We start from the raw sequence: 60,365 nt of genomic DNA, 5'->3' as shown, positions 1-60,365 counted from the left end.
TGCGGACGCCGTGCCGCTTCCGCCCGCCCTCGCTGCCGACTCCGGGGAGGCAGAGGACCCGGCAACCCCCGCGGAGCCGGACCTGCCTGCCGCGGTCTATCCGACCGAGTCGGCGGTTCGTGGACCGGGATACTTACCAGCGTTCCCCTGCTAGAGGGGCGCGCTGTGAACATTTACCGGCGCTCCCCTGCCTGAGGGGCGCGCTGTGAACACTTAACAATGCTCCCCTGCCTGAGGGGCGCGCTGTGAACATTTACCGGCGCTCCCCTGCCTGAGGGGCGCGCTGTGAACATTTACCGGCGCTCCCCTCCCTGAGGGGCGCGCTGTGAACACTTGCCGGCGCTCCCCTGCCTGAGGGGCGCGCTGTGGACCTTGCTGGCGCTCCCCTGCCTGAGGGGCGCGCTGTGAACACTTGCCGGCGCTCCCCTGCCTGAGGGGCGCGCTGTGGACCTTGCCGGCGCTCCCCTGCCTGAGGGGCGCGCTGTGAACACTTGCCGGCGCTCCCCTGCCTGAGGGGCACGCTGTGGACCTTGCCGGCGCTCCCCTGCCTGAGGGGCGCGCTGTGAACACTTGCCGGCGCTCCCCTGCCTGAGAGGCACGCTGTGGACTTTGCCGGCGCTCCCCTGCCTGAGGGGCGCGCTGTGGACCTTGCCGGCGCTCCCCTGCCTGAGGGGCGCGCTGTGGACCTTGCCGGCGCTCCCCTGCCTGAGGGGCGCGCTGTGACCACTTGCCGGCGCTCCCCTGCCTGAGGGGCGCGCTGTGAACCCTTGCCGACGCTCCCCTGCCTGAGGGGCGCACTGTGAACCCTTGCCGGCGCTCCCCTGCCTGAGGGGCACGCTGTGGACTTTGCCGGCGCTCCCCTGCCTGAGGGGCGCGCTGTGAACACTTGCCGGCGCTCCCCTGCCTGAGGGGCGCGCTGTGAACACTTGCCGGCGCTCTCCTGCCTGAGGGGCGCGCAGTGGACCTTTGCCCGTGTCCCCTATCTGAGGAGCGTGCCACGGCCCCCGCCGGTTTAACCGCACCCTGAAGGGGATGCTACGACGCTTCCCCCCCCGGGACCTCCGCCAGTGGGACCAACAACTTCCCCCTCTGTTACTAGCAATCCGCGAAGTCCCGCAGGCCTCCACGAAATTCTCGCCCTTCGAGCTCCTCTATGGGCGGCGACCCCGCGGCGTGTTGGACCTCCTGCGGGAAACGTGGGAACACACCCCATCCGCGACGCAGGGTTTCCTTTTTTATTGAAAAAAACCTTGTCTGGTGGTACAAAGTAAAAACTGGAATAGAGGAAAATAAAACTAGAAGACTGGGGGTATTATTTCAATTCTGTATAAACCAAAGCAACAAAAAGATGTAAAAAAAACCAAACAAAGACCATTAAAAAAGTTAATTCAGCCACCTATATCAGAAGAAAATTCAGGTCACTTACTTATTTCTAACTGTCGCTGTATCCGTCCTTTGCTGCGTTCTCGAAACTGAGTCTGGATCTTATTGTATTCTGTCATGACCTCCACAAGCTTCCAGGACAATACCAATGCCGGAGGAGGCGGGGCCAGGGCCGTCCCCAGCTATGGGCGGGGCAGAGCAGGGACTACAAAGGGCAGGGCCCTTTGCTCCGGGGGGGGCATCACGGACGGAGGCAGACACGGACGCCGAGCCGCTTCCGCCCGCCCTCGCTGCCGACTCCGGGGAGGCAGAGGACCCGGCAACCCCCGTGGAGCCGGACCTGCCTGCCGCGGTCTATCCGACCAAGTCGGCGGTTCATGGACCGGGATACTTACCGGCGCTCCCCTGCCTGAGGGGCGCGCTGTGAACATTTACCGGCGCTCCCCTGCCTGAGGGGCGCGCTGTGAACACTTGCCGATGCTCCCCTGCCTGAGGGGCGCGCTGTGAACATTTACCGGCGCTCCCCTGCCTGAGGGGCGCGCTGTGAACATTTACCGGCGCTCCCCTGCCTGAGGGGCGCGCTGTGAACATTTACCGGCGCTCCCCTGCCTGAGGGGTGCGCTGTGAACACTTGCCGGCGCTCCCCTGCCTGAGGGGCGCGCTGTGGACCTTGCCGGCGCTCCCCTGCCTGAGGGGTGCGCTGTGAACACTTACCGGCGCTCCCCTGCCTGAGGGGCGCGCTGTGGACCTTGCCGGCGCTCCCCTGCCTGAGGGGCGCGCTGTGACCACTTGCCGGCGCTCCCCTGCCTGAGGGGCGCGCTGTGAACACTTGCCGATGCTCCCCTGCCTGAGGGGCGCGCTGTGAACCCTTGCCGGCGCTCCCCTGCCTGAGGGGCGTGCTGTGAACACTTGCCGGCGCTCTCCTGCCTGAGGGGCGCGCAGTGGACCTTTGCCCGTGTCCCCTATCTGAGGGGCGTGCCACGGCCCCCGCCGGTTTAACCGCACCCTGAAGGGGATGCTACGACGCTTCCCCCCCCCGGGACCTCCGCCAGTGGGACCAACGACTTCCCCCTCTGTTACTAGCAATCCGCGAAGTCCCGCAGGCCTCCACGAAAATCTCGCCCTTCGAGCTCCTCTATGGGCGGCGACCCCGCGGCGTGTTGGACCTCCTGCGGGAAACGTGGGAACACACCCCATCCGCGACGCAGGGTTTCCTTTTTTATTGAAAAAAACCTTGTCTGGTGGTACAAAGTAAAAACTGGAATAGAGGAAAATAAAACTAGAAGACTGGGGGTATTATTTCAATTCTGTATAAACCAAAGCAACAAAAAGATGTAAAAAAAACCAAACAAAGACCATTAAAAAAGTTAATTCAGCCACCTATATCAGAAGAAAATTCAGGTCACTTACTTATTTCTAACTGTCGCTGTATCCGTCCTTTGCTGCGTTCTCGAAACTGAGTCTGGATCTTATTGTATTCTGTCATGACCTCCACAAGCTTCCAGGACAATACCAATGCCGGAGGAGGCGGGGCCAGGGCGCGTTCGCCCCATCCCCAGCTATGGGCGGGGCAGAGCAGGGACTACAAAGGGCAGGGCCCTTTGCTCCGGGGGGGGGGCATCACGGACGGAGGCAGACGCGGACGCTGAGCCGCTTCCGCCCGCCCTCGCTGCCGACTCCGGGGAGGCAGAGGACCCGGCAACCCCCGCGGAGCTGGACCTGCCTGCCGCGGTCTATCCGACCGAGTCGGCGGTTCGTGGACCGGGATACTTACCAGCGTTCCCCTGCTAGAGGGGCGCGCTGTGAACATTTACCGGCGCTCCCCTGCCTGAGGGGCGCGCTGTGAACATTTACCGGCGCTCCCCTGCCTGAGGGGCGCGCTGTGAACACTTGCCGATGCTCCCCTGCCTGAGGGGCGCGCTGTGAACATTTACCGGTGCTCCCCTGCCTGAGGGGCGCGCTGTGAACATTTACCGGCGCTCCCCTGCCTGAGGGGCGCGCTGTGAACACTTGCCGGCGCTCCCCTGCCTGAGGGGCGCGCTGTGGACCTTGCCGGCGCTCCCCTGCCTGAGGGGCGTGCTGTGAACACTTGCCGGCGCTCCCCTGCCTGAGGGGCGCGCTGTGGACCTTGCCGGCGCTCCCCTGCCTGAGGGGTGCGCTGTGACCACTTGCCGGCGCTCCCCTGCCTGAGGGGCGCGCTGTGAACACTTGCCGACGCTCCCCTGCCTGAGAATTGAATTGAAAAGGGGCAAATTCAAAGCAGATACAAGGAAATACTCCTCCACCCAGGGCGGCATTAGCCTCTGGAACTCACTGCTACCGCGGCCAGGGGGCTGTGAATGTGGCGAGGTTTAAAGAGGGACCGGCTGTTTCTGTGGGGAACGACAATGCCTGGAGCTGTGCTAGTTAATGGACAATAATTCTGGGTGGGAGGGGAAAGCTCCCACGTCAGGGCTTAAGCCAACCTCTGACTATTAGAGACCAGGAGGAGCCCTGCATGGGGGCAGATTATCCCTCATCTGCTGCGAGACTCTGACACCTTCCTCTGTATCACCCTTCGCAGACGGGATACCGGGGTAGATGGGCCTCGGGGCTGACCCAGGCTGGCAATGCCTGTGTGTTCCTCTGTGATTGGAACCTGAGGGGGATTTCTGCCAAGTCCCAGTGTTCCCACCCCTTGGGCAACTCAGCTTCAAACATGGACTCCTAAATCTCCCCATTGGGGCTTGGCCCATAGAGTCCACAGTGGCTGTTCTGGGGTCTGAAGGTCCCCTTCCCTCTGTTACGGTCACAGCACACGCACACAGTTAGAAACAAAGCGTCACATCCTCTCGCTGGCAGGCTGCAGCTCAACACAGGGTTATTCTCAGAATCCAGAACCCTAGCACACGAGAACTCCAAACAGAGAGAGACAAAGCAGGCTGCTCCTGAAGGCAGATGGGCAAAACTAACCCCACTTTGCTGTAGGCTGGCCCTTTGGCAGACACACTGCTGAAAACTCCAGATCCAATGTTTGTCACCTGAACTCCCCTAGCCTGCAAGAAGGCCAGGAAGCCCCTTGCAGATGTAAAGTGAGAGCTTGTGATGCTAACGCAGTTTTCAATACACCATATTCTCCAGTGGCCGTTCTGCTGCCAGAGCAGCCTAGTGTGGCCTGAGCGTAGCTGAGAATCAGGCCTGTGATTGTTAAGCTCCCAGGGGCCCGGTCGCTTGGGTCCCATCACCCAGCTCACTACAGGTGGGTGATACAGGAACGTCCCCTGGCAGGACTGTACAGAGCGTCCCCTCTTGTGTTGCAGATATTGACGAGTGTCAGGGCCCAAACCCGGCAGACTGCAGACCCTATACAAACTGCACCAGCTCTGGGAAAGCAAATTTCACACACGCGAGTGGGGACACCCACTCAATTGCCCCCCCCACACACACTTCCCACACACCCCTGGGCTCATTCCAGGCCTGGTGCTGCACCAGAGGCTGCTGCCATCTGTGGCAAAGGCGCCCGATTCACTCACCGGGGCTGTGATCAGCTGTGCCCCTCAACTGCTGCTCCAGCACTTGGGGGCCAGGATCTCCCCTGCCTCAGTGTTTGGATTGGGAATAAACCCCTATGTTTACAGGGAGGCAACGGGGAGACGGGTGGGGCCCTTACTGTCCGCAGCACACAGAATCCAGGCTGCTAGTGCCCCTGAGCCTGGGAAGGGGCCTTGTGTATGGTCCACGTACAGCACAGTGCGCTCTGCCCCCTATGGGCCTGGGGGGCAGGGAATAGCCCCAGCGCAGGGCACCCCGGCCACGCCCCCAATCTCCCCCTCCCTCAGGGCTGGGAGCAGAGCCTTGTCCAGCCCCACACTGACAGGGAGCCCCCTGGCTGGGAGGGTGTTTCCTAGGGGGGCCGTTATCCCCCCGTAGGCAGCCAGGGCGGCCTGACCGGAGAAGGGACCGGGGCGTTCCAGGCCCTTGTTTGCGACGTTCAGCCGGTAGTTAGAGCTTGTATCAAGTCCCAGCCGGCCGTTCCCATGGAAACCGCCCGTTACACCCCCGTTTGGGGGGCGCAGAGCACCGGGCCCGTAGCACTGGGAGAACTCAGGAGCCCATTGGTTCAAACGCTTCCCCTGGCAGAGACCTCGCCCAGCCGTTCCTGTGCCAGCCCCAGGCCGCGTGGGATCACCTCAGCCAGTGCCCTGGGGCGGGTCTAGGCACAAGAAGAAATCAGCGCCGCAGGGATCTCAGCCAGCGTCCCGGGGATTGTGCGGGGATAGCTGGTATCGGGAGCCGTGTGGAGAATCCCTAGGGCTTGCCCCGGGGGGAATTGATGGCGATCGCTGTTCTCTTTGGAAGCGCACTGATTATTCCAGACCAGAGTGTCCGGACGGGGAGCGATTCCACAGGAATTGTTACCCTCAATTTCCCCGTGTACTTAAGCCCCTAGAGAGACACAATCTCAGAGCTCCCTGCAACTCAGAGCGAGTTTGGAAGCCTTGGGACACCCATGTGCCTGAGGGAGGGGAGAGCTCTGGCCACACCACGAGAACCCAGCGCATGGCCCCACTTCTCCAGCAGACAGAGCGTCGGAGCTGGGGAAAGTGCTTTGGAGCAGCGGCTGTGCTGTGGCTGGATGTGTGTACAGCACCTGGCACCATGGGGCCCCAGCTGCGGTGCTACCCGCTATAAACATCCCAATGGCACCAGGACGGGATGGATAAGGACGCTGGAAGCTTCGTTCCCATCCCGCATGGACATAAGAACGGCCGTACCAGGTCAGACCAAAGGTCTATCTAGCCCAGTATCTGTCTACCGACAGTGGCCAATGTCAGGTGCCCCAAAGGGAGTGAACCTAACAGGCAATGATCAAGTGATCTCTCTCCTGCCATCCATCTCCATCCTCTGACGAACAGAGGCTAGGGACACCATTCCTTACCCATCCTGGCTAATAGCCATTTATGGACTTCACCACCATGAATTTATCCAGTTTTCTTTTAAACACTGTTATAGTCCTAGCCTTCACAACCTCCTCAGGTAAGGAGTGCCACAAGTTGACTGTGCGCTGCGTGAAGAAGAACTTCCTCTATCCCTTTCCTCCAAAGCAGCTCCCCATTTGTCCCCTCCAGGGGCGGGCGGCTCATTCAGGCATTGCCGTCTGCACTGATATTGCAGCACTGGGCATCGCCAGATCCGCTTGGGAGCTTTAGCAAGCAGCAGGCGCGTGTCCTGGCAGGGCTGCTTTTCCCTTCCCAGCTGGAGCGGCTCATTCCGGACAATAGCCACTTGCTCCCGTTCGCTGGCCCAGTCACTGAACTCCTGGCTCTAACCAGCGCCGTCTGCCCAGCGCACGGTGCATGTCGGACGCCTGGATTATCCCCCAGCAGCGTCCCCCAGTGCCCAAGGTCCAGCTCCTAGATCAGCCTGACCGAGCGCTTTCTGTCTCCTTGCAGACATTGACGAGTGCCAGCGAAACAGCACAATCTGTGAGCCCCACGGGAACTGCATCAACATGCCAGGGACTTACATGTGTAAATGCAGTTGGGGATTTGGGAAGAGTCAAAAGGATACGGCTAAGATCTGCACAGGTACAACCGGAGTTGGAAACAGTCGTGGCAAAGGCGTGATGCTTCTGGCTTGTCTGCAGTGTTGCTAACGCGTGGCGTTGCCTTAAAGCCCCACCTCCCGGAGTCACGTGATTCTGCTTTTGGCTAAAATCGAATGGATTTTTTAAAAAATCTGGCTCACGGTTTGGGGTTTTTATTGATTGCTTGGTATTGGCGATGCTGTTAATGCACCGTCACTGCGCTTACCCGGGATCTCTGACACTAACCAGCATTCATGGATGGGGAAACTAACCAGGTTGCTCTGAGGTCTCGCTCTTTCTCTGCGCCACACGTGGGCAAAGTGTCTGTTCTGACTCCCAGCCTGTCTTACGAATTGGAAACCGAGCCCAGGGACTGAAGGTCGCCATGTCTCTTGCTGTGCTGCTTAATTCCACTGAGGCATGAGCATAGGGCACTGGGGATGTCATTAGAACGGCAGCATCCCCCAAAATCTGCAGCTGCAGTCAGAGCCCAAGATGCTCTTTCATAGCAGAGCTTTGAGGTGGGGGAAGGTCAGGTCTTTGCAAAGCAAATTGGCTGAGGACTCTGTGTTGGACAATCTTTAATACAGCTTGGGCTCAAAATGCCCATTAGTTTCTGGAACCCCATTAACTGAACCCTCAGCAGCTGGTATCACAAAGGAACCAGCTTGGGTCATCAGGAGGAATCAAACCCAGGACTTGTCTGCTGAAGAGCTAAGGGAGTAACTCTGTTATCCAGTCATTATAGCAGGCTGTTATCTACTTATGGGAACCAGCCACTCGACCAGGACAAACTTGCTCTCTCCTTGTTCCGTGGCTCAGCGGCCTTCGCTAGAGCCTGGCACGTTCAAGGCCCTCACAGGCATGGCGTAGGCCTGTTGCCTTCCAAGAGGTTTAACAATGGAGCAAAAGTTGAGTTTCCTGCCAAAGGAACAAGGGATTTTTTTCCAGCCCTGATACACTCCCGGCCGTGAGCCAGGAGACACAAAGCTCCTCTCAGTGAGGGAAGCAGAGGGTAGAACCCGCATGGTAAGGCAGGGGAGACGCATTCTTGACCTTCTATGGCAGAAGCAAGCTGAAAAAGACAAGTCTAGTGGGTCAGGTGTGAGACTCTGAAGACTTGGGTTCTAGTCCCAGCTCTGTTCCTGCTACGTCTCCTTGGGCAATTCCCTACCTCAGTTTTCTCTCCCACCTCTTGTCTATTTAGACTAGAAGTTCTTTATGGCCGTGTGTGTGCAGCGCTCTGGGTGCTGCCTTTATGCAAATAACGACCGAGGGGAAGGGGCGTAGCGGGAAATAGCAAAACGCTGTCACGGGAAAGAGAGAGAAGGGGAATCTGAGAAAGAGCTGCTGGAACTCGGCCCAAGGGAAGGATCCGTGAGCGCTCTGGACTCTCCCTGCTGACTGACTTGTTTGCTGATGTCCAGACGAAGGGGATTTTAGCCACAAGGATTTCTGTGAGAAGCAGAAGCGTTATGGATAAATATCGGGGAGAGCTTAGCTTTCTTCTGTGGCTCTGCCCCTACTTCCTCAGGAAGGATCGCTACCCATCTGTCCCCAGGGATGGTGACTGATAGGCCACTGCTGATCTGAACACCACGGGGAGTCAGCAGAACAGCTCTGCATGCTGATCCAAGCCTGCAAACCGGCTGACCCTTCAATTGTTCGGGTGAATAAATGTCTGTGATTTTATTGGCAAACTGTTTGCTCTGAAAAGTTGTCACTGATGTTGTACAATTGGTTGCCTGAGTCCCATGGTCTTTCTCTGCTTCCTGATTGGACGGCTGAAATGTTGGGTTAATAAGCAGGCGAATGTCGAATTCCAGCACTTGTTCCTGGCTGGGATTTCCGGGAGAATCAGTCATGGCCATTTCTGCAGCAGCTCAACTGCTTCCCCCAACCCATGGGAATGATGGATGATGCACCTGTCGCCACCAACTCAGTGCTGCTGTATGTGAAATGGTCACAAAGTGGGGGCCAGAACCCCAGTGGTGTAAATTGGTGCAGCACCACTGACTTCAAGGGGTTTTCATCCCAGCTCTGCTCTTCCATCTCTCATTGCCCGAGACGGGACTGCAGGCTCCTCAGGGGCTGGCCAGAGTGAGTGCATCTCTGCACAAACAAGCCAGGTCCCTAGGTAGAAAACCCCACTCCCTGCACGGGGTGAGTGACCCCGCTGCACCATGGAGCCCCGACATCCCCCGTGTATCCCCCTCTGCCCAGCAGCTGGCGCTACCCGCGTTGGCAGCCTGGCGGGTGCATGTCCCTCCAGCGTTTGGCTAGATCACGGCAGGGCTCCCTGTGCCCGGGCAGGGTGGGGCCCGTCTGTCAGATCAGACTCACCACAGTGGTGAAAGGCCCAGGAGGCAGCGAGGGCAGTAAAGTCCCCTCCGTTTGGGGCTAGATTGGTGACTCGCTGGCTGGCGACTCCGGCTGGGGCTATGCTGGGGGTCAGGCTGAGCTGGTCTCTTCTGGCTTCGGCTTCCACAGGCCGGATCGGCAGCAAGTGTCGAGCTGGCATCATCTGTCCGAGGGCTCGGTGGATTCGCCCCATGGGGCCCTGGGCCAGGGGGTCACAGCAGGGTCCGGGAATGGATGTTGTTGGGCCGCTGCTTACTGAGCAGTGTTAGGAATAGGGGGATCCCCTGGGTCCAGCTGGCTTCCAAACAACCCATTTACCAGCCGTGCAGGGCCTGGCCGCATGTTGGGTTTCTGCCATAGACCCCCGCTGAGTGCCACCAGAGAGCAAAGAAACTAGTTTAAAGGGACATCACCCAATTCCCCTGCACTCCCCTGGGCAGAGCCCACCCACCCTTCTCCTAGTGCTCCAGGGGAGGGGCGGGGCTGGGTGTATCCCGAACGGGGAGGGGACCCATCGGGCTGGGGTCTGTAACGCTGAGCGTGGCGCCCCCTTCTGGTGACTAGCTCCAGTTCAGCGCCCCCTTTCTTCTCCTCCACCATTGCAGCTCCCAGAGTCGCGGCTGCCCCGTGTCTCGGCCGTCCGGCCAGGTCACGCTGTGATCCCCATTCTGGGGGAGCCTTTCAAAGTCAGACCCCTCTGTCCTGTGCCTGCTAGCGAAACCCTTCCTCCGGGGTCCTAGCCCCCACTAGGGGCTTCCTAGCCCGCCTTGCCTCAGGCCCCCACCACTGGGCCCAGCCCTCGGGCTGTAGCGAAGCCCCACCTGTCCCCTCCCAGGCGAGCTTCCTTCTAGCCAGCGCCCTGCACGCAGCCGGAGTCACTTCCCGTTTGCAGCTTAACTGGCTGATCGGCCCCCCCTTAACCCCGCTCTGTCAGGGCTGGTGCAGGGAGGGGATCGCAGGGTCCTGGTCTGGAAAAGGTTGGGCCACAGGGAGGGGGCCCTGCAATTAGCAGGGAAGAAAGAAGAATTGAATGGAGGGGGGAGAGTAGATGGAGCAGACAGACTGACCGACAGACCACGCCCCCTGCAATGGGTGGGGGGTGCCTCCATGGTCATTCGCCCCCCGTGAACCCCCAGCCATGCTGTGTGTGACACCCCCACACACACTTTCCCCTCTCAGACATCCACGAGTGCAACAAGACCCGAGATATCTGCGGCCCCAACGCCACATGTATCAACATCATCAGGAGCTACTGGTGTGAGTGCTGGGCCGGCTACGTCCCCTCCAGCAGGAACACGACCCTGTGCCAAGGTGGGTCCTGCTGCGGGGGGCATGGAGGGGACACCTGGGGGCCGGGGCAGGGCCTGGGGTTACACAGGCAGAGGGAACTGGTCTGGGATGTTGCGCCAGCCCCCTGCCCCCCATGGATGGGTTCCCTCTGGGTCTCAGCCCTGGCCGGGGAGGGCTCAGCCTCCAGGCTCTCCCCTCCCCCAGCCCAGCCTGTCCGTCCACTGGGGTGTTTCCAGTTGTCTCAGAGCCACAGGCACCAGCGAGCCCAGGTCTGGCTCTGGGAGCAGAGCAGGGGCCAGGCTGGGGAGGGGTGAGCAGGGCAGCCAGGGGCCGGGCATCTCCCCCCCAGCAGTGCCTGTATTCCTGCTGCACAGCTGGATTCTCTGCCCTGGGAAGAGGCAGCAGGGGGCGCAGTCTGTGCCTAGGGGCCACTAGAGGCCACTGTGGGGCCAGCCCGGGGCTCCCTGCTGGATTCTCCCCCGCCCCACCCCACTGTGGCTCAGTCCCCCTAGGACGGGGACGGGGGAGAGACAGGCTGGGCAGCATCAAATCCATCGGGGAGGGGGGATGGTTTCTTTCACAGAGATCGGCTTGTGGGCAGAGGATGGGGAGAAGGGACTGTGCACATGTGTGGGGCTGAATGCAGGGCCTCCCAGAGGCGGGGCAAGTGGGGCAATTTGCCTCGGGCCCCGCAGGGGCCCCCACGAGAGTTTTTTGGGGCCCTTTGAGCGGGGTCCTTTACTCGCTCCGGGGCCCCCGGAAAGCTGCCTAAGTGCCCCGAAGACCCACGGAGGGGGGTCCTTCGACCCCTGGACCCGCCGCTGAAGTTCCAGGTCTTCGACAGCAATTCCCCACCACCACCGAAGACCCCAGGCCCCCTGAATCCTCTGGGCGGCCCTGGCTGAATGTGTGTGTGTAGGGGGAGGAGGGTCACTGCTCCCCCTGCTGGAGGGAGTGAGTCCTGGTCTGTGTCCCTGCTGCCCCCTGCTGGAGGGAACGCGTCCTGCTCTCTGTGCCTGGCTCTGGTGCATGCACCTACCCAGCCAGACCCCGCATTCCCCCCACCCATCTCTCACTCCTCCTCCCTTTCCATCCCCAGAGCTCACCTGCCCCCCGCTGCTGGGTGATGACAACTCTGCCGGAGCCAAGGTGAGTGAGGCACAGACCCCGGGCGGTGGGGGATAGACCCCGATTCCCCTTTATGTGCCACGTTGCTTTTCACTGATGTCGCCCAACGAGGATTCTGGGGCCAAACTCGCCCCTGGGCAAAGAGCCAGTGGCCAGTCCCTGGAGCCCCTGCAGTCCAGCCACGGCCCAGGCCTTTGCCCCCGAGGTGATTCTCACCCTCCAGGATCAGCAGCATCAGGCTGTGGCAACAAGCTTCAGCTTGCAACCGCCGTCCCCCACCATCCCTTTCAAATGTCGTGCACCCGCTAGGGGCCAGACGGGGCATTGCCCGCACTTCCTCTGGTGTCTGGCTTCTGAGCTGAGGGATCCTCTAGGGCAGTGGTCCCCAACCTTTTTGTGGCCAGTAGCATAGTCATGTTTTCAGAAGAGTGTGGCAGGCGCCAACAATTTTTCAAAGCTTATTTTATATTTGTACATTAAATAATACAAAAAAATCATATTTAATATTACATAATATATGAATTCAGAGAGAAGCCGTGAGGACAGAGAACACCGGTGCCCGCAGCCCCGGAGTACTCTGTCCCCAGCAGGCGCGGGGCCATGGCTTCTCTCCCCTGCTGGGCACTAGCCGGGTCCTGCACCTGCCTGGGACCGAGAACACTGGCACCCGCAGCCTGCAGCCCGAGAGTTCTCTGTCCCCGGTGGGCACGGGGCCGTGGCTTCTCTCCCCTGCTGGGCACTAGGCGGGCACACATAAATGCCCTGGCAGGCGCCATGGCACCAGCGGGCACCGCGTTGGGGACCACTGGTCTAGGGATTGGGGGAGGTGGGCTGCGATTCTGTGATCTCTTTTCCTGAGCCAGGCCTGGGCCTTGTTTTTCAGAACCTCCTGGGCAGCTTCCCGGCACAGGTGGGACGTCTCTGCAAGGTGACGCTGGAAGAGCTGAAGCAGATGAAACCACAGAACGCTGAGCGGAAGCTGCAGGTGCCAAGCCAAAGTTCGGGGCCTTGCTGGGTTTGTTCTCATTAGGGGGAGGAATCGCTGCTCCTCCTCGGATCTAGTCTCAGGGCGATCTATAGGGATGCAGCGCCTGCCCAGAAATTCCCATGCCTGCCTCTCCAGTGGGCTCTGTACCCAAGAAGCTGGCTCTCCTAGGTTCCTAGGCTAGATGGGACCATTGTGATCATCTAGTCTGACCTCCCAGGCAGCGATGTCAATGGCAGGAGAACTTGTCTTTCCTTTCAGGGGGATTGTGGGAAGGCAGTGGAGGACTAGCAATCTGGGAATGGGGGACATGGCATGGGCTCAGACACTGTGACACCAACACCCCCCACATTTGCTTGGCCAGGGCTTCTTGGACATTCTGGAGAAGCAGATAAATCTGGTCGGGCAGCAGAGCGAGAGCGTGGAGTGGAGACACCGGATCGCGACGGAGCTAATGGCCGTAGTGGAGAAGCTGCTGAGAACGCTGGGCCTGACTGTGCGTGACAACATGATCAGCATCGCATCCCCCAACGGCACAGGTCAGCACCTGGCCACGTGGCCCCAGTTGGGCTTTCATCACCCGCAGACTACACTCCCGCCCCACTCCCCACAGCGCCCCCTGCTGGGAGACGGGAGCCCCCCCCCACAGCCAGTGCTCCCGCCTCACTCCCCACAGTGCCCCCTGCTGGGAGATGGGAGCCCACAGCCAGCACTCCCGCCCTGTTCCCCACAGCGCCCCCTGCTGGGAGAAGGGAGCTTCCCCACAGCCAGTCCTCCCGCCCTGCTCCCCACAGCACCCCTTGCTGGGAGAGGCTGGGACTGGAGTAGCTGGGAGCTCCCCCCACAGCCAGGAAAGCACCTTGCCTAGCTACAGGCTTCCTCTCCATGTTCTCTGGTGTGAGCCCTGGCTGGCATTGTGGTTGCAGAGCTGGGGCTGGTGGTCAGACAGGCTGGGAACCAGAGCCAGGAGACCGTGACGCTGCAGCAGAGCAAGACGCAAATGGAATTAAAGTGGGCCGGAGCCCCAGGGCAGAAAAACGAAGGTATGTGGTCATCCCCTGTGCTGGGGTGTGTATAGCGATGGGCACGGCCAGGGCATTGGGAGCAGCAGCACAGCATCCCTGGCACCAGTCTGCCCCAGGGTCCCTCCTGCCTCCCATTTCATCCGTCTCCTCTGTCTCTCGCAGGCTTCATGCTGGCCGGGCTGCTGACATACCAGGGGATGAAGCCCATCCTGGACGGTGCTGGGCGGGTGGAGGCACCCGAGTGGGACAAGATTGGCCGGACGGGGAAGTGGGCGCATGAGTTGGGGCGTCCCAGCTACCGTGTGCTGTCTCCGGTGGTGTCGGCCTTCATCAGTGACCCGAACCCCCAGGCACTCGGCCTCTCCGTCAGCATCCGCTTCAGCCACCCGGTGCCGGTGAGCCCCTGGGCTGGGCATGGGGGCAGGGCCGGCTTTAGCAAGTGCAGGGCCCGAGTCCTGGGGCTTGTACTCACTGGGCGGCACTCCCAGTCTTCGGTGGCATTTCAGATCGCCGGCCAGGGGAGGGGGGCCGTGGGGCTTGTCGCACTCCGGCCGGGGTTGTGGGGCTGGGGGCTCTGGCCGGGGTTGTGGGGTCGGCGCTCTGGCCAGGGGAGCTGGGCCGCCGAAGACCCTGGAGCGGACCGCCGACGGGCTGAGTAAAAAAAATTAAAAAGGCACCTAAGGCGCAGGGACTAATTACGGGGAATCAAGCGAATCGGCCTAAAGACGGCCCTGCATGGGGGGAGGCGAGCCTGGGGCACTCGGGGACAGAGCCTGGGCCCATCTCTAGTAACACCCCCCACCCCAGGCTGCAGGCGAATCCGCCTCCCACACAGGGACAAATTGATGCTCTGTGAGCCCAGCCCAGCCCCTCGTACCCCCCCGACCTGCTCTCTCGCAGTCTGGGGACACCGGCTCCAACCAGCCCCCCACCCCTCTCCTGCCCCCCATACACCAAGCGTCTCTCTGTGCCCAGGAGAACAAGACCGACCTGCGTCTCCTCTGCGCCTACTGGGAGCCTGGCAGCAGGCGCTGGGCCACTGACGGCTGCACCCTGCAGAAGTTGAACGCCACCATCACCAGCTGCCAGTGCAACCACCTGACCAGCTTCGCTGTGCTCATGGCCTTCTACGAGCTGGAGGTAGGCATGGCCCTCGCTGGGGCCTCGGGGCTGGGCTGGTTCTGCTCATCCCCTCAATCCTCCCCAGCGGAGCAGGAGTCACTCCAGATTCCCCCTGGAGTAAACCCATTCCCCACCGGCAGGCAGGGCCCTGGATCTGATCAGGAGCACAAGCAGCCCCCCCTCCCACAGGGGACAGGCAGACTCCCCAGGTAGCAGAGACCGACGTGCCTGGCTGGGAAGCTGTGGGGCAGCAGGGGCAGGGAGCTCACCCCATTGCATTGCAGGGCAGGGAGCATCCCCATCCCCATCGCTCAGAAGCAGGGAGGGGTTAAATGCCTCACTCAAGGAGACACAGTGAGGTGACATCAGAGCTGGGAACTGAACCCAGGAGTCCTGCCTCCAGCCCCCCTGCTCCTCTCCCAGAGCTGGTAGAACCCAGGAGTCCTGAGCTGCAGCACCGTAGCCACAAGCGCATCCGTCTGGCCCAAAAGCAGCTCCCTGCCGGGCAGGGGCTTCCTCCCGCCAGGCGGGGGCGCTCTGCTCTCTGCTACAGGGGAACGGCCCCGGCCCCTCGCACTTTCTGGTGCCCCCGTCCTGCAGGGATCGGTGCCAGGGACTCCCCCTTGGTGGGTGGTGACCCTAGAGCCTCCTCGGCTTCCCATGGCCCTGGGGCTGTGGGTCAGCCCCTCGGGGGAGGGGGCAGGCTGGGCAGCATCGAATCCATCTGGGCGGTTGGACCCAGCCAGACTCTGGTTCCCGCAGGCTGCTGGTGTCGCCACTAGGAGGCACTCCCAGCCGCAGCACAGAGCGAGGTCCACAGGCTAGTCCGGCTGTCCCCTAACGCCCAGCCTGGCTGCTGCCTTGGGGGGGGGGGCCCTCACTAACCCCCTCACCCCACCCACCCCTGGCACAGGACTGGACCCTGGACATCATCACCAAGGTGGGGCTGGTGATCTCGCTGCTGTGCCTGCTGCTGGCCATCGTCACCTTCCTCTTCTGCCGCGCCCTCAAGGGACCCCGCACCACCATCCACCTGCACCTCTGCCTGGCGCTCTTCATCGCCTACACCGTCTTCCTCACCGGCACCTCCAGCACCGGCAACGGGGTACCCAGCCCCGACCCCCCCAGCCTCGGGCCCAGCACCCCCTGCTGGGAGCTCCTCCTTCCCGCCAGCCTCGGGTCCCACTCCTCCCCACCAGCATCAGCCCCTGCCCATGCTCCCCAAAGCGCCCCCCCCCCGCCAGCCTCGGGACCCACTCCCCGCAGTGCCCCCTGCTGGCAGTTCCCCCCAGACAGCCTCAGGGCTGATGACCACAGCGCCCCCTCCTGGGAGCTCCCACTCCCAGCCAGCTGCAGGCCCTGCTCCCCACTGTGCCCCCTGCTGGCACAGGCTGGGGCTGGAGAAGCCAGGAGCTACCCCCACAGCCAGTGGTCCTGCCTTGCTCCTCACAGTGCCCCCCAGTATCTGGGCCTGAAATAGCCGCGAGCTCCCCCCACAGCCCGTGCTCCTGCCCCACTCCCCACTGCGCCCCCTGCTGCCAGGGGCTGGGGCTGGAGGAGCTTGGAGCCCGGCCCTGATGTCCCACGTCCCGTTGGCTGCAGGAGGTGTGCGGCATGGTGGCCGGGCTCCTGCACTATTTCTTCCTGGCCGCCTTCTGCTGGATGTGCCTGGAGGGCGCCGAGCTCTACCTGCTGGTGGTTCAGGTCTTCACCCCCCACGGCCTCAGGCGCCGCTACATGTTCCTGCTGGGCTACGGCGTGCCGGCCCTCATCGTGGGCGTCTCGGCCGCCACCTACAGCGAGGGCTACGGCACGGCGCGCCAGTGAGTCACCGGCCCGGGGGGGCAGGCCCAGTGCTCGCGGCCAGGGGCTCGAGGGGAACAGGGCCCCGTGCCCAGGCAGCACACGGGGGCAGGAGCGGCTCAGCCGGGCGGCCGCTGCCATCCGGGCCCACCAGGGGAGGGGAGGAGTGGGACTAAACTGGGAGGAGTGGTTGATACGCTGGAGGGTAGGGATAGGATACAGAGGGACCTAGACAAATTAGAGGATTGGGCCAAAAGAAATCTGATGAGGTTCAACAAGGACAAGTGCAGAGTCCTGCACTTAGGACGGAAGAATCCCATGCACTGCTACAGACTAGGGACTGACTAGCTGGGCAGCAGTTCTGCGGAAAAGGACCAAGGGGTTACGGGGAACGAAAAGCTGAATATGAGTCAACAGTGTGTCCTTGTTGCCAAGAAGGCTAATGGCATTTTGGGTTGTATAAGTAGGGGCATTTCCAGCAGATCAAGGGATGTGATCATTCCCCTCTATTCGGCATTGGTGAGGCCTCATTTGGAGTACTGTGTCCAGTTTTGGGCCCCACACTACAAGAAGGATGTGGATAAATTGGAGAGAGTCCAGCGGAGGGCAACAAAAATGATTAGGGGGCTGGAGCACATGACTTATGAGGAGAGGCTGAGGGAACTGGGATTGTTTAGCCTGCAGAAGAGAAGAATGAGGGGGGATTTGATAGCTCCTTTCAACTACCTGAAAGGGGGTTCCAAAGAGGATGGATCTAGACTGTTCTCAGTGGTAGAAGATGACAGAACAAGGAATAATGGTCTCAAGTTGCAGAGGGGGAGGTTTAGGTTGGATATTAGGAAAAACTTTTTCACTAGTAGGGTGGTGAAGAACTGGAATGGGTTACCTAGGGAGGTGGTGGAATCTCCTTCCTTAGAGGTTTTTAAGGTCAGGCTTGACAAAGCCCCGGCTGGGATGATTTAGTTGGGTTTGGTCCCGCTTTGAGCAGGGGGTTGGACTAGATACCTCCTGGGGTCCCTTCCAACCCTGAGATTCTATGATTCTATGACTTCATGGGGTGGGTGAGCCCAGCGTAAGGCGGGGGGCACCCTCCGGCTGCTTGGGCCAGGGCCCCCGCCCAGGACACTTGAACAACACAGGGAAGCTCCCGGGCACCATGGGGCGGGGGGAGGGGAGGCTGGCAAGTCTCCATCCCCCACTCTGCTAGTAGGGGGGGCAGACCCCACCGTGCAGCGCCCCCTGCTGGCAGGTGAGTGACTGACCTGTGTCTGTCTCTCCCCCCACAGCTGCTGGCTCTCGCTGAAGAAGCAATTTATTTGGAGCTTCCTGGCGCCCGTCTGCATCATCATCTTGGTAAATCCCCTCCCCCAGCCCAGCCCCCTGCCAGCGCCTGGCCCCCTGGCCGGCCCCTGAGGGCCTGGCTGGCAGCTGCCCTCACTGCTTTCCCCAGCCACCCAGCCCCCGCTCCGGGGCAGCTGGGCCCCTCGCTCCCCCCCCCCCAAGTCCCCAGGGGTAGAGCAGTGTCACTATGGGGAGTGGGGCACCCCTGGCCCAGGCAAGGGGCTGCCCCAGGGGCTGCACAGCTGGCAGATCCCATAGGCCCCACCCCCGGGACACAGCTGCCCCCCTCCCAACCCGCCTCTCCCCTGCCCCCGGCAGGTCAATGCCGTGATCTTCGTGGTCACCGTCTGGAAGCTGTCGCTGAAATTCGCTGACATCAACCCCAACATGAGCCAGCTGAAGAAGCTCAGGTAGCGGGCGCGGCTCCCGGGGCAGCAGAGACCCTGGCACTGCCCAGCTGCCCCCCGTCGGGGGAGGGGGAGCTGTGGGGGGGGGATTAGAGTAGCAAGAAGTCATCCCCCCATGTGTGGAGGGAGGGGGCAACCAGGGAGAGGGGGAGCTGGGGGGGGCATATGAGTAGCGAGATGTCATCTCCCCATGTGTGGGGGGAAGAAGCCACATATGAGTGACATTTTCCCCCACTGCCTACTGGCTGGGGGGCGGAGTCGGGGGAGGTGGGGCTGTGCGCAGGAGATGTCAGTCACATGGGGGGGGTTCAGACTCGAGGGGTGGGGCCCTAGGAGAGAAGGGGAGGTGGGGCAACCCCTCAAGGGTGGGGCCCTGAGGAGGGAGGGGAGATGGGCTGTGACTGAGGGGTGGGGTCCCAGGGGGACAGGAGCTGAGGCTGAGGGGCGGGGCCCCAAGGGGGGAGGGGAGGTGGACCCAGGTGGAGGGGCGGGGCCATGTGACTGGTTCCCCTCCCCCGCAGGGTGCTCACCATCACGGCCATCGCCCAGCTCTGCGTCCTGGGCACCACCTGGATCTTCGGCATGTTCCAGTTCAACCAGCGCAGCCTGGTCGCCTCCTACATCTTCACCATCCTCAACAGCCTGCAGGGGCTCTTCATCTTCCTGCTGCACTGTCTGCTCAAGAAACAGGCCAGTCCCCCCCCAGCCGGTGCTCAACCCTTGCCCCACAGACCCCCCCCTGGTGCCCCCACAGCCAGCGCTCAACCCCCCCCCCAGCCCATCCAGGCACCCCCACAGCCAGCGCTCAACTGCCCCCAGCATAGCCCCACAGCCAGTGCTCAGCCCCGCCCCCCCCAGCTGGTGCTCAACCCCCGCCCCACAGCACCCTTCTCCAGGCACCGCCCCCCAGCCAGTGCTTAACCACCCCCAGCACCTCCCACAGCCAGTGCTAACGCCCCCCGAGGCTCTTTCCACAGCCAGTGCTCAACCCCTGCCCCCCGGTACCCTCCCCAGGCACCCCCCCAGCCGGCGCTCACCCCTCACCCCACAGCACACCCCTGACACCCCCACAGCCAGCACTCAACCCCCGCCCCCCTGGGCACCCCCACAGCCAGCACTCATCTCCTGCCCCACAGCGCCCCACCCTCTGCCCCACCCCCAGGCTTCTTCCACAGCTGGTGCTCAACTCCTGCCCCACAGCCCCCCCCACTGGGAGCTCCCCCTGTCACAGAGTGTGGGGGAGTCAGAGCCCCGCACCCCCCACTTCCTGCGATTCACCATGACTCTCAGCCACCCAGTAAAACAGAAGGTTGATTAGCTGACAGGATCGCAGGCCAACACAGAGCTTGTAGGTACAGAGAACAGGACCCCTCAGTCAGGTCCATCTTGGGGGGCAGGGAGCTTAGACCCCAGCCTTGGGGCTCCCCCCGTTTCCCCAGCCAGCTCCAAAGTGAAACGCCCCAGCCCCTCCTCTGGCCTTTGTCTCTTTCTGGGCCAGGAGGTCACCTGATCTCTGTTCTCCAACACCTTCAGTTGGCACTTTGCAGGGGAGGGCCCAGGCCATCAGTTGCCAGGAGACAGGGTGTCGGCCATTCTCTGTGCAGACACCATCACACTGGCCCTCTCGGGATCTGCACCAATCACACCCCCATATCCCACCACCTAGAGACTTGAGAAATGCATAGGGGAAACTGAGGCACCCACACACTATTCAGAGAAAACATTAATCACATTCCCACTTTGTCACACCCCCCACCAGCCAGCGCTCCTGCCCCACAGCGGCCCCCACTGGGAGCTCCCCCCAGTGCCCTCTGCTGGGAGGGGCTGGGGCTGGTGTAGCTGAGAGCTCCCCCCTGCCCGGCCAGTTCTGGGCCCTTGTCTCCCTACAGCTGAGGCCCCACCCCCATGAGCTCCCCTGCGACGTGGGGTGACCAGCCCTCTCCTCTCTCCTGCCAGGTGAGGGACGAGTACCGCAGGTGGCTGAGCTGCGGCAGCTTCAAAGGACCGGCCAAGTACTCCAGGTTCTCCAGCTCGACCTCCACGCGGGTAAGGGGGGGCCGGGCCAGGCCAGGCTCCACAACAGCGCAGGAGCCTTCTGCCCTGCAGCCCTTCTACCCCCCACCCCTCTCCCCTCCTGCTCCAGCCCCCATGGCCAAACCCCACCCAGCAAGTGCTCACTGCCTCCTGCCTGTGTTGGGGAGGGGGGGTGTTAGAAGAGAAACGAGGACTTGTCTTCTCACAACACCCTGACCTGCTGTGATGCCTGACCTGCTGTGAATCTCCAGCCCAGGCTGCAGTGGACGGGGCCTGTGGCTAAATCCAAACCACACACCTGGGGTTTAAAAGGCCAGGGCTGGGCCAGGGAACCGTGAGGCTGAAGAGCAGCAGGTCTGGGGGGCTCTCCAGGTCCTCGGCCACCAGCATGTCAGAGGTGAGGGGGGTGAGCACGAACTGATCCACCTCGGCCACCAGCAGCGCCGCGAAGCCCAGGGAGGAGGCCACATTTTCCGCGCCACCCCACAGCTGCATCACCACCTGGAAGTACTCCCGCTCCACGCCGCCCAGAAGCTCCACCCGCATGGGGACAGAGTCGCAGCTAGGCCAGGGCTCGGCTGCCGTGTGCTGTTAGCGGATCCCACGTTTGGGGGGGAGCCCAGTGCTGGGATGGCAGGGGGTGTGGGTGGGTGAGCGGAAGAGAGAGCCCAGTGCTGGGGCTGCAGGTAGTGCGGGTGGGGGGGCACTGGTGAGCGGGGGGGAGCTCAGGGCTCTGGGGGGGGAGGGGGGGCAGCCAAAATTCTTTTGCTTGGGACGGCAAAAAACCTAGAGCCGGCCCTGTCTCTTGCTGCACGGGGTCAGATCCTTAGTTCAGCTGCGCTCGTATCTGGCCTGGCAGAAAGGAAAGGTGATCAGAGCCATGGCCCATCTAGCCTGCCAGCCCACCACGGTCGGTGACTGGGGGCTCTGCTAGGAGCACATCATTAGCTGGCCTGAAAGCAGCCTCTGAGCCACTTCCCCGAGGGGTCTTTCTACTAGCCAGTGGGTCCTGGCTCAGGGCACAGCCATCTTGTCCGAGCCCCACCACTAATCCCCGTCTCTTTCCCTCGCAGAGATCTTCAGCGTTGTCTTTCGCAGCGTGAAGAAGGAAGGAGAATGGAAGGTAAGCCGGCCGGGCCTGCTGCCCTGGTGTCCCCCTGGGGATATGCTGTATCCATATATTGTGCTCCTCCCCCTCCAGCCTCTTGGGATTCATTAGGAACCTGAGGTTTTCCAGGCTGGATCAGATCCCTGCTCTGTCTAGCCCATCATCCGTCCCCAGCTAGGCTTGGGTATGTCTGTCTTCCCACTGTGCTGGATCAGACCAGCTTGTCCAGCTAGCCCCATATCCGCCCCCCCCCCCACCGGATCAGACCACTGGGCCCAGTGAGCCAGCCTGGGAGGGAGGAGGAACAGGAGACGCCAAGCATGGGGGCAGTATGCACCATTGGGCAGGCAGGTTATTGAGCCCCCGGCATGGGCTGGGCTGGGGTGTGTGGAGCAGTGGGCTAGGCCGGTGCGGCAGAGGGAGCACAGGGGACTAGCTTTCCCAGTGGCTGGATCTGGTACAGAGGGATGCTGGGCTGCACAGAGCAATGAGTTCATTCGGCACGGAAGGAAGGTGGTGGAGATGTTGGGCCGATGGCCTACAGGGCTTTCCTAGGGGAACATGGAGACTCCTCTCATTCCATTTCTCCGTGCCCTGATCCTGGTTCTGTCCGAGGGCTGGGGACCGGGTATGTGGTGGATCAGAGCAGGGCACTGGGAGCTAGGACTCCTGGGTTCTGTCCCTGCCTCTTGCACTCACCCTGTCACCTGGGCGAAGAGGCTGATCTCCTCCAGTCTAGGAGGGTAGAGCCATTCCGAATGGCCGGGTGTCCCAGGTTTGTCTCCGTCTCCTACATCTCATACCAGCCACTCTGCTCGGAGCCGCTTTCCTTCTCGCTCCTCACACAGTCTTTAGCACGGTCAGCTCAGCCAAGTGCAGGCTTGGTAACGGCCCTGCTGCTCTGCTGTGGAAGGGCTGGGCCGGGAGCCATCGGCTCTGCCGTTAGCAGTCGCTCTGCTCCCTTGGCTGTGCCATGGATGATGATGGTGGCAGCTGGGCTCAGGGCAGTGACTAGCTCCCCTCTCGCTACCTCAGGTGCTAATCATGGACCACCCGAGCACGCGCATCCTCTCGTCATGCTGCAAGATGTCCGACATCGTGAACGAAGGCATCACACGTGAGTCGGCCCTCCCTCCCGTCTGATCCCCCCGCCAGGGCTCCCCTCCCCCTTGGACACACCTCACAGTTGGGGAGTTGACTTGTCTACATTCACGTTTGCATCTAGTTTCCTCCCTTTGCAGCCCCCTAGACGCCCTCCTTGCTATTGGTACCTTCCCAGCCAGCTCTAGTTCCCTTAGCCCGGCGCTTTCAGGCCCTGGAACCTCTTCAGCGCTTTTCTCAGCTCCCGTTAACTCCTCGCTGCTCCTCCCCCACGCTGGAGGCAGGGTCCTGGCTGGGGAGGGGGAATGCTGGCTCCCTGCTCCAGGGTGGAGGAGCCCTGGGGTTGAGGGGCACAGAGCTGAGCCAGGGCTCTAGCGGGGTGCCCCCAGCACAGTACACAGGGATGTTCCCTCCCTGCTCCGTACTGTGGCAGCATCGCAGCCCATGGCCCCACATCAAAGCAGCTGCTGCATTGTAGCCTGCAGAACCCCCCAGCCTGCTGCCAGCGAACATCCCTGTTCCCCTTGGCTTTCCCTCCCCCCATCCCGGTGGAGAGCAGCTGGGGTGGGTGGCTAGGACGTACTGACCCACACCCAGTGTCTGCTCTCCCCAAGCTGTGGAAGATATTGACAAGTGCCGGGAGCCAATCCCCAGCCTGGAGGCCATCTACCTGCTCAGCCCTGTGGAGAAGGTAGGAGCTCGGGCCTGGGGCAGGTGGATGGGGAGCAGGGGAGACCCCGGGGCAGCTCCTCGTGCTGCCTGGAGGTGGCGCTGTCCAGGGGGATGCGCAGCACGACCTCAGGATGGGAATGGGGCTAGTAGGGGCCCCCCAAGAGGCTGCTTCCCCAGAGCTGGGCTTCGTGTTCTTTGCCACGGGAAGCACAGATTGTCCCACGGACCTCTCCGCAGTGCAGTCCCATGGGGGTTGGATGGGATGATGCAGCAGGTGGAGAGAGGCAACCTCAGCTAAGCTGACCAGATAGCAGGTGTGAAAAATCGGGACAGGTGTTGGAGGGGTAATAGGATTCTATAAAAGAAAAATCCCAGATATTAGGACTGTCCCTATACAATCAGGACATCTGGTCAGTCTAACCTCAGCTGAGACTCAAAGCGAAGGAGAATCGCTGAGGCAGAGGCTCACGTAGCAGGGGCTGTGGGGGAGGAGGCTCCTGCGTCTGCTGCAGGGAGGCGAGTGGAGGGAGACCAGGGGCAGGGGGCACTGGCGGAGCATGGTGCAGCCCAGAACCCACAGGTGCTGCCCGCAGACGGAGCGCTGTAGTAGAGGCCTGCGAGCTGGGGCCTGGGGCTTGGGACTGGTGTAACGATGCTGGTTCTGGCGGGACCCAACTGAGAGTGCCAATTCAGGACAAATTGCTTAAAACAGGGCAGTTACAGCCCAAGGCTGGGGGTTTTCCACCTCTAAGGCAAACCAAACCAGCCAGCCAGAGGACTTTGGTCTTACCCCAGTAGCTAAGCACAAGTCACACAAGGAATTCCCTTAGACACTCCCGTCTCCCAGTATCACCACAAGTGCTACTCGTTATGGGGACAAATGGTTATGAAAACCAATGCCCTAATAAAAGAAAAAGGGTTCTCCTGATCCCTAAGGACCAAGCCGCAGACCCAGGTCAATATATAAATCAGATCTTATCCACATATCACGCTGTTGCCAGTCCTTTAGAATCTAAAATCTAAAGGTTTTTTCATAAAAGGAAAAAGATATAGATGAGAGCTAGAATTGGTCAAATGGAATCAGTTACATACAGTAACGGCAAAGGTCTTAGTTCAGGCTTGTAGCAGTGATAGAATAAACTGCAGGTTCAAATCAAGTCTCTGGAGTACTGTACATCCACAGCTGGGATGAGTCATTCGGTCCTTTGTGTAGAGCTTCCTTGTAACAAAGTCCCTCCAGAAGTATGAAGCAGGACTGAAGACAAGATGGAGATGAGGCATCAGCCTTTTATAGTCTTTTCCAGGTGTAAGAACACCTCTTTGTTCTTACTGTGGAAAATTACAGCAAAATGGAGTCTGGAGTCACATAGGCAAGTCCCTGCATACTTTGCTGAGTCTCAAAGCATATCTGCCTTCTCTCAATAGGTCAGTTGTTTAGCTGATGATCCTTAGTGAGCCATCAAGCAGGCTAGGCAGAGCTAACACCAACTTGTGTGAGGTGGCACCCAGAAGCACAGCAGAAGTTTGAAATACACACAGTCTAGAGCCAATATTTGTAACTTCAACTACAAAAATGATACACATATACAGCTAGCATAACCATAACCAGCAAACCACAACCTTGTCTTAGACCCCCTATTTGACCGCATTTATACAAGATTTTGTTCCTCTACAACCATGTTCTATATGGTCCCTGTTCACGTCAATAACGTGACAACCGGGCAGCCAGGTTCTCACCTGTCACAATTGCCGGTCACGGAGTCTGAACAGCTTCCGAACACCCTGCCTGGCTAGCTGGTGTGGCAAAGCTGCAGGTGCCCAGTGTGGCACCAGGGGAGGGAGCGGGCCCTGATGGCGGCTGCCTGGGATTGCTGCTTGGCCGGCTGTTCCCTGGGCACTGCTCAGAGCCCACTTAGTTCAGCAGCAAGGCCAATGCCAGGTCCCGTCTGTGGCCGAGCACGGACACTTGTGTGCCAGCGAGAGACGGGGCTGGGCCCTGAGGCTGTCCCGGGCACATGGGCACATGCCCTGCTCCAGGTGGGGAGGGAGCCCAGAGCCAGGGGGGTGAAAACCAGCCCACCTCCTGACAGCATCATGCTGGACCCTGAGTCCCCAGGGGCTGGACATGGGCTGGGCCCTTCGGGAAGCAGGGAGGGGCCTCGGCTGGTGCTGACAACCCCCCTTCCCCCTTTGCAGTCAGTGCAGGCTCTGATCAGTGACTTCCAGGGCACCCCCAACTTCAACTACAAGGCGGCTCACGTCTTCTTCATCAGCCGTGAGTATCAGGATACAGCGGATTCTCCAGCTGGGAGCCTGGCCAGCGGCACAGTGGGGGTGGGGGCGGGTCTCTCTCTGCCAGCAGGCCAGTGCCCCAGCAGACCAGACCGAACGACCCCACCTACCCCTTCCCCCCCTTCTCCCCCACGGGCCTGCCTCCAGCCAACACGGCTCACAGCGTGCGCCCAGAATGGTGGCCTCTGGCTACCATTCCCAGCATGCATTGCTCCATCAGTCCCAACTGGGGTGGGGGGATGGGACACCACCAGAATACTCAGTGTGTCAGGGTCACATCTGCTTCTCCCCATTACAGCGGCAGGGGGAGCCCAAGTCTCCGTTCCTCCTTGTGCATCATCCTGAGCTGAACACTCCAGTCACTTCCCCCTGTGGATGGGCTGAGGGAGGGTGTGAGACGGGGCTGCATAGGAGAGATTGTGGCCCCCCCTCGCTGCTGATGCTGCAGAAGGCGAGAACCCGGGGTGACTCTGGTGGGGCTGGATTCATCGTTGACTCCTGTGTGTCCACGCTGGCTTGCCCAGGTTCCCCACAGGTGTGCAGCACTACTGCCCCTGCTGTGCCCATCCTGGCCCTGTCTGGGGGGGCTGGCGCTGTGCTGGGGGTCCTGAGCCCTGTGCCTGTCACCCCCACCCACTGCCTTTGCCTTGCAGCCTGTCCTGAGCCTCTGGTCAAGGAGCTGAGGGAGTCACGGGTCACCAAGGCCATCAAAACCCTCAAGGACATCAACGTGGCCTTCCTGCCCTACGAGAGCCAGGTGAGGGGTGGCCGGGCTTTGGAGGAGCCGGGCTGCGGGGCAGACAGTGACGTACGACACCCCACCCTTAGTGTTCAACGTGGCTGGGGGGTGGGGGGGAACCTTTCCCTTCTAGGGCCCTGGGTTTATCGCCAGCACAGGGCAGCAGGGACTAGCCGGCTGCTCACACCCTGTGAGACGGGGAATCGCTGGCTTAGATGTCTGGGGGAGGAGGGCCCTGCCTCCCCGGCTTTACCAGCTCTTACTGATGGTTTATACCAGGCCTGCAAGACAGCCCGATACTCCACACGCCTGCCCTTTGCCCAACCGCCCCATCCCCTCCTTGTGTCGTCAGTGGATTTCCCCCCTCACGCCCCTGAGGGGAGGGCTGTGTTGTCAGCCCCATTGCATTGATGGGGAAACTGAGGCACAGAGCGACATGAGCCTGGTCTACACACACAAGCTTTGTTGGTCTGGGTTTGTCACGGAGACATGAGAGAAAAAATCCCCCCTGTAACTGATGCAGCTGTGGTGGCAGAGCCCCTGGGTAGATGCCGATATGCTGGCCAAGCAGTCCTTTCGCCACTGTAGCTTATTTCATCTGGGGTACCGGTGCCAGCTGTGCCAAGAGAAGCTCTGGCTGGTATAAGCTGAGTGTCCGTCAGGAGGCTTTGCTGGTTCACCCGTCCCGTTGCGCCTGCAAACCCTTCATGGCCGATACTGTTTTATTGGTGTCCAGGCATGTTTGCCCCAATGGCTCGTTCTGTTTGGCCAGTGAAATAAGCGACAGCGGCAGGCACGCATTGATGCCAGGTTTGCCCGTGGCTACACTGGGGCTTTCACCAGACTAGAAGCGTGGCCAACCCCCCTCCCCCAACATTGACTTCTCCAGGGCAGAGACACACCCCGAGGGCACCTGGGAGTCTGCAGCTCAATAAGGACCTGAAGCCAGGGAGTCTTCATCCCAGGCTGGTGCATGAATCTCTGGGCCGCTGTCCCTCTGCCACAACAGCAGTGGCTCTGGCAAAGGGATCTCCCTCACTAGGGGCTCGCTATGGCTCTGCCAGGCTGGTCTGGTCCAACAGCGCATCGTAGGGGCGTGGTGTGGGGCATAGCTGGCCTGGCTGCCAGCAGTTGGCACCAGGGTCTGATCTCTGCTCCCCTCGTCTCCTAGGTGTACTCCCTGGACAGGCCACAGACCTTCCACATCTGGTTCAGCCCCTACCGCGCCTGGGAAAAGAACAAGGAGCAGGAGATGCTGGCAGAGCAGATTGCCACGTTGTGCGAAACCCTGGAGGAGTATCCAGCCATCCGCTACCGGAAGTGAGTGTGCCGGGGGAAGGGGTGTGACGAAGTGGGAATGTTCTTAATGTTTTCTCTGAATACTGCGTGGGTGCCTGTGATGCAGCAGGGAGAGGGGAGTATTGACCTGGGCAGGTTGCAGGGGAGTTTTGCTGGGACTGTCTGCATTGGGGATGGGAAACTTTCCTTGAGGCCAGATACCTGAGCATGTAACCTGAGAACCAGGAGGGGGGTTGGAGCCAGGTGACACCTTTACCCAGGAAATGGACAAAGGCTGGAGGAGGAGTCGGGGGGAGGCTGGGTGAGACTGGCTGGAGGGAGTTTCAGTTTGGAGCTGGCTGGGAAAATGGAGGGGAGCCTAGCCGGATGGACCTGACTGAGGGGGTCCTGTTGTCTGTACCTGAAAGACCTGTCTTGGACTGTGTTGCTGTCAACTAAACAAACCTGTTTTACTGGCTGGCTGAGAGTCATGGTGAGTCGCAGGAAGCCGGGAGTGCAGGGCCTTGTCTCCCCCACACTGTGACAAGGGGTACCCAGCTATCTGCTTCAGGAAGTGAGTGTGCCCGGGGAAAGGGGTACCCAGCTATCCCCTATAGGAAGTGAGTGTGCCCGGGAGATACCCGGCCATCCACTACAGGAAGTGAGTGTGCCCAGCGGGAGAAGGGTACCTGGTCATCTCCTACAGGAAGTGTGTGTGCCCCTGCGGGAGGAGAGGTTTCTGACCCATAGGGTTTGTCTTTGTTGCAGGGACCATGAAGAGAACTTCCACCTGGCTCGCGCTGTGCTGGCCAAACTCAAGGTGTTCAAGGAATACAAGCCCAGCATGGGAGAGGTGAGTGAGCTGTGCCGGCCGTGCCCTCGCCCTGGGACAGAGCCGCGGGGGGAGCACATGAGAAGTAGAAGGAAGGAGGAGCGATTTCGAACCTGCCTGGAGATCCTGGCCGGGGGAGGGGTGGGGTCTAGACCTGCTTGGAGATCCTGAGGGGTTGGCAGAACAATAGCATTCCCTGTGTGGGGACTAATGGCCCCAGCCCTTCTCTAACACTGGCCGTGGGCAGATCTCAAAGTGCTCTACAAAGGCCAGTGTCCTTATCCCCTCTGTACAGATGGGGAAACCGAGGCACCGCCTGGGGAAGTGTGTGCCCAGCACAATCTCTCTGTTTATAAACAGGGCAGTTCGATCACAGAACTAAGCTTTGCACACGGAGCCTCTTCCACACCTGGACACTCCTGTCTGTGTGTGCGCCTACACCCATCCCCATGGTATCGGAACCTCACTAATGAATTCAGCCTCCCAGGGCAGGCAGGGTGGCCTGTGTTACAGATGAGAAACTGAGGCATGCAGGGAGTCTGCCAGAGCAGGATTAGAACCCAGCTCTCCTGAGCCTTAGCCACAAGTCAGCCCTGGCCTGTGGGCTCCCCCCAACTTCTGCCGTCCCCGTCCCACCCCCAGCAGAGGGGAGCTGCAAACCCACCCTGCCCTGGATTCTCGCACAAGAAACTCAGAGGTTCCTGTCCCCCTAGGAGAAGCAAAGTGATGTAAAATCCAAAGCCTGCCCAGATCTCTCCCTCCTGTTGCTTCTGCTCTTGCTTCCAGCCTTTGCCGAGCTGCTGGGAGACTGTGCACCTGTGGCCAACTGGGAATGTTTGTAATATCTTTTATGAAGCTGATGTGTGCCTCAGTTTCCCCTATATGTTGCATGGCTTCTCTGGCGGGACATGGGGGGGGAACAGGGCCGGCTCCAGAGCCCAGTGTGGCAAGCACCCGCGTGGGGCGGCCCTTTCCCGGGGGGGCGGCAGGCTGGGCCGGCGGACCTGCCGCAGTCATGCCTGCGGGAGGTCCACCGGAGCCCCGGGAGCAGCGGACCTGCCGCAGGCATGACTGCGGAGGGGACGCGCGGCCGGAGGCTCCAGTGGACATCCCGCAGGCATGACTGCGGACGGTTCGCTGGTCCCGCGGCGGCTCGGCTGGACCTCCCGCAGGCATGCCTGCGGCAGCTCCAGCGGAGCCGCCGGACCAGCGAACCGCCCGCAGCTGCGGGAGGTTCAGCCGAGCCGCGCGACCAGCGGACCCTCCGCAGTCATGCCCGCGGGAGGTCCGCTGCTCCCGCGGCTCGGGGGCGCCTCCCGGGCATGACTGCTTGGGGCGGCCAAATTTGTAGAGCCGCCCCTGGGGGGGAAGGACTCTCAGCCCTGGTCTACACACCCCCCCTAATTCGAACTAGGGTACGCGAATTCAGCTACGTGAATAACGTAGCTGAATTCGAACTACCCTAGTTCGAAAACTTACCCGTCCAGACGGCGGGGAAGCGAAGTCCGCGGCTCTCAGGTCGACTCCGGCAACTCCTCCTGACGCGGTGGAGTACCGGAGTTCGACCTAGCGCTTCCGGAGTTCGAACTATCGCGTCTAGATCAGACGTGATAGTTCGAACTCCGAGAAGTCGAACTCCCCGCGTCGGACTGAAAGGTAAGTATAGACCAGGGCTCAGGGAAGGTAAGAATCATGGTGTGTGAGGGGGTGTCACCTCCCTGTCTTGGTGAAATGAAGAGAATCCAACCCAGATCAGCTTAGGAGCCAGAAAGACCGTGCCAGCTCCAAGGGCTCCTGGCTGGACACTCCCAGCAGGGAATTGGAGCAGGGCCCCCAGCTCGAGAACACAGAGTTGGGAAGGTTTGAGCTGGGGGATAAGTGAGGGAAGCTGGGAGCTCTCGCCTGAGAACTGACCAAGGTCAGACTGAGGCCTGGTCTACACGAGGCAATTGGGTCAGTGTAACTGCGTCGCTCGGGGGCATGAGAAAGGCGGCGTCACTGAAGCGGCGCAGCTGCAGCGGTTTACATGTAGACACAGTGGTGAGCTGGAGCCGGTTCGCGGGAACCAGTTGTTAAATTTAGAAGCCCTTTTAGAACCGGTTGTCCTGTGCGGGAAAACCAGTTCTAAAAGGGCTTCTAAATTTAACCGGTAAGTTTAAGTGACCCAAGAGCGTAGCTTGGGGGGAGCAGCCGCTCCCCCTCAGCACATTACCTAAAAGTGGCACCTTAGGCGCCGACCCCGTGGGTGCTCCAGCTCCCCACCCCAGCCCCAGCTCACCTGTGCTCCGCCCCGCTTCTCCCCCACCCCCACCGCTTCCCGCAAATCAGCTGTTCACGTGGGAAGCCTGGGAGGGCTGAGAAGCAAGCAACGGCTTCGCGCACACCTGGCTGCCCAAACCGTCTACACAGGGAAGGGATTGACAGCATGCTTGTTAACCACCGGAGCTACTTGCTGCAGCAGAGCTGGCTCCAGCCTGCAGCCCCTGTCTGATCTGTGCTATTCTCAGGAGCTGGGAGGTGCTGGGGAGGTCAAAGTCCTGCTCCGTACACACCCTGCTGCTCTTACTCCTGTGAGTCCCCCCAGGGATATTCCTGAGGCTCTTGCCAAGCCTCCCTGTCACAGGTGTAAGCACTATCCCCATGTTACCCGGGGGAAACTGAGGCATGGAGCAGCGTGCCAGGAGTAGGTGGCAGAGGCAGGAATAGGAGCCAGGAGACCTGACTGCCCAGCCCCCTTCAATAGAATCCAGACAGCTCGCCCACCGCAGGGCCAGGAGTGCTGACTCAAACCCCTCTGCTCTAGGCAAGGTGGGGTGACCCAATGGTTAAGCCAGGCCCCATCTGCAGTCGGGTATCCCTCCAGCAGAGCCTAACTGGCAAAGGTGTGAGCAGAGTCCAGGGGTGGGGGGCATAGCAACCCACCCAGGCTGGGTAGGGCTGGAGAGCAATGATGGCTTCAGCTCTGGGGTCATGTCCCTGCTCTGCCCAGACTCCCTGTGTGACCTTGGGTGAGTCACCCAGCCTCTCTGGGCCTCCATCCCCCTCTGCAATGGGGTGACAGCGCTGCCCAGCCCCACGTGCATGGTTTGGGGGGAGGCAGGATGAAGCAATGATAGTGCTACAGTGGTGGGGGCCAGATACTCGTCCAAGAGAGGCGCTTCCCCGTCAGCCTCAACTAGGGTGACCAGAGAGCAAGTGTGAAAAATCAGGGCGGGGATGGGGGGTAATAGGAGCCTACATATGAAAAAGACCCCAAAATCAGGACTGTCCCTATAAAATCGGGACATCTGGTCACCCTAACCTCAACCCATTTACCCAGAGACTGTGGAGACCTGCCAGCGAGTGGGTGGTGACTGGTCCAAGGTTCTGCTTCTAAGTGTGGCTGAAAATCGGGCCATGTACTGAGGTGGGACAGTTGGGGAAGCGTCAGGGGCTGTACGTCTCGGCCCCCCCCAGACGGTCTGTGCTACCCAGCGAAGAGCAGATGCAGCCCCTTGCCGAGGTGCTCCTGGGTGGGCTTGGGTTCCACTGGGGCTGCTGGAGCTGGTTTCAGAGCCGCCTGCCATGGGAGCGCAGGGCTGGTCTCCTATCGCCACCTGCTGTGCCAAGAGGGCAGTGCATGCTGATCAGGCAGGGAGCAGGGGCTGGGCCAGCCCGCCCATGATGTGGGTCTGAGCTGCTGACCATTTGAGTGGTCTCTATCCAACTGGATGCTGGGGGCCACCCAGGCTGGGAGCGGGGAGCTAGAGGCTCACATGGGGTCCCAGCTCAGATGCAAGGTGGGGCATCGGGATAACGTCCCATTGTCCCCCTCTGGGACCTTGTATCAAAGAGTCTCTGGGCCTGGTGTTGGTTAACGATAGACCAGCCAGGGCCTTCTGGTGTAGTTCCCCCGGCCCCCACGCAGCATATGGGGCAGGGGGCAGTCGGGGGGCTGCCTTGCAAGGGGCATGGTCCCGTTGGTGGAGAAGCACAAGCTGAGAGCGTGTTTAGGGGAGGGGGGCATTGCTATTTGCACGAGGGGCAGGTGGTCTGTCCCTGCAGGGGGCGTTGCAGCACAGCTGAGTGGGGAGCTCTCCCTGCCGGTCAGGGCAGGACCCCAGGGCACGTCCCAGCTAGCTTGGGAGGTGTCTCTTGGCTTCCTGCTGGGGTTGGGGGCTGGGCCGCAGAGAGGGCAGGTGGTGAAGTTTCAGGCCACCAGGGCCCGTTGGATTGTGCCGTGTGAGCCAGGCCAGGACCCCTCCGCCGGAGCAGGGGGTGACGGGTCTCTCTCCTTTGCCCCAGGGCCCCGACAAAGCCCGCTCTCAGCTGCTGATTGTGGACCGGAGCTTCGACCTGGTGTCCCCACTGCTGCACGAGCTCACCTACCAGGCCATGGCCTACGACCTGCTCAGCATTGAGAACGACACCTTCAAGTAGGGCCTGGCTGCCAGCAGGGGGCACCCCGCACTCCTCCTCAGGTGGGCTGGGGGGGATGTGACCCAGGCACCTGCACTGCTCTGCAGCCCCCAGGCTTGGGGGAGGGGTGCCGCAGCCTGACCCCGTCTCCCCTCCCCCGCAGGTACGAGACGACGGGGACCAGCGTCTCGCGGGAGAAGGAGGCGCTGCTGGACGAAGATGACGAACTCTGGGTGCAGCTACGCCACATGCACATCGCTGACGTCTCCAAGTGAGCGCGCTCAGCCCTGCCCCTGACACCCCCCTCAGTGCCCCACCCATCCCTTGGACACTCCCCACCGTGCCCCACCCAGGGCCAGAACCCATCCCCTTCAGACACACCCCTCCCCACCCTGGGGCCCCCTCGGACACACCCCTCTCCTTCCCTTCCCACCCTGCTCCCCCTTGGATACACTCCTCTCCCACCCAGTGCAGGGACACCCCCCGCAACACACCCCTCTCCTGCTCACTGCCAGGACTCCCCTCCCCCTCCCACCCAGTGCTGGGGCTGGTCCCTCAGACATGCTCCTTGACCCAGCCCCTCTCCCCAAAGGACCCCTGAGCGCTCCCTTCCAGAGCCACTGTCTGCAGCTCCTCTCGGGGATCCCCTTGGACACTGTCTTCCCCCGATCCCAGGATCTCCCCATGCGCCTCACAGTTCCCTTGAGGGAGTCCCTCACCAACCTCCTGCTGGGCCTGCCGCTGCCCCCAGACCACCCAGCAAGGCGCCAGGAGCCCCCAGAGGTCCACTGAACTCTCTGCCTTGGGGTAACTTGGGAAGAGCCCCCCCCTAACTCCCCCGGCCCCATCTGAGGCTCTCGAGGCAAAAAACCCTGGTGCTGTGGGGCGGGGGGCTCTATCACCTGTAGTATAGGACAGGGCGCCCCCTACCTTCAAGGCAGTGCCTGGCTTCAGTCTGACCCCTCTCCCTGCTGCAGGAAGGTGACGGAGCTGCTGCACACCTTCTCTGAGAGCAAGAGGCTGACCACGGACAAGGTGCGGCGGGGGCTGTGGGCGGAGCGATTGGGAAGTCCAGGATGGGGGGACCCATCCCACTGCCATTGATGGGGAGGGGAGGCTGCTCTGCTGCCCCAGGAGGCCTTGGCGGAGGTGGGGCTGTCCCATTGCTCCCAGGGTTTGCCTGTAAAGGGCTAAGAAGTGTATGTGGAGCCCCCTGCCCCCAGCCAGAGCTCTGGAACTCCCCACGGTGTGGGAGGGCAGAGGCCCATGGGGCGGGGTCAGACAGCAGGATCGGGGCCGTGCAGGAAGAGCTGCAGAGAGCCAACGCTGGCATCTCCCCGGCCTGCTGCCGCTTTACACCTCAGGGGCGCTCAGGTTGCGGGGCTCCTGTCTTATTCCAGCTCCCCTGGGAAGAGCAGGTCTAACCCAAGCCGCAGCTACGTGTGGCCTGAGTGACCCGCCCTGGCCCTGGCACGCGTGGCTGGGCTGCTGTGGCTGACCCCAGGCGAGGCCTCTGCCCCGCAGGGGGCTCCGTGCACTGGGAGGGGCCGGGATCTCACCACTGCCTCCCTCCAGGCCACCATCAAAGACCTGTCCCAGATGGTGAAGAAGTTGCCTCAGTACCAGAAAGAGCTGAACAAGGTAACGGGGCTGGGGCTGTTAGTGGGCGGGGGGCAGGGCATTCAGCGGGGCTGTTGGGGGGCAGGGTGCTCTGTGGGGCTGGTGAGGCACAGTAGGGACTCTCTGGGGGGCAGGGCACTCTGGGGCACTCTGCTTTACTGCCTGATGAGAGCTGCTGACCTGTCACGTCGGGCAGAGCCATTTCCCCCCCAGGTGCTGTGTGGCACCATGGGCAGCAGCCTGCTCGTCAGTGCCCAGAGCTGCCCCGTTAGCCCCAGCAATGGCAGCCCTTGGGTAATGCCCACGCCTTGCTGCTGCAGCTCTCAGGAGACGGCCTTGGTGGGCTTCCAAACCAGCCCGTTGGAGCCACTCCTGGTGCCACTGGGCCATGTGCCAATGGAAAGCTCCTGGCCACTGGCACAGGTACCCCGACACCGGCTGGTCTCCAAGCCCCCAGCCTTGGGGTGGCTAACAGAGAAACCATGGGCTGCTTTGGAAGCTGCTTCCTCCTCCTGATCCTCCCCTCCAGCTGCCCCGCTCCACCCCAGAGGTGGCAGCACATCAGTGCTGGGCAAAACAATCCCTATATACTGGCCTTATACAGCCGGTTGGGGCTGCCCCTCTGGCCGAGGGGCCCTCCTTGGGGGTTGGGGGGTGCCGGTGCTCTGGACCAGCCGGTGATGCGGTAAACTCCCCCATGCCCTGGTCTCTCCCCGCAGTACGCCACACACCTGAACCTGGCTGAGCACTGCATGCAGCACTTCATAGGATCGGTGGAGAAGGTGTGCGGCGTGGAGCAGGTGGGTGTGTGGGCAGAGCCTGGCTGGGGGGCAGAGTCTGGCTCATGACTCAGCCCGGAGAGAGGGGTCTCAGACCCACAGGCTCGCTGGAGCCAGGGCCAGCCCCACCATGCAGCACCAGGGGTGCAGAAGGGGGACATGGTGCTCGGGTTACTCCCTGGGGGCCTGTTGCTCACCCCAGGGGGAGCTGACCCCAGGGAGGAGGGGGCCCTGGCACAGGGGGTAGGCGAGCTGTGGTCTGTGGGGCTGTCGCGTCTCCCATCCTGCTGCAAGGCGAGAGGAAGCGGAGCGGCCTGACCTGGGCCTTGTGTGTTCGCCCCCCAGGACCTGGCCATGGGGATGGACGTGGATGGGAAGAAGATCAAAGACCCCATGAAGATCATCGTGCCCGTCCTGCTGGACCCCAGCGTGCAGGCCTACGACAAGCTCCGCATCATCCTGCTCTACATCTTGAACAACGGTAACGCCACAGGCCTGCAGGGGGCAGCACTGGGGGGCCTGCTGCTGCAGGGGGCACCCCTGGAGGCAGTGCCCAGGTCGGTGGGGCTGGGGGGGAATAGCACTACTTAGACTGGCACCCCCCCAGCCATGCTGGGTGCCTCCTGGCCAGCTGCTTCCCGGGGCTTGTGTCCAGCCTGGCTCTACGGCCCTGTCTCCCCTCTGCCCACCTCTCGGTGCCTGCGAGCGGCCTTTGCTCCCTGCTGCTGCCTTCCCAGCAGTGTCCACCCTCCACACTCCCCCCAGCCCGTTCTCTGCAGGGAGGGGAAATGGAGACACACCCCCGGAGCGGCCCCCAGGCCCATTCTCTGCAGGGAGGGGAAATGGAGACACACACCCGGAGCGGCGCCCAGCCCGTTCTCTGCAGGGAGGGAGGGAGGGGACGCACGCCCTGAGCAGTCCCCGCCCGTTCTCTGCAGGGAGGGGGATGGAGACACACACCCAGGGCAGCCCCCCGGCCCGTTCTCTGCAGGGAGGGGGATGGAGACACACACCCGGAGCAGCCCCCCAGCCCGTTCTCTGCAGGGAGGGGAAATGGAGACACACACCCGGAGCAGCCCCCTGGCCCGTTCTCTGCAGGGAGGGGAAATGGAGACACACACCCGGAGCAGCCCCCCGGCCCGTTCTCTGCAGGGAGGGGGATAGAGAGACACACCCGGAGCGGCCCCCCGGCCCGTTCTCTGCAGGGAGGGGGATGGAGACACACACCCGGAGCAGCCCCCCGGCCCGTTCTCTGCAGGGAGGGGGATGGAGACACACACCCGGAGCAGCCCCCTGGCCCGTTCTCTGCAGGGAGGGGGATGGAGACACACACCCGGAGCAGCCCCCCGGCCCGTTCTCTGCAGGGAGGGGGAACATCCCTCCCTTCCTGCAGGCTGTTCAGACACCATGTTCTGCCTCTGAGCCCCCTGTGACCAGCTCCCTGCCCACCCCTTGTGTCCTCCCTGGACCAGCTCCCTGCTTCTTGCTGCATCCAGCCCCTTCCCCCAGCTCACCAGGGCCTGGGGAACCTCCCTGCCCCTGACATTGGCACAGTCCCTCTTCCCCCATCGGTTCCTGCCCCATGCTGGCTCGGTGGGGCAGGGCCCTGCTCCGGGACCCTTCCTGTAACCCTGCTCAGGCACTGCCCCTGCGCCCATTGCCCAGGCCAGGTGCCCTCATGTGGCTCCTCTGGCTGCCCAGTTTCCTGGCCAGGGGGTGCTGTGGAGTTGCCAGGCCTCCCCCTCTGCACTAAGCAGCAGTAAATGGTTTGGGGGGGTTGCCCTCCCTCCAGCTCAAGGCCTCACAGCCTTAAAGAGCCAGACCTCGGCTCTGACACTGCACCTGACTGGCTGCAGAAGGGGGAGCCCAGATTGGGGGAGGGGGGCTCCCACTGCACTGCCAGGGGGAGCTAGAGAGACCCCTGCTCCCAGCGCTGAGAGAACCTGTGGAGGCAGGAGCAGCAAGAACCTGAATTCAATCATTAACTGTGTGGGATCCAGTGGGTTAGAGCGGATGGTGCTGGGAGCCAGGACTCCTGGGTTCTACCCCCAGCTCTGAGAGGGGAGTGGGGTCTAGTGGTTAGAAGGGGGCTGGGAGCCAGGACTCCTGGGTTTATCCCCAGCTCTGAGAGGGGTGGGAAGAGCAGGATCTCAGGATTTGATCGGGGAACTAGGACTCCTGGGCCACGGACTGAATGTGCCTGGGCTGTGGGTGCGTCCCAGGGGTGCTAGCGCTGACCTGTCTCTCCCCATGCAGGTGTGAGCGTGGAGGCCATCAGCAGGCTGATCCAGCATGCCAGCATCCAGCAGCAGGGTGACATCATCTACAACATGGAGCGCCTGGGCACCTCCTTCATGCCTGGGGTAAGGGACTGGGGCCAGGGGCCGGTAGCTGTACCCATGCCAGGGGGCAGATCTGGGAAGCCCAGGCCATCCTGGGGGTGCGCCCCTATGGCAGTGACCTACTCCCAGCAGAGGTGGCCTCTGTCCCTGTACAGTGGGGTGACGCCCTCCCCATATGAGGGTGACCCCTGAGTTACTCCCCATCTGGGGTGACCCCTTCTGCCCCTGCAGAGGACCCTGGGGGTCAGGACCTCAGATCACCAGGGATCTGGTGACCACTGCATGGGGTGGCCATGCAGCAAATTGGGGGCAAACTCTGTCCTCCCATCAGTCTCTCTCCCCTCCTGTCTCTCTCGCTCAGTGATCCATTCTGTTCTTTTCTCTGCCTCTCCCCTGCCAGCCCGGCTGGAGCGACTCAGATAGGCTGCGCTCTCCCTGTCTGCCCCCATTCCCACCCCGCACCCCCTCCCTGCTGCCTCTCACCCCCTCTCCCTTCCTCCCCCAGAGGGGGCAGCTGCAACCCAAGAGGAAGGTGCGGCTGGAGTCCACCTACCACCTCTCCCGCTGGACCCCCAGGCTCAAGGATGTCATGGAGGTACCTGGCCATCTGCTTCCTGGCCTTGGGGGTGGGGGGTCACACCTGGCAGGCTGGGCCCAAGGGAGTGGGGCTGGTTTGGGGTCAGCCACGTATAGAGCCCTGCATATCCGCGCACCATTTCTGCAGATAGTGGATCGGCTGCAGAGACAACCAGGTCAGTCTCTACTCCCCAGCAGCGCCTGGCCCACAGCATCCGGCTCATGCAGCCCGGGGGGCGCAGCGCGCTCGGGGCCGCCAGCCAGCAGCCAGTGGCTGTCCGGCACCCATTTGCCCCACTGCGCTGCTTCCTGTCCTGCAGGTCGAGCAGCACCAGCGTCCCCACCAGCTCCTGGGCAGCAGGATTTGGGATTGGAGCGGGCGGGGCCCCTGCACCAAGGGTGACCAGATGTCCCGATTTTATAGGGACAGTCCCGATATTCAGGACTTTTTCTTATATGGGAACCTATTACTCCCCACACTCTGTCCCGATTTTTCATACTTGCTGTCTGGTCACCATACCAGGGCCCCGCCCCTCCACCCCCTGTGATGCAATATGCTCTGCTGCTGTCGTGTACCATCGCTCGTGACCCCCCAGAAACATCACTTGATAAGACACCCCTTCCCCCATCCCCCACCCCCTCCACGCTGCCCCCACCCCCTCCACGCTGCCCGTTCTCGAGAGCCCGCCCCTGCTCTGCCCCTTCTTGAGATCCCGCCCCCAAACTGCACCTTCTCCTCGAGACCCCGCCCCCACATTGCCCCTTCTTGACACCCACCCCCACGCTACCCCTTCTCCTCAAGACCCTGCCTCCTCCACGCTGCCCCTTAACCTCAGTCCCCACCCTCGCGCTGCGTCTTCCCTGCAAGACCTCCTTCCCCTCCCCCCCACCCCCCCGCTATCCCTTGTGAGCGCATCCTGCTGCTGGTGAGGATGTGGATACAGGTAAAAGACGGCTAGTGCAGTGGTCTCCAAAGTGGGGTGCGCAAGAGGATCCTTGGGGGTGCGCGGCAGGAGAGGCGCTTCGGCTGGGAGTCCACACGGCTTTTTTTTTTTTTTTTTTTTTGCTTTGGCACAAATGGTGGAGCCAGCGTGGCAGGGGGTGTGCGATCAGAAAAGTTTGGAGACCACTGGGCTAGTGGATCGCGGGCTGATGCAAATCCACATTTTTGTATCTGTGCAAGGCTCTAGCCATGTGAGGGGCTCATCAGAGAGCCCTCTCCTGCTGCCATCCTTAGGGACTTATATCATAGACTCGAGTGTTGGGGAGTTGTCTTACCCGGTGCTGCGATGCTGCCACCTCTGGGAGGGGGGGGGGGCATGGGCGGTTTATACAGGGGTCCCTCACCAGGCCTGAATTCTTCCTGAGGAGTGGCAGGCAGCTGTTAACAGCCGCACAGCAACACTGCCTGGGAGTCTAGGGCAGGAGGTGATCAGTGTGTGGGGCTGGAAGTGCAGGGGATCCAGGCAGCACACTGTCATGACTGGTACTGGAATCTGAATGGCCGGCAGGGTCCTTGGCCTAACCTCCAGTGAGGAGCAGCTGTTTGACGTTCATCTGAAGGACAAACTCCTGCAGCACAGTACTGGTCACTGACTGACCGGGGAGCGCGCGCCCCCTGCAGAGCCCCCCTCTCCCTGCAGTACAGAGCCCCCTAGCGCCGCACTGGAGCCAGCACTGACTGACCGGGGAGAGCGCCCCCTGCTGAGCCCTCCCCCCGCTCCCTGCAGAACAGAGCCCCCTAGTGCCGCACTGGGGTCACAGAGCACCCTCTGCTGACTCACTAGCACCCCCCAGCACCCAGTGGCTTTTCCTTAGAGGTCTCCTATTCAAGCGCTGCCTGATCCCAAACCTGCTTAGCTTGTGAGAGGTGACATGGTCGCTCCTTCCCCCCACGCTTGCTGGGGCCTGAGCCCCTCATCGCCCTGCCCTGTGGGGCACTCCTCAAGGGGGTGAGGGGAGCACATTTAGTTGCCTTCATCCTACTGGCTTGGGGATCCTCCAGGCCAAGGATTAACCCCCTGGCCCCAGCTCCTGGCCCTGGTAGATCACAGGCGGGAGGCTCCCAGGCCCCTGCTCCAGCGCTGTGATGGGTCGTCCTGTGGGATTTTGGGGCAGGCAGTTGCGGTAGCCTCAATCCCGTGCCTAATCCAATCAAGGGCGCTGCCCCCCGCGCCAGCCGCAGCTCGTCAGGCCTTAAGCTTCCCTGTACAAGTCAACGCAGCGGATTCATGTAAAAGCCCCTATTATGTGGCATTCGGCTATATCACAGCCTGGGCCCCCGCGTGGCTGGGACACACCTCATGGGGCAAGAGGCAGGGCCTGGATCTGCCTGCAGCATGGAAAGGGCACTGAGGGCAGCCTCCCCCCCCAAGTGAGGGGCCCTGGATCCAGCGGCAGGAGGTCTCTGCCCTCCCCATAACGATGGAGGGGTGGGGAGTTCACAGCAGGGCACTGAGCGGCTGAGGGGGATGTGGGGAGATGGGGGCATCACTGGAGGAGTCCGTGTGCTCTTTGCTGGCTCCCCATGCGCCACCCCAGAAAGGGGGCCCCAGGCTGCTCCCCCCAGGGACTGTCAATCATTCAGTGAGGAGCTGTCCCAGCCCTTCCCCCCAGTGGGGCCTGGCTTGGCCACCAGGTCCAAGGTTCCTGCTGCTTGGCCCCTGCTGACCTGTCCTCCCCCTGCCCTCCCCCCCAGGACATCACTGAGGACAGACTGGACAGGGAGCTGTGGCCCTTCCTCTCAGACCCGGTCCCTTCCACCAGCTCCCAGGCTGCTGTCAGGTAAGGCTGAGCCTGGCTGGGCTGTGGGGGGCAGAGCCCTGACATCCTCCCCCCACCTCCCAGGGTGTAGGAGCTTCTGTGCCTGGGAGTGTGTGGCCAGGACCCTGCCCTCTACAGGGGAGGGGGTGCCCAAGAGCCTGGAGCCCTGGACCCCTCTCAGCATGTCTCCCACCCCCCAGCAGTCCCTCAGCACCCCAGGGCCCAGGATGGAGGGACGGGACTGGCCGGGCTGTAGACAGCACCCCCAGCCCAGGGCAGGTGCCACCCTCCCCTACTCCCTCTTGCCTGCTTTGGGTCTCCTGTCCCACGGCCTTGGGCAGGGCCTGCCCCCCAGCCTCCTCGGGGTCCTGCCCTTCCATCTGGCATCCCTCAGCGAGCCCCTGGTATCCACACTGCCCCTCTCTCCCCCCAGCCCCCACTCCGGGCATTGGCACAAGAACAGGCCAGCGGCCGAGAACCTGACGGGCCAGCGCCTCATCATCTACGTGCTGGGTGGGGTGTCCATGTCTGAGATGCGCTGCGCCTACGAAGTGACCCAGGCCAGCGAGGGCAAGTGGGAGGTGGTGATCGGTGAGTGGGGCGAGTCCTGGGGGGAGGGCGGCTGGAATGCCCAGGTCAGGGACAGTCAGGACCCTCTGGGAGGTGGACACCCTAGAACCACCTGCCCAGCACCCACAGGGCACCCGTGCCACCCTCTGTCCTCCTGCACCTGGGGGGCCTGGGAACAGATGTGCTGGCCCCACCTGCCCGCATGGGGGCCCCACATGGCCTGTATCTAGCCACCTGATCTCCTGGCCTCTGGCTCCCCAGGGCTCTCCTTGCCCAGGGACCATGTGTGGGGGCCCAGTCAGACACCCCCAGGAACACCCATGGGGATATGGCTCACCCCCTGCACACACCCCTCTAAGACCCAAGGATGAGGAACACTGTCAGCGGGTGGATTCTTGCCTGGCCGTGCAGGATACAGCGGTACGAGGGGTGCGGTGCCAGGCCGCGGTGGGTAGGAGGGGCTGTCTCCTCCCCCCCTGCACTAGAGCAGGGTCCAACTGCAAGGATGGGGGAGATGGTGATGCCAGCCTCATGCCTCCCCCACTGTGCCCACTGCTGCCAACCACCTGTCTCCCCCGCAGGTTCCAGTCACATCCTGACCCCCAGGCGCTTCCTGGATGACGTCCAAACCCTCGACCAGCTGGCCCCCGAGGAGGCCTAGAAGCAGCCCCCTCCCCCCAGAGACTCTGCCCCCCACAGCTCGCTGCCCCAGCTCCACCTGCTTTTCTCAACAAGGCACCTTCCCCCCTACTCCTGGCTGTGGTGTCGGTTCTTGGGGGTGGGATGGGAGAGGAGCTGGGGGGACCCCCAGGCTGCTTGGCTGTTAGGGCAGGGGGCAGGCCAGCCCATTTGGATAATTGCTGTGCGGCTGCCAGGTGGGTGGGCGGCGGATTGGGGACACACAATTAAAACGCACCAGCAGAGACATCTGCCCAACTGGCTGGTTAATGGGGGTGGGGAATGGGACACAGCCCCAATCTGGCCAGGGCAGGGCCACCAGTCTAGATGGAAGTGGGGTGGGAGGTGGGCAGAGCCTGCCCACAGGAGGAGGAGGGGAAGGGGGACACCAGTCCGACTTGGAGATCTTGAGGAAGGTGCAGTCACGGTTGGCCTTGATGGTGAAGATGAGGGGCTCCCCGGTCGGCACAGCCAGCTGGCCCACCATCCCGCCGGCCTGCGTCAGGACGCGGCACACGTCCTCCGCCTTGTCGGGCAGGCGCTGGTAGATGTGCAGGAAGCCCCACAGCATGAAGTAAAGGCTGACGTCCTGTTGGGGGGTGGGGTGGAGGATAGAGAGGAACGTCAGCCCCAGCACCAGGGTGAGGGGCAGGCCTGCCCCCAAGGTGCGCACCCACAGACAGGCTGCCAGGAGACCTGGGGGACAGCCTACAGCTCCAGCCGAGCCTGAACTCTCTGGAGCACCCCACTAACCTCAGCAGAGCCACAGCCCAGCATGAATACCCCCAGCTCCATGGCAACCAACCCCTTCCCCATTCCAGCTGTGCAGGGTTTAATGTTTCCTAGGCCTGAGTCCCAGCACCCGGGGGGAGGAAAGGGGGGGCTGCCATCCCACCTGCCCAATAGGCCTGCAGCCCTGGGGGGGGGGAACGCACAGGGAACCCCTGGCGAGGGCGCTGTAATGGGCTAACAAGGTGCAGAGGGAAGGGATGGGGTGCTCGGGGCAGGGCACTTGGCGGCAGCAGCCTCTGGATCCATTTGGTAGGAGCTGCAGGGAAGGCCCTCACGCCGCATGGGGAGAGGACAAAGGGGGACTGGAGGAATGGGACTCCAGTCTACCACAGTCATAGGCGCTGACTCTGTGGGTGCTCCAGGGCTGGAGCACCCATGGGGAAAAATTAGTGGGTGCTCTGCACCCACCGGCAGCCAAGCTTCCCCCCGACCTACCTCACCTCCACCTCTGCCTCTTTCCCGAGCGTCCCCGCTCCTCTGCCTGCCTCCCAGTGCTTGCCAGCGTAACAAGCTCCAGCAGGGAAGGGGAGGAGCGGGAACGCAGCGCGCTCAAGGGAGGAGGTGGAGGTTGGCAGGGATTTGGGGAAGGGGTTGGAATGGGGGCAGAGTTAAGGTGGGGACTTTGGGGAAGGGGTTCGAATGGGGGCAGGGCATGGGTGGGAGGGGGTAGGGCAGGGGTGGAGTCAGGGCAGGGCTGGGCGCAGAGGGGGGCAGCACCCACCGGCGCCAGCAGACGTCAGCACCTATGGCCTCAGTGCCATTGACCTCCGCAAGGAGGGACTCGGCGTGAGAGGCTGAGGAAGCAGCAAGGCCCTGTGCTGCTGGCAGACCAGGAGCCAGCTCATGCCAAGGCCCCCAGGCCTCACTGAACACTGACGAATGCAGAGCCGGGAACCAGGCTGGCTCACCAGTGTGTTCCCACTGTTAGAACAGATGTGAAGTTGATGCAAATGTGTTTGGTGTTTAGAAATGCTGGTCAGATGCTGATCTCACTTATCACATCACCGGAGCCCCGTGGTGTAGTTACATCAAGTATTTGCATTGTAAACCGTTATGGAGTCCCCGGGCGATGCTCTGGAACTGCTCCCCACAAAACCAGTCAGGACTTTGGGGAGCCTCCTCTCCCTTGGAGCAGACTGTCTCCAGGGCAAGAAGCTCACACGGCTTCACCTCCTGGGTCTCTCCTTGGAGCATTCAGCGTATGCCCCTCCGTGCACTTCCCACAGCGAGTCCCCCCCAGGCGGGGTCCTGGGGAAGCCACAGGATCCTGCACCCCCACTTCTCTTTGCAGTTAGACGGGACTCTTAGCCAGCCAGTAAAACAGGTTTATTTAGATGACAGGAACACAGGTCAAAACAGGTCTTGCCGCTATAGACAACAGGACCCCCTTTAGTTAGGTCCATCTGGGGCCCCCAGAGAGGCCACAGCCCCGTTGGGAAGCCCAAGCCCTGTCGGGGAGCCCCTCTCCATTTCCCAGCCAGCTTCAAACTGAAACTCCCTCCAGCCTCTCACTCAGTCTCCCCCCAGCTCCTCCTCCAGCCTTTGTCCAGTTTTCCAGGGCAGAGGTGTCACCTGGCCTCCAACCCCCCTCCTGGTTCTCAGGTTACGTGCTCAGATATGCTCCCTTCCCCAAGGCATGTCCCAGCCCAACCCCCCTGCAACCTTCCCAGGTCAATACTCCCCACTCAGCATTCACATAACACAGCAAGAACATTCCCACTTCATCACAGCTCTCCCCCCTTCGAAACCAAATTGAGCAGGGTCACTTCAGCCAGTGACTTGGGGAAGTTTGAACCTACCTACATTCCCATGGATGCCCCATCATCCCTCCCCCTTCCTGGGGGAGAATTACACCGGGCCCTTCCAGTTTCACGCCCCCCTTTAAGTTGGGTGTGCTCGAGGGCACTCGTAGTCTGCAGGTGGGAAGGCTTATGCAGCCTGTGTCATTTCCCCCCCTCCCCCCAATACTCCTGGGGGTTCAAACTGGGATGGGGTCTTTTCCCAGTGGCCCAGTCTGGAGGGCTGAGATTCAGGTTCTCAGGTTCCCTTTTGACCTTGGCCACTCTCTGGAAAGGTCCCTCTCTGTTGGGCAAGGGTCCTAAAGCCGTTTTCCCCTTGTCTCAGGCCTTCCTCACCCTCTGGCAGGGGTCACAGGATCGGCAGTACTGTCGGACAGTAGTAAAGATCCCAGGCCAGTAAAAGTTCCGTAGCAGCCTCTGCTGGGTACGTCAGACTCCCTGGTGCCCTGAGAGGGGAATGTCATGGCCCTGGCACAGCAGCTGGCAGCGATACTGCCGGGGTACCACCAGCTGCCTCCTGATTCCCCATGACTCCATTTCCCCTGGGGAAACCCATTCTCGGTACAGGAACCCCTGCTCCCACAGGAACCTTTTCCAGCAACCTCCCCCCATGGTCTGTACCACACTGAGGTCAGCCAGGTCCCTTATCTTCCACAAGGAGGGATTTTTCTGCAACTCGGCCTGGAACTCAGCCACTGGGACAGGGATGGAGACCTGCTCTCTCTCACCGTCTGGCTCTGAAGTCACAGCCTCCTTGAGCTGTGTCTCTGGGCATTCCCTCCCCATCAGAGTAGGGTCCTGCTCCCCGAGGTCAGGGCACAGTGTCCCTTGCAGGCTCGGGCTATGGCTCACGACTGGGGCACCCCGGGGTTGCTTGGCCAGTTCTCCATGTCCCCCCCCATTAACACCTCAGTGGGTAAATGGTGGTGCACCCCCACTTCTTTGGGGCCCTCCTTGTCCCCGCATTTCAAGTGTACCTTTGCCACGGGCATCTTGAATGGGGTCCCACCCACCCCTGTCAGGGTCAGATAGGTGTTGGGCATCACCTGATCTGGAGCTACCACCTCAGACTGGGCCAGCGTCACCTCAGCGCCCGTGTCCCAGTATCCATAGACTTTCCTCCCATCCAGGGTCGCCCAGAGGATTCAGAGGGCCTGGGGCAAAGCAATTTCAGGGGCCCGTTCCATAAAAAAAAGTTGCAATACTGTAGAATACTATATTCTCATGGGGCCTCCTGCAGGGCCCGGGGCAAATTGCCCCACTTGCCCCCGGGCGGCCCTGGAAATGGGTGACATGGGATAGATCACTTGACGATTACCTGTTCTGTTCATTCCCTCTGAAGCACCTGGTATTGGCCCCTGTCAGAAGACAGGATACTGGGCTAGATGGACCATTGTTCTGACCCAGTATGACCATTCTTATGTTCTGATTGCTCATAATCATAATCAGTTACTACTGTGCCAACTAAGTGCATGTCATTTAAATTGACCCGCAGAACAGTTATTACAGGCAATAATGCATGAGGACAAAAGCCCTTTGATCCTAGCATTAGTTTGCAGGGTGAGTAGAAGAAAACCTCTGCTTGCTTGCAAAGTGAGCACATTTACTATGCCATCTCAGAGAGATGATGGACATGGGCCCCCTTGATGGAATTGAGATAGAGTCTCTTTTCAGAGTCAAAAGCACTTTGAAGGCAATAGTTCTTGCAGTTTGGTTCATTTGATGCAAATTAGTTGCTTTCTGCTGGCTCTGCTCCTGTAGCTTTGTTTAAAGTTGCTATGGAAAATGTAAAGTTCCCAGACTGCTGTTTGCTGGCTTATTACAACCCCTTCCATGCAGGCTGTGCATGGAGCATCTTCCCCATGTCTCCCTCAGATGCATTGTGACAAAATTCCTCCTCTACCTTGCGCTTATTGGCGGATTTGCTCGCCTTACAGATTTACCCTGTGGATCAGGAAACAGCCCAGCCCAGTCCAGGTCAATTCTTCTTCACGCAGCGCACAGTCAACTTGTGGAACTCCTTACCTGAGGAGGTTGTGAAGGCTAGGACTATAACAATGTTTAAAAGGGGACTGGATAAATTCATGGTGGCTAAGTCCATAAATGGCTATTAGCCAGGATGGGTAAGAATGGTGTCCCTAGCCTCTGTTCGTCAGAGGATGGAGATGGATGGCAGGAGAGAGATCACTTGATCATTGCCTGTTAGGTTCACTCCCTCAGGGGCACCTGGCATTGGCCACTGTCGGTAGACAGATACTGGGCTAGATGGACCTTTGGTCTGACCCGGTACGGCCTTTCTTATGTTCTTATGTAATTCCTCCTGTGTTTGATCAGGAGTTGGGAGGTTTGGGGGGAACCCAGGCCCACCCTCTACTCCGGGTTCCAGCCCAGGGCCCTGTGGACTGCAGCTGTCTAGAGTGTCTCCTGGGACAGTTGTACAACAGCTACAACTCCCTGGGCTACTTCCCCACGGCCTCCTCCCAACACCTTCTTTATCCTCACCACAGGACCTTCCTCCTGATGTCTGATAACGCTTGTACTTCTCTGTCCTCCAGCAGTGTGCCTGCTCCCTCTCGGCTTCTTGTACACCTCTTGCTCCCAGTTCCTCGCACGCACTTCCTCTTCTCTGGTTCCCTAGCTCCCCTGGCCTGACTGGAGTGAGCCCTTTTATAGCATCAGAGGGGCCTTAATTAAAGTCAAGTGCTTAACAGCCTCACCTGACTCTTAGCAGGTTAATTGGAGCCAGGTGTTCTCATAAGCCTGGAGCAGCCCCTGCTCTGGTCACTCAGGGAACAGAAAACTGCTTATCCAGGGGCCAGTATATCTCCCTTCGACTACTCTGCTGTTCCCAACTGGCCTGGGGCTATCACAGCATCTAAATACCGACATTCCATCTTCAGTCTTGTCAAGGTTCCTTCCCCACTCTGGACTTTAGAGTACAGATATGAGACCTGCATGTGAACCCCTAAACTGAGTTACCAGCTTAGATCTGGTTTTGCTGCCACCACTCCCAAGTACTAACTCCCTTCCCTGGATAGTCTTGAGAGACTTCTTCACCAAGTTCCTGGTGAACACCGATCCAACCCCTTGGATCTTAACACAAGGAGAATTTAAAGTTTTTCATTGTTTTGTTTTTGAGTGCAGTTATGCAAGAAAAAAAAACCCCACTACATTTGTAAGTTGCACTTTCATGATAAAGAGATTGCAGTACAGTACCTGTAAGAGGTGAATTGAAAAATACTATTTTTTCCAATCGTTTTTACAGTGCAAATATTTGTAATAAAAAATAGAGCGCTGTTTGCTTTGTATTATGTTGTAATTGATATATTTGAAAGTGTAGGAAAACATCCAAAATATTTAATACATTTCAATTGGCATTCTATTGTTTAACAGTTCACTTAATTGCAATTAATTGTTTTGAGTTAATTGCGGGAGTTAACTGCAATTAACCAAGAGCCCTAATTTAAAGAAGTGTTGAAAAATTAAGGAGGGTGCAGAAAAGGGTTACAGAAATGGTTCAAGGGGTGGAGAATGCCTCCAATGCCCTCCAGTGAGACCCAGGGGGCTCAGGCTGTTCAGCTTCTCAACACGACTGAGAGGTCTCGGAGAACCTCCCTTGGGAGAAACAGTGGGATCTAAAAGGCTCTTCAGTCTAGATGAGAAAGTTAGAGCAAGAAGCTGTAGCTGAAGGTGAAAGCGGACAGAAACATTCAAATTAGAAACCGGGCACATTTTTCCATGGTGGTGATGGTAAACCCTTGGAATAAACTCCTAGGGGAAGGGGATGGATTCTCCTTCCCTTGGGCTGGCTCTTCAAATCCAGGCTGGATGCCTTTTGGAAGATGCTTTAGTCAAACAGGTTACTAGGCTTGATATGGGGGTAACGGTGAAATTCCTGACCTGTGATAACTAGGTCAGGCTATAAGGGGCCACTAGATCTTAAGAGGCGTAAGAACGACCATACTGGGTCAGACCAATGTTCCATCTGTCCCAGTATCCTGTCTTCTGTCAGTGGCCAATGTCAAGTGTCCCAGAGGGAATGAACAGAACCGGTAATCATCAAGCGATCAATCCCTTGTCGCTCATTCCCAGCTTCTGGCAATGAAAGGCTAGGGATGCCATCCCTGCCCATTCTGGCTAATAGTTGTTGGAGGATCTATCCTCCATGAACTTATCTAGTTCTTTTGAACCCCATTATAGTCTTGGTCTTCACAACACCCTCTGGCAAGGAGTTCCACAGGTTGACTGTTGTGTGAAGAAAGACTTCCTTTTGTTTGTTTTAAAACTGCTACCTAGTAATTTCATTTGGTGACCCTTAGTTCTTGTGTTATGAAAACGAGTAAATAACACTTCCTTATTCCCTGTCTCCTCACCAGTCATGATTTGATAGAGGTCTAGCATATCCCCCCTGCATTGTCTCTTTTCCAAGCTGAAGCGTCCCAGTCTTATTAAAATCACTCCTCAAAGGCAATGAAGAGTTCATTCCATCCAAGCCATCTCTGTTGGGAAGGAAGAGTAGATGGGAAATGCACTTTTCAGAAGCGCACTGGGGCACTTGTCAGGCCATCGACATGGTCTCTTCCGGAAGCAGAGAACACAACACCACACTGTTTACACAAAGGGAGATTTTATTCTCAATCTGGACAGTAAGAACATGTCTAAAACAGCCACTGGGGAATCTACAAATTTAAAAATATTGACAAAGTTTAAAAGCTTTGACTCTTTTCCAGGCTGCTCCTTCCCATAGCAAGAGCCTCACAGAGAGCCTGGAGAGAGAGAGTCAGGAATGATGACAATGCAGGCGGGGGAAGGTACTACATTTATAAACAGCAGGTCCTACGGTAATGTCACATGCCATCTTTGAGGCCTGGTCTACACTGGGGCGGGGGGTGGGGGGGGTCGATGTAAGATATGCAACTTCAGCTACGTAGCTGAAGTCGACGTATCTTATTTCGACTTTCCTCCCGCAGCTCCCTCGTCGACTCCGCTTCCACCTCTTGCCCTGGTGGAGTTCCGGAGTTGACGGGAGCGCGTTCGGGGAAATCGATATATCGCATCTAGACGAGACACGATATATCGATCCCCGATAAATTGATCGCTACCTGCAGATCCAGCGGGTAGTCTGGACATACCCTGAGTTATGCCAAGGTGACAGAAGCTGAAGACCATGTTTCCAGAGTCAGAAGCCAAGGCATTGAATCGAAGGGTTGAGCCACCAGTACAGTTAAAATGATGCACCCTCGTGTTGTGCAGTTATGGTGGTATAGGAGTGCTAGTCCTGGGATAGCGATTCCTATAGGAGAAGATGAATAAACTCTACTGGTATAAAGATGCAGAACTGCATCCACGCTAGGGGTGGTGTCGGGGACTCGAACCCCAACAGCGAAATTCGTTGTCTGATCACAGAGAACCAGGCAACACCAGCAAGGTCCGATTAAAAGCCATTTATTGACAAGTGCACGTATCAGTAAAGGGCAGCTCGTCTCCAGTGAAAACCAGCCTGCTCTTTACAGCTTAGCATTAGCCTATATAGACCGTTTTATTACGTCATACATCACTCACTTGAGCAAAACCCACCCCCCTTTGTTTAACAACTTATAACTAGACACTTTTTAATATACACACATGCCTAGACTTTATGTCTACAACTTTAGATTATTAATTATATCTTAACAACACCCAAAAGTAAAAGATACAGGGGAGGTTTAAACAAACCTATAACTCAACCAGAGAGTTAGAATCTGAACCTCAAACACTGTTCTTAGCACAGCTAATGGTATGCCAGGAATGCAGTCTCTGGCTTATCTCACGTTTTCCAGGGCTCTGTTAAACAATGCTGCTAGTACTTTTCCACTCTGGGATTACCCAGAAACCTTTGCTAGCCTGACTTTAGTCAGGTTGACATAACTGTTTTGTCTGCTATATTTTCATTCAGGCCTAACAGTGGTACTGGGGACTACAGTGCTAAGAAGTCACACCCCTCACTGACCTAACTGCCCCAGTACAAGATCTGTACACAGACCAGGCCTTAGGGTCACATGTTACTTATACAATTTGGTGTGCACTATATAGCCCCTCTCCCCCGTCCCCCGAGAGCTTCTGACTGAGGGCTTGGCTACACTTACAAGTTGCAGCGCTGGTGGAGGCTTTCCAGTGCTGCAACAACACCCCGTCCACACTTGCAGGGCACAACCAGCGCTGCAACTCCCTGGTTGCAGCGCTGGCTGAAAACCCATCCCGGCAGGGGTATAAGGAGTGCAGCGCTGGTGATCCAGCGCTGCTCAGCAGGTGTGGACACTCACCAGCGCTTTACCTGTCCTCCAGGGAATAAGGAGTTTCCCAGAATTCCTGTTCAGCCACTCTGCACATCAGTTTGCACTCTACTGCTCTTGCCTCAGGTGACCCGCCCTTTAAATGCCCCGGGAAATTTAAAAATCTCCTTCCTGTTTGCTGCAGCCAGGTGTGGAGTGCAATCAGTTAATCAGTTACAGGTTACAGGTAACCATGCCTCCACGCGGCAAACGAGCCCCAGCATGGAGCACTGGTGAATTGCAGGACCTCATCAGTGTTTGGGGTGAGGCATCTGTTCAGGCACAGCTGCACTCCGGCCGTAGGAATTACGATATCTTTGAGCAGATATCAAGGGCCATGCTGGATCGGGGCCATGATCGGGACGCACTACAATGCAGGGTGAAAGTTAAAGAGCTGCGGAGTGCCTATTACAAAGCCCGAGAGGGGAATCGACGATCCGGAGCTGCTCCCACGACCTGCCGTTTTTACAGGGAGATGGATGAGATACTTGGGGGTGACCCCACTGCCAATCCCAGGATAACGATGGACACTTCTGAGCAGGCTGGGGGACAGGAGGAGGAGGCGGAGGAGGCGGCGGGGGGGGGGGAGAGGAAACCGCGAGTGAAGCTCCTGGGATGGGGGAAGAAACCGCAGATTCCCTGGAGGCATGCAGCCAGGAGCTCTTCTCAAGCCAGGAGGAAAGTACCCAATCGCAGCAGCCAGCAGTTGCAGAAGGACAAGCAGAGGAGCGGGTTACCGGTAAGCGGCTTTTATTTTCTGGGTGAAATGTTTCTGGAGAGGAAGGGGGGTTATGACTGCATGCATGCCAGCCTCTAGATGTGGAATAGCCCGTTGATGTGGTCTATCACGTTGCGGTAATCTGCTTCAGTTATCTCAGCAAAAGCTTCATCCAGAGCGTGGGCAATATGCCTGCGCAGGTTTATAGGCAGAGCCACTGTGTCCCTTGTCCCAGTGACGGTGACGCGTCCGCGCCACTCTTCTGCCAGTGGTGGGGGGACCATTTCTGAACACAGGCACGCCGCATAGGGTCCCGGGCGGAATCCACATTGCTCTAAAAGAGCCCCCCGCTGTTCCCTAGTGACTCGCAGTAGGGAAACATCTTCCAGGATTAAGTCCTGTGAAAAATGTTGGGAGACTCTTTAGTGAAGAGATAGGGAGATAAGATCACCCCTGCATCTGCATCTTCACTCAACCCCTCTAGCACTCCAGATTACCCGAAGCAACCAGCTCCCCTCTATCACCCAAGCCCCACTTCTCCCTATATAAGTAAGCACTCCTCACTCACCATTTCGTGGCTTCTGTTGTGTTATGCGTGTGGGGAAAAGAATGCTTAAATGAGAACTCACTCCCTCAGTGTAACAATTCATGTCTGGAGATAGTGGATACAATGCTGCCCGTGTTAAATGTTGTCATTTCTGTTTCTACAGTGACCTTGACTACTGGACTGCCCAGATGTTCAACATCACAGAGGCTTCAAAATTTGAGAAAAAATCCCCGAAAGAGCAAAGAAGACATGCTGAAAACTGTTCTTAATCAGTCTGCTCGAGAGAGTAAAGAATTGAAGGATTGGCGAGAGAAAGAAAGCAGGACCCGCAAGAGAAATGCAGTGGCCAAGAGGAAAAGCACGGAGCGGCTGCTAAGCATCCTGGAGCGCCAAGCGGAGTCTATAGAGTCACTCGTTGCCATGCAAGCAGAGCACTACCGTGCTACTCCCCCACCCGCCCCGTCCTTTGTGCCTTGTGCCCCAATGTCAGCTCAAACCACCTTTCCCCAGCATCCAGGTTCTTACCACCACCAGCTGCCTCCAACACCTGTACGTTCCCCAACCAGCCCTGATACCTACCACCACCCTTACCCTCTGCATTCAACCCCCATCACCATGCAGTATATGAACCCTGAAGTGCAGGATTCATTAAACAGCAATCCAGACAGGGCATATGCAAACTTGTGACTGTACAGTTCACCAACCCACACCCCTGCCCTCTTGTGTTCATGAAATGTTGTGTGTCTGTCTGTCTGTCAAGGAAGTTTTTTTCTTTTCAATAAAACAATTCTTGGCTTTGAAAACAGTCTTTATTATAGCAGATAGTGAAAGATACCTTACCCCAGTAAAGAAAGAGGCACTGCAAATCATATTATTATTATGGATAATAGAATAACAGTGTAAGCAGTGCAATTCACTCCCATGCAAGGCAGCAAACATTACTGTTGGCTTTCAGCCTCAAATTCTTCCCTCAAGGCATCCCTAATCCTTGTAGCCCTGTGCTGGGCCTCTCTATTAGCCCTGCTCTCTGGCTGTGCATATTCAGCCTCCAGGACTTGAACCTCGGTGGTCCATGCCTCACTGAATGTTTCACCCTTCCCTTCACAAATATTATGGAGGGTACAGCAAGCGCTTATAACCGCGGGGATGCTGCTTTCCCCCGAGTCTAGCTTCCCATACAAACATCTCCAGCGAGCTTTTAAACGCCCAAAAGCACACTCCACAGTCATTCTGCACCGGCTCAGCCTGTAGTTGAACCGGTCCTTGCTCCTGTCAAGCTTCCCTGTATAGGGTTTCATGAGCCAAGGCAGTAACGGGTACGCGGGGTCTCCAAGGATCACAGTGGGCATTTCAACGTCCCTTACTGTGATCTTTCGGTCTGGGAAAAAAGTCCCTGCCTGCATCTTCCTGAACAGGCCACTGTTCCGAAAGATGCGTGCATCATGCACCTTTCCAGGCCAGCCTGTGTAAATGTCAATGAAACGCCCGCGGTGATCCACAAGCGCCTGGAGAACCATAGAGAAATACCCCTTACGATTAACGTACTCTGATGCCAGGTGGGGGGGGGCCAGAATAGGAATATGCGTCCCATCTATCGCCCCTCCACAGTTAGGGAAACCCATTTGTGCAAAGCCATCCACAATGTCCTGCACGCTCCCCAGAGTCACGGTCTTTCTTAGCAGGATGCGATTAATTGCCTTGCAAACTTGCATCAAAACGATTCCCACGGTCGACTTTCCCACACCAAACTGGTTCCCGACCGACCGGTAGCTGTCTGGAGTTGCCAGCTTCCAGATTGCAATAGCCACCCGCTTTTCCACCGTCAGGGCAGCTCTCAATCTTGTGTCCTTGCGCCGCAGAGTGGGGGCGAGCTCAGCACACAGTCCCATGAAAGTGGCTTTTCTCATACGAAAGTTCTGCAGCCACTGCTCGTCATCCCAGACTTCCATGACGATGTGATCCCACCACTCAGTGCTTGTTTCCCGAGCCCAAAAGCGGCGTTCAACGGTGCTGAGCATTTCCGTGAATGCCACAAGCACTGTAGTGTCACACGCGGCAGGCAAATCCATATTGATATCATCGTCGGACTCCTCACTGTCACTTTGGAGCTGAAGGAATAGCTCGACTGCCAAACGTGTTGTGCTGGTGACACTCATCAGCAGAGTCCTCAGCAGATCGGGCTCCATTTGCCACAGAAATCGCGATTCACACAGAGAGTAACAGAAAGACACTCACAATGGCGCCAAACGCTGCCGGAAAGAGTGAATGCTGGGATGTGAAGCGATGCACCACGGGGCGCTGGCAAACAGGAAGCGGAATGACCCGCACACTTCCTTCCCCTTCCCACAATACTCAGCGCCAAAATGGGACGAGGTGCTCTGTGGGATAGCTGCCCACAATGCACCTCTCAATACAGCGCTGGAAAGTGCTGCAAGTGTGGCCACACTGCAGCGCTGGTAGCTGTCAGTGTGGCCACACTCCAGCGCTGGCCCTACACAGCTGCATGACCAGCGCTGTAACTCCCAGTGCTGCAAATTGTAAGTGTAGCCAAGCCCTCAAAAGCAACATCAGCCTGTTTCTAGCAGTGGAGGAAAGTCCTCTAGGACACCGAGCTTTGAGGAAGTGACACTAGTTCAGTAACATTCACTTTGGGCAGGGAGCAGCTTTGCTGGCATCCTCCACCCTCCTTTGCTCCCTCGTTCCATGGGATTGCTGGCTCCCAGCTACAGGACATGTTCTGCTCATGAAAGCAGTGCGCCTTGAGCAAGTACCTTAGTAACTAGAAATAAAGGGGTTTCTTCCCTTCAGAGACCAGACAGCAAATGTCCTAGAGATGAGTACAAGACACGAGTACAGTAAGACCCAGGGCTGACCCAGTGCAGCTGGGCTCTTGTGATAACTTGATGTTTCGGAAGCTGGTCACCACCCTTCCCCACCTCCCAGACAGAACAGTTTAGTGCCCCCACCCCGTACCATTTCTCCAGGAGAGACCCTTCGGAGTCCACGCTGCTGTGGTGCTCATGGCCTGCATTGGCTGGTTTCTATCCCGGCCTGTCTCACCACACTGATCAATGAGATGAAAACGGAGAGGAGTTAGTACACATACACCAGGGTGAGCAGTCAGCATGGCCCGTGTCAGGCTGCCAGATAGTCCATAGGACATGCCTGCATCTCAGGACCTGCCTCCATAAGCCCCACCCACATGCAGCTAGATGAGACTTGTCAGCATGTCCCCACCTTAGTCCAGGTTACCCAGCTCTGAAAGCAGCTCTAAATAGGACCCCCATGGCATTCCCTGGGATCTGCCACTGTCATGTGCTTGATGGGCCTTAGGGATTCTATGCTGTTCCATGCCAGCGAGCACTAGATTGTTCCCCACAACACCCCTGGTAACAGGTAAGTCTTGTCCCCAGGGCAGGGACAATGCCTTGGTTGTAAGCTGCCATGGGCCTTCCCAGGGCAGCTCACACGTGAGCTTGGACCTTCAGCCCAGGTGAACGATGGCCCCCTCCCACCTTGGCAAACAGCAGCTGTTCAGGCACCTGCATGGATTTTACTCCTGGCCGGGAGGGTTTGTGGAGAATGTGCCCACAGTGGCTGGACCATGAGCTCTCTGGGGCATGAACAGTCTGACTTGTTTGCCCACCCCCTAGCACAGCGGGGTCCTGCTCCCCATTTGAGGTCCCCAGGTGCTACCATCACTCGGACCCTGCTTAGAAAGCACATTTGCATTAACTGGGTTAACTTGGCATTTCCTGCTGCCATGGGGTACCAGCCATGTGTTAAACAGGAGAAGGAGTGAGACATGTTACACTCACAAACAAGGATTTCAGAGTGAAGCAGCCAACAGCTGACTGCTCCTGCATAGCCAGTCTTGCCTTGGAACTCAGCCTGCGTTCCCTTAAGGAACGTTTCACTTCCAGTAAGACACCCCTCCCCCCCGCATCTCTGGTGTTCAGCTGTTTGTCCCCCAAAGCTACCGTGCGGCTTCTATTCCACTGAACTCTGGATCCCCTGCCCCAGTGCCCTGTAACTGCCAGGCTTCATGAGCTTACTAACTCGCCACACTGCATTGTCTGAGGCCAGGTGAATGCCTGCACCCCCCCTTCCCTCCTGAGCCATGCAGCTATAACGCCCTAGCCCCCCAGGTAAACAATGCTGGGTCGACAAGAGAGCTTTTCCCATCAACATAGCTACCGCCTCCCGGGGAGGTGGGTTAGCTACGCCAGCCCATTGCCACAGTAGTGTCTTCACTAAAGCACCACGGCTGTAGCACTGCAAGTAGAGACAAGCCCTAAGCCATGAGAAGGACCCAGGAGCCCCCATGCTCTCAGTTACAAGGGGATAAGCTACGAGAAGTTCCACAATGCTGGTGAAGTTGCTAATGGACTTTCACAGACTCTGGCCCTGCCATCAGACATTTTGGATCCTGATAGACCCAAAGGAACAGAAATTGAGTTGGGCTTCCTCCCTCACGCACATGGGGAGAAGGGAACGGGAACAGAGCAATGTATTTCTAACCGGATTGCTGCCTCCAAAGCACCTGCTTCTGGCATGGCCAGCCTCAGTTTCCCCATCCTCGGGGCTCCTCAGTGGTTTCCCAGAGGCTCTCACAGCCTGTGACGCCCGTACTGAGGCTGACCTAGCACAGACGGCTCCAAAACAGAGCCCTCCACGTCCCAACCAAGAGTGTCTATATTTTAAGGTCTGTATCTTCCTCCTCCCGAATCAGAGGCTGCCTGGAGCCTGACTTGCCTTGGCAGGCCACTCCCAGTCCTGCCCAGCTGGAGCTGCCTTCTTCCCTGCAGCTTCCCCAGGACTTGCCTTATCTACCACAGAGACCTAACCGGGGGGAAGGGGGGGGGACATGACCCTGTCATGTGACCTCCATTCTTCCCACTTGGGGAAAACAGGTCACAGGTGGGGCCAAGACCTATGGGGCCAGCTGCCCTGTGACAGTGTCCACATTATCTGAGAGACCCGGGCACATCAGTTCTTTCCTACCCCTGCAAACTCAGACAGGAATCTCCAAGCAGTTCTCGTGGTGGCTCCATTTATGCCCAGCAGACCCATGTCCTGGCCCAGTTCTGACCTCACTTATACCCATGCAATCTGCAGCCCTTAGTCAGGCTGTACGGGTGTAATGTGAGCAGAAGCAGGCCCATTACAGCCCTGGGCACTGCAGGGGTGTGTCTAGGGAAGTTCCGTTAGATTTCTGGCCACCCAACTAGAACAGCATCATCCAAGAGTGACTATTGCAGGAGTGCACAGAGCTGTTGGAGGGACAAGAGCCCAGCTGGCCAGACGGTGTGGCCAGCCCCAAGTGTTAAACACAAACCAGCGTAAAAGTCAGGCCCCCAAACCCCACGAAATCCTAGGAGTTGGTTTCTTTTTGCCTGCTGGTTACTGAGCATTTAGGCTCACACAGTCCATGTTTTCAACCTTTCCTCTCAACCAGCAGGGCTAGACACTTGTTTTAAGTCACTCAGCTTCCCAGCTGCTGGGGCTTTACAAGCCCCCAAGGATCATGAGACTTGCAATAAAGTTACCAGTGCCACAGCTCTTGACACTAACCAGGGGCGGCTCTAGAAATCAGGCTGCCCCAAGCAGCGCGGTGCGCTGCGCCGCCCTTCCCCGGTCCCGCGGCGGGTCCCCTCTTCCCGCGGCTCCGGTTGAGCTCCCGCAGGCATGACTGCGGCAGGTCAACCGGAGCCCGGGACGAGCGGACCTGCCGCAGGCATGACTGCGGCGGGTGCCGTGGTCCCGCGGCTCCAGTTGACCTGCCGCAGTCATGCCTGCGGGAGCTCAACCGGAGCCGCGGGAAGAGGGGACCCGCCGCAGTCATGCCTGCGGCAGGTCCACCGGAGCCAAATGCCGCCCCCCCAGGAAAGGGCCGCCCCACGCGCCTGCTTGGTGCGCTGGGGTCTAGAGCCGCCCCTGACACTAACACGGCTACCCCTCTGATAGTAGAGCTGGGACATTCACACCAGTGGGGGACCCGGCCTGATCTGTGTCCCTCTTTTCCCAAAGGGGTGCAGAGTGGTTGCTAAAAGATGCCAGAGGAGAGTTAGCTCTCACCTTTGACTTGTGCTTAAGGTGCGATTTGCCTTGGAGCCAAGAACAAAGGGAGAAGTGGCAGCAGTCTCATCTACGTCTGAGGAGGAAAAGCCTAGTGTGAGTGCACAATGAAAGGCTTCTGGACCGGTTTGAACACACCACGACTCTACACCCACAGATAACATGAACAGGAGGACATTGGCCCTGCACTCTCCCCAGACCACTTACTTGGAACAGATCCTGTTCCAGAGTTCTCCTGAGCTGTGCTTTAGAAGGAAGATGCAACTCCATGCTCTGGGTGTCCTATGCCTCTAACTGCTAGAAGCTGGGAGTGGACCACTTGGAAGTTGACCTGTTCTGTTCACTCCCTCTGAAGCAGCTGGCACTGACCAGTCAGAAGACCAGATACTGGACTAGATGCACCATTGGTCTGACCCAGTATGGCCATTCTTGTGAGTGCCCACAGTGCTAGCCCTGATCCTGCTGCCCTCCCGAGTTATAAGGGGCATGGGCATGCAGAGGAACCACAATGCCAGGGGTGCTAGCTGGTCTGTTGGAAAAGGTTCTCTCTTGGGATTTGGGAGCGTTGCCAACACCTGTACGGTACATGCTCAGGCCCTCAGTAACAGCCCAGAGAGGTTTTATACCTGCACAACAGTTAAGCTTCCTATTGACAGGCGGGGGCCTGGCACAGAGGGTTGGAGCAGGATATAGACTTGTTTGCAAGAGACTTTTCCTGACCACAATGCTGACAACTCATGAGATGTTTGCAGTGTTGGTGTAGCAGCGCTCGTCGCAGGATGAGAGAGACAGGGTAGCGGAGGCCATATCATTTATTGGATCAAAGCCAGTTGGTGAGAGAGACAAGCTTTGGAACCACAAAGAGCTCATTTCAGGGCTGGGAAAGGTACTCAGAGCATCACAGCTAAACACAAGGTGGAACAGACTGTTTAGAATATGTGCTAACTACTGATAGCAAGGGACCATTGAAGGTGAAGTGACTTGTTAAAACCCCTCCAGTCATAGGGGAAAAGCAGCTAATGTACTCAATGCTTTTTTTGCCCATCTTCATGAACAAGGTCAGCTCCCAGACTACTTCACTGGGCAGCACGGTAGGGGAAGGAGGTGACCAGTCCTTTGTGGAGAAAGAAGTGGTTCAAGACTATTTAGAAAAGCTGGACGAGCACAATTCCATGGGGCCAGATGTACTGCATCCGAGGGTGCTAAAGGAGTTGACAGATGTGATTGCAGAGCCGTTGGCCATTATCTTTGAAAACTCATGGCGATCGAGGGAGGTCCCGGATGACTGGAAAAAGACTAATGTAGTGCCCATCTTTTAAAAAAAAAGGGCAGGAGGAGGATCTGGGGAATTACAGGCCAGTCAGCCTCACCTCAGTCCCTGGAAAAATTCTGAAGCATGGAACAGTCAGCATGGATTCACCAAGGGCAAGTCATGCCTGACTAACCTAATTGCCTTCTACGAAGAGGGAACTGGCTCTGTGAATGAGGGGAAGTAGTAATCTGTTATTCCTTGACTTTAGCAAAGCTTCTGATACAGTCTTCCATAGTATTCTTGCCATAAGGTGCCTAGAAAGCAGGCTAGATCGTCAGGCTCAATGGTTCCATGTCCAGTTAGCAGCTGGTATCAAGCGGAGTGCCCCAAGGGTCAGTCCTGGTGCTGGTTTTGTTCAATATCTTCATTAATGATCTGGAGGACTGCACCCTCAGCAAGTTTGCAGACAACACTAAACTGGGAGGAGTGGTACATACACTGGAGGGTAGGGATAGGATACAGAGGGACCTAAACAAATTAGAGGATTGGGTCAGAAGACATCTGATGAGGTTCAACAAGGACAAGTGCACAGAGAGGCCTGCACTTAGGATGGAAGAATCCCATACACTGTTACAGACTGGGACTGAATGGCTAGGCAGCAGTTCTGCAGAAAAG

At 59.2% G+C, this 60,365-nt stretch overlaps 2 protein-coding genes across 2 annotated transcripts; both read left to right on the top strand.

Moving 5' to 3' along the window:
* Positions 1-6,078: 6,078 nt before the first annotated feature.
* LOC123353768 (adhesion G protein-coupled receptor E5-like) lies at positions 6,079-21,548 on the top strand. The gene is made up of 16 exons (XM_044995179.1): positions 6,079-6,133; positions 6,816-6,950; positions 10,490-10,621; positions 11,700-11,749; positions 12,612-12,713; positions 13,078-13,252; positions 13,640-13,756; positions 13,901-14,133; positions 14,714-14,878; positions 15,774-15,965; positions 16,463-16,683; positions 17,950-18,016; positions 18,323-18,414; positions 18,933-19,101; positions 20,368-20,457; positions 21,519-21,548. The coding sequence occupies exons 1-16, from the start codon at positions 6,079-6,081 to the stop codon at positions 21,546-21,548; spliced, it is 2,025 nt and encodes a 674-aa protein (XP_044851114.1).
* On the top strand, positions 21,525-42,225 carry LOC123353394 (syntaxin-binding protein 2-like). Its single transcript, XM_044994426.1, has 18 exons — positions 21,525-21,568; positions 22,589-22,670; positions 23,269-23,345; positions 25,523-25,601; positions 26,272-26,375; positions 27,529-27,677; positions 28,404-28,488; positions 32,752-32,882; positions 33,029-33,136; positions 33,843-33,900; positions 34,441-34,506; positions 35,205-35,285; positions 35,610-35,745; positions 37,521-37,627; positions 38,112-38,201; positions 40,881-40,966; positions 41,379-41,536; positions 42,097-42,225. The coding sequence occupies exons 2-18, from the start codon at positions 22,598-22,600 to the stop codon at positions 42,174-42,176; spliced, it is 1,668 nt and encodes a 555-aa protein (XP_044850361.1). The 5' UTR covers positions 21,525-21,568; positions 22,589-22,597; the 3' UTR covers positions 42,177-42,225.
* Positions 42,226-60,365: the final 18,140 nt, after the last annotated feature.

The sequence above is a fragment of the Mauremys mutica genome, chromosome 20 (genome assembly GCF_020497125.1).
Source record: "Mauremys mutica isolate MM-2020 ecotype Southern chromosome 20, ASM2049712v1, whole genome shotgun sequence".
NCBI lineage: Eukaryota > Metazoa > Chordata > Testudines > Geoemydidae > Mauremys > Mauremys mutica.
This window is presented reverse-complemented; position numbering and strand designations above follow the sequence as displayed.

Bases quoted from the DNA above. Each gene is read 5' to 3' on its own strand.
- LOC123353394 (XM_044994426.1), top strand. From the start codon at position 22,598: ATGGACCACCCGAGCACGCGCATCCTCTCGTCATGCTGCAAGATGTCC. The intron at 35,286-35,609 runs GTGGGTGTGTGG...TTCGCCCCCCAG, and splicing joins AGGTGTGCGGCGTGGAGCAG to GACCTGGCCATGGGGATGGA. The intron at 37,628-38,111 runs GTAAGGGACTGG...TTCCTCCCCCAG, and splicing joins GCACCTCCTTCATGCCTGGG to AGGGGGCAGCTGCAACCCAA.
- LOC123353768 (XM_044995179.1), top strand. From the start codon at position 6,079: ATGGATAAGGACGCTGGAAGCTTCGTTCCCATCCCGCATGGACATAAG. The intron at 18,017-18,322 runs GTAAATCCCCTC...TGCCCCCGGCAG, and splicing joins CCGTCTGCATCATCATCTTG to GTCAATGCCGTGATCTTCGT. The intron at 19,102-20,367 runs GCCAGTCCCCCC...CTCTCCTGCCAG, and splicing joins ACTGTCTGCTCAAGAAACAG to GTGAGGGACGAGTACCGCAG.